Source organism: Neovison vison, chromosome 8 (assembly GCF_020171115.1).
Source record: "Neovison vison isolate M4711 chromosome 8, ASM_NN_V1, whole genome shotgun sequence".
Lineage (NCBI taxonomy): Eukaryota > Metazoa > Chordata > Mammalia > Carnivora > Mustelidae > Neogale > Neogale vison.
This window is the reverse complement of record NC_058098.1, coordinates 68,506,844-68,578,932: the sequence shown is the minus strand read 5'-3', so window position 1 is coordinate 68,578,932 and position 72,089 is coordinate 68,506,844.

Here is a 72,089-nt window from a genome sequence, read left to right as displayed (position 1 = left end):
TACTAGGCTAAGGCAAGAAGCAACATCAGCCCACTGAACCGACTCTGACTTCCCAGCGACTGCTATGCTTTCCCGGAGGTTTTCAGCTGGGCGCGATCTGCACTTCACTGTTCCTCAGCAAGGTTTTGGGCATTCGCTCTGTCGCGTCAGGGAAGAAGAGCTGCGAGAGAGCTGATGCCTCTTGGGCCATGCTTTCCCGGGCTCCATTGGTCGCTCCCTGGGTTCACACTGCCCGGCCAAACTGAGCAGACACAGCCACAACCCTGCAGCAACGTGTGTGGCCTAGGATGGCACTCTATGCCCACTAACATCCCCTGGCGTAAGCAAAGCCTTGCCTTTGGCTCTGGCGTTCAGGTGGACCCGGGGACGAGACCAGTGCCTTCCCCACAGGAGAGGAGAGGCGACAGGATCTGTGCACTCTGCCCGTGTCCTGGGATTGGGAGCTGTGGGGGACTGTCCCCACTCCTTCCCCGACACACCCCCTGCCACCGCCAACGCTGCCGCATCTTGGAGGAAGACGGCATCTGACTGCCCGTTTCTCCAGGGAGCTGTTTCTGGGAGTTCCGTGTACGACGCCTGGTGGCAAGCCCAAGTCTGTCCTAGGGACAGGTGGCCAAGGAGATGCTGTCCCCTTGGCACCAGAGGCCCAGGACATGCCTGCCTTCTGCCCAGACTCCTTCCTCAGAGTGGAGGACGCGCGCCTGCCTAGCCGTCCCCTCGTGTCTTCTTGGCAGCCAGGCTTCCGTCTGTCTGCACAGGGAGCGGGTGACGCTTGTCTTGCCACCATCCCGCTGTTCCTCACAGGACAGGCTCTCCTGCTTCGCGACTGTTTCCCCACAACAAAGCCAAAGGCTCCTTCTCTTCTTCCGGGGCGGCGTGCTGTGGCTTCCCTAGATTGTTCCTGAGGAGCACGGTGACAGCCGTGTCCCTTTCCTTAAGGCCCTTTGCAGATGTGCAACCACGCTGCTCTCTCAGGCAGAGAGGATGCTAGGGCAAAGAGATTTCGCTCCATGCGGGTTTCTTCCAGCGGGCTGCGGAGACTAGCTCAGGCCAGCAGCAGCAGCATCCCACCATCCCACTCTGATTTCCCAACGAATGCTGTGCTGTCCCGGAGGAGTTGCCTGGGCAAAGAGGCTTTCGCTCTATGCGGGTTTCTCACACCGTGAGACTTGGGCTCAGGCCAGCAGCAGCAGCATCCCGCAGAACCTTCCCTCATTTCTCAGGAAATGGAGAGGGTGACACCTGTCCTGCCACCCGCTTCTGTTCCTGCCATGGCAGGTGCTCCTGCTTCACGACCGTTTCCCGACAAGGCCAAGGGCCCCTTCTCTTCACCTGGGCAGTGTGCTGTGCCTTCCTGAGACATGCTCCTGGGGAGCGCAGGGACAGACGTGTCCCTTTCCTTAAGGCCCTTTCCAGATGTGCAACCACGCTTCTCTCTCAGGCAGAGAGGATGCTAGGGCAAAGAGAATTTCGCTCCATGCGGGTTTCTTCCACCGTGCTGCGGAGACTAGCTCAGGCCATCAGCAGCAGCATCCCACAATCCCGACTCTCATTTCCCAACGAATGCTGTGCTGTCTGGAGGAGTTGCCTGTGCAAAGAGCCTTTGGCTGTATGCGGGTTTCTCCCACCATGAGACTTGGGCTCAGGCCAGCAGCAGCAGCATCCCGCAGAACCTTCCCTCATTTCTCAGCAAATAGAGAGGGGGACACCTGTCTTGCCACTCGCCTGCTCTTCCTGCCATGGCAGGCTCTCCTGCTTCACGACCGGTTCCCGAGAACAAGGCAAAGGGCCCCTTCTCTTCACTTGGGCAGTGTGCTGTGCCTTCCTCAGACATGCTCCTGGGGTGCGCAGGGACAGACGTGTCCCTTTCCTTAAGGCTATTTCCAGAGGCACCACCAAGCTTCTCTCTTAGGCAGTGGGGATGTCAGGGCAAAGAGGATTTCGCCCCATGCGGGTTCATTACACCGTGCTGTGGAGACCTGCTCAGGAAAGCAGCAGCATCATCCCACAGACCGGATTCTGATTTCACAAAGAATGCTGTGCTTTCCAGAGGGGATGCCCAAGCAAAGAGGCTTTTGCTCTATGCGGTTTTCTCCCACCGTGCTGCCTATACTAGGTTAAGGCAAGAAGCAACATCAGCCCACTGAACCGACTCTGACTTCCCAGCGACTGCTATGCTTTCCCGGAGGTTTTCAGCTGGGCGCGATCTGCACTTCATGTTGCTTCCTCAGCAAGGTTTTGGGCATTCGCTCTTTCGCGTCAGGGAAGAAGAGCTGCGAGAGAGCTGATGCCTCTTGGGCCATGCTTTCCCGGGCTCCATTGGTCGCGCCCTGGGTTCACACTGCCCGGCCAAACTGAGCAGACACAGCCACAACCCTGCAGCAACGTATGTGGCCTAGGATGGCACTCTATGCCCACTACATTCCCCTGGCGTAAGCAAGGCTTTGCCTTTGGATCTGGCGTTCAGGTGGACCCGGGGACGAGACCAGTGCCTTCCCCACAGGAGAGGAGAGGCGACAGGATCTGTGCACTCTGCCCGTGTCCTGGGATTGGGAGCTGTGGGGGACTGTCCCCACTCCTTCCCCGACACACCCCCCTGCCACCGCCAACGCTGCCGCATCTTGGAGGAAGACGGCATCTGACTGCCCGTTTCTCCAGGGAGCTGTTTCTGGGAGTTCTGTGTACGACGCCTGGTGGCAAGCCCAAGTCTGTCCTAGGGACAGGTGGCCAAGGAGATGCTGTCCCCTTGGCACCAGAGGCCCAGGACATGCCTGCCTTCTGCCCAGACTCCTTCCTCAGAGTGGAGGACGCGCGCCTGCCTAGCCGTCCCCTCGTGTCTTCTTGGCAGCCAGGCTTCCGTCTGTCTGCACAGGGAGCGGGTGACGCTTGTCTTGCCACCATCCCGCTGTTCCTCACAGGACAGGCTCTCCTGCTTCGCGACTGTTTCCCCACAACAAAGCCAAAGGCTCCTTCTCTTCTTCCGGGGCGGCGTGCTGTGGCTTCCCCAGATTGTTCCTGAGGAGCACGGTGACAGCCGTATCCCTTTCCTTAAGGCCCTTTGCAGATGTGCAACCACGCTGCTCTCTCAGGCAGAGAGGATGCTAGGGCAAAGAGATTTCGCTCCATGCGGGTTTCTTCCAGCGGGCTGCGGAGACTAGCTCAGGCCAGCAGCAGCAGCATCCCACCATCCCACTCTGATTTCCCAACGAATGCTGTGCTGTCCCGGAGGAGTTGCCTGGGCAAAGAGGCTTTTGCTCTATGCGGGTTTCTCACACCGTGAGACTTGGGCTCAGGCCAGCAGCAGCAGCATCCCGCAGAACCTTCCCTCATTTCTCAGGAAATGGAGAGGGTGACACCTGTCTTGCCACCCGCTTCTGTTCCTGCCATGGCAGGTGCTCCTGCTTCACGACCGTTTCCCGACAAGGCCAAGGGCCCCTTCTCTTCACCTGGGCAGTGTGCTGTGCCTTCCTGAGACATGCTCCTGGGGAGCGCAGGGACAGACGTGTCCCTTTCCTTAAGGCCCTTTCCTGATGTGCAACCACGCTTCTCTCTCAGGCAGAGAGGATGCTAGGGCAAAGAGAATTTCGCTCCATGCGGGTTTCTTCCACCGTGCTGCGGAGACTAGCTCAGGCCATCAGCAGCAGCATCCCACAATCCCGACTCTCATTTCCCAACGAATGCTGTGCTGTCTGGAGGAGTTGCCTGTGCAAAGAGGCTTTGGCTGTATGCGGGTTTCTCCCACCATGAGACTTGGGCTCAGGCCAGCAGCAGCAGCATCCCGCAGAACCTTCCCTCATTTCTCAGCAAATAGAGAGGGGGACACCTGTCTTGCCACTCGCCTGCTCTTCCTGCCATGGCAGGCTCTCCTGCTTCACGACCGGTTCCCGACAACAAGGCAAAGGGCCCCTTCTCTTCACTTGGGCAGTGTGCTGTGCCTTCCTCAGACATGCTCCTGGGGAGCGCAGTGACAGACGTGTCCCTTTCCTTAAGGCTATTTCCAGAGGCACCACCAAGCTTCTCTCTTAGGCAGTGGGGATGTCAGGGCAAAGAGGATTTCGCCCCATGCGGGTTCATTACACCGTGCTGTGGAGACCTGCTCAGGCAAGCAGCAGCATCATCCCACAGACCGGATTCTGATTTCACAAAGAATGCTGTGCTTTCCAGAGGGGATGCCCGGGCAAAGAGGCTTTTGCTCTATGCGGGTTTCTCCCACCGTGCTGCCTATACTAGGCTAAGGCAAGAAGCAACATCAGCCCACTGAACCGACTCTGACTTCCCAGCGACTGCTATGCTTTCCCGGAGGTTTTCAGCTGGGCGCGATCTGCACTTCACTGTTGCTTCCTCAGCAAGGTTTTGGGCATTCGCTCTGTCGCGTCAGGGAAGAAGAGCTGCGAGAGAGCTGATGCCTCTTGGGCCATGCTTTCCCGGGCTCCATTGGTCGCGCCCTGGGTTCACACTGCCCGGCCAAACTGAGCAGACACAGCCACAACCCTGCAGCAACGTGTGTGGCCTAGGATGGCACTCTATGCCCACTAACATCCCCTGGCGTAAGCAAGGCTTTGCCTTTGGCTCTGGTGTTCAGGTGGATCCGGGGACGAGACCAGTGCCTTCCCCACAGGAGAGGAGAGGCGACAGGATCTGTGCACTCTGCCCGTGTCCTGGGATTGGGAGCTGTGGGGGACTGTCCCCACTCCTTCCCCGACACACCCCCTGCCACCGCCAACGCTGCCACATCTTGGAGGAAGACGGCATCTGACTGCCCGTTTCTCCAGGGAGCTGTTTCTGGGAGTTCCGTGTACGACGCCTGGTGGCAAGCCCAAGTCTGTCTTAGGGACAGGTGGCCAAGGAGATGCTGTCCCCTTGGCACCAGAGGCCCAGGACATGCCTGCCTTCTGCCCAGACTCCTTCCTCAGAGTGGAAGACGCGCGCCTGCCAAGCCGTCCCCTCGTGTCTTCTTGGCAGCCAGGCTTCCGTCTATCTGCACAGGGAGCGGGTGACGCTTGTCTTGCCACCATCCCGGTTTTCCTCACAGGACAGGCTCTCCTGCTTCGTGACTGTTTCCCCACAACAAAGCCAAAGGCTCCTTCTCTTCTTCCGGGGCGCCGTGCTGTGGCTTCCCTAGATTGTTCCTGGGGAGCACGGTGACAGCCGTGTCCCTTTCCTTAAGGCCCTTTGCAGATGTGCAACCACGCTGCTCTCTCAGGCAGAGAGGATGCTAGGGCAAAGAGATTTCGCTCCATGCGGGTTTCTTCCAGCGGGCTGCGGAGACTAGCTCAGGCCAGCAGCAGCAGCATCCCACCATCCCACTCTGATTTCCCAACGAATGCTGTGCTGTCCCGGAGGAGTTGCCTGGGCAAAGAGTCTTTCGCTCTATGCGGGTTTCTCACACCGTGAGACTTGGGCTCAGGCCAGCAGCAGCAGCATCCCGCAGAACCTTCCCTCATTTCTCAGGAAATGGAGAGGGTGACACCTGTCTTGCCACCCGCTTCTGTTCCTGCCATGGCAGGTGCTCCTGCTTCACGACCGTTTCCCGACAAGGCCAAGTTTCCCTTCTCTTCACCTGGGCAGTGTGCTGTGCCTTCCTGAGACATGCTCCTGGGGAGCGCAGGGACAGACGTGTCCCTTTCCTTAAGGCCCTTTCCAGATGTGCAACCACGCTTCTCTCTCAGGCAGAGAGGATGCTAGGGCAAAGAGAATTTCGCTCCATGCGGGTTTCTTCCACCGTGCTGCGGAGACTAGCTCAGGCCATCAGCAGCAGCATCCCACAATCCCGACTCTCATTTCCCAACGAATGCTGTGCTGTCTGGAGGAGTTGCCTGTGCAAAGAGGCTTTGGCTGTATGCGGGTTTCTCCCACCATGAGACTTGGGCTCAGGCCAGCAGCAGCAGCATCCCGCAGAACCTTCCCTCATTTCTCAGCAAATAGAGAGGGGGACACCTGTCTTGCCACTCGCCTGCTCTTCCTGCCATGGCAGGCTCTCCTGCTTCACGACCGGTTCCCGACAACAAGGCAAAGGGCCCCTTCTCTTCACTTGGGCAGTGTGCTGTGCCTTCCTCAGACATGCTCCTGGGGAGCGCAGTGACAGACGTGTCCCTTTCCTTAAGGCTATTTCCAGAGGCACCACCAAGCTTCTCTCTTAGGCAGTGGGGATGTCAGGGCAAAGAGGATTTCGCCCCATGCGGGTTCATTACACCGTGCTGTGGAGACCTGCTCAGGCAAGCAGCAGCATCATCCCACAGACCGGATTCTGATTTCACAAAGAATGCTGTGCTTTCCAGAGGGGATGCCCGGGCAAAGAGGCTTTTGCTCTATGCGGGTTTCTCCCACCGTGCTGCCTATACTAGGCTAAGGCAAGAAGCAACATCAGCCCACTGAACCGACTCTGACTTCCCAGCGACTGCTATGCTTTCCCGGAGGTTTTCAGCTGGGCGCGATCTGCACTTCACTGTTGCTTCCTCAGCAAGGTTTTGGGCATTCGCTCTGTCGCGTCAGGGAAGAAGAGCTGCGAGAGAGCTGATGCCTCTTGGGCCATGCTTTCCCGGGCTCCATTGGTCGCGCCCTGGGTTCACACTGCCCGGCCAAACTGAGCAGACACAGCCACAACCCTGCAGCAACGTGTGTGGCCTAGGATGGCACTCTATGCCCACTACATTCCCCTGGCGTAAGCAAGGCTTTGCCTTTGGCTCTGGCGTTCAGGTGGACCCGGGGACGAGACCAGTGCCTTCCCCACAGGAGAGGAGAGGCGACAGGATCTGTGCACTCTGCCCGTGTCCTGGGATTGGGAGCTGTGGGGGACTGTCCCCACTCCTTCCCCGACACAGCCCCTGCCACCGCCAACGCTGCCGCATCTTGGAGGAAGACGGCATCTGACTGCCCGTTTCTCCAGGGAGCTGTTTCTGGGAGTTCCGTGTACGACGCCTGGTGGCAAGCCCAAGTCTGTCCTAGGGACAGGTGGCCAAGGAGATGCTGTCCCCTTGGCACCAGAGGCCCAGGACATGCCTGCCTTCTGCCCAGACTCCTTCCTCAGAGTGGAGGACGCGCGCCTGCCTAGCCGTCCCCTCGTGTCTTCTTGGCAGCCAGGCTTCCGTCTGTCTGCACAGGGAGCGGGTGACGCTTGTCTTGCCACCATCCCGCTGTTCCTCACAGGACAGGCTCTCCTGCTTCGCGACTGTTTCCCCACAACAAAGCCAAAGGCTCCTTCTCTTCTTCCGGGGCGCCGTGCTGTGGCTTCCCCAGATTGTTCCTGGGGAGCACGGTGACAGACGTGGCCCTTTCCTTAAGGCCCTTTGCAGATGTGCAACCACGCTGCTCTCTCAGGCAGAGAGGATGCTAGGGCAAAGAGATTTCGCTCCATGCGGGTTTCTTCCAGCGGGCTGCGGAGACTAGCTCAGGCCAGCAGCAGCAGCATCCCACCATCCCACTCTGATTTCCCAACGAATGCTGTGCTGTCCCGGAGGAGTTGCCTGGGCAAAGAGGCTTTCGCTTTATGCGGGTTTCTCACACCGTGAGACTTGGGCTCAGGCCAGCAGCAGCAGCATCCCGCAGAACCTTCCCTCATTTCTCAGGAAATGGAGAGGGTGACACCTGTCCTGCCACCCGCTTCTGTTCCTGCCATGGCAGGTGCTCCTGCTTCACGACCGTTTCCCGACAAGGCCAAGGGCCCCTTTTCTTCACCTGGGCAGTGTGCTGTCCTTCCTGAGACATGCTCCTGGGGAGCGCAGGGACAGACGTGTCCCTTTCCTTAAGGCCCTTTCCAGATGTGCACCCACGCTTCTCTCTCAGGCAGAGAGGATGCTAGGGCAAAGAGAATTTCGCTCCATGCGGGTTTCTTCCACCGTGCTGCGGAGACTAGCTCAGGCCATCAGCAGCAGCATCCCACAATCCCGACTCTCATTTCCCAACGAATGCTGTGCTGTCTGGAGGAGTTGCCTGTGCAAAGAGGCTTTGGCTGTATGCGGGTTTCTCCCACCATGAGACTTGGGCTCAGGCCAGCAGCAGCAGCATCCCGCAGAACCTTCCCTCATTTCTCAGCAAATAGAGAGGGGGACACCTGTCTTGCCACTCGCCTGCTCTTCCTGTCATGGCAGGCTCTCCTGCTTCACGACCGGTTCCCGACAACAAGGCAAAGGGCCCCTTCTCTTCACTTGGGCAGTGTGCTGTGCCTTCCTCAGACATGCTCCTGGGGAGCGCAGTGACAGACGTGTCCCTTTCCTTAAGGCTATTTCCAGAGGCACCACCAAGCTTCTCTCTTAGGCAGTGGGGATGTCAGGGCAAAGAGGATTTCGCCCCATGCGGGTTCATTACACCGTGCTGTGGAGACCTGCTCAGGCAAGCAGCAGCATCATCCCACAGACCGGATTCTGATTTCACAAAGAATGTTGTGCTTTCCAGAGGGGATGCCCGGGCAAAGAGGATTTTGCTCTATGCGGGTTTCTCCCACCGTGCTGCCTATACTAGGCTAAGGCAAGAAGCAACATCAGCCCACTGAACCGACTCTGACTTCCCAGCGACTGCTATGCTTTCCCGGAGGTTTTCAGCTGGGCGCGATCTGCACTTCACTGTTGCTTCCTCAGCAAGGTTTTGGGCATTCGCTCTGTCGCGTCAGGGAAGAAGAGCTGCGAGAGAGCTGATGCCTCTTGGGCCATGCTTTCCCGGGCTCCATTGGTCGCGCCCTGGGTTCACACTGCCCGGCCAAACTGAGCAGACACAGCCACAACCCTGCAGCAACGTGAGTGGCCTAGGATGGCACTCTATGCCCACTAACATCCCCTGGCGTAAGCAAGGCTTTGCCTTTGGATCTGGCGTTCAGGTGGACCCGGGGACGAGACCAGTGCCTTCCCCACAGGAGAGGAGAGGCGACAGGATCTGTGCACTCTGCCCGTGTCCTGGGATTGGGAGCTGTGGGGGACTGTCCCCACTCCTTCCCCGACACACCCCCTGCCACCGCCAACGCTGCCACATCTTGGAGGAAGACGGCATCTGACTGCCCGTTTCTCCAGGGAGCTGTTTCTGGGAGTTCCGTGTACGACGCCTGGTGGCAAGCCCAAGTCTGTCCTAGGGACAGGTGGTCAAGGAGATGCTGTCCCCTTGGCACCAGAGGCCCAGGACATGCCTGCCTTCTGCCCAGACTCCTTCCTCAGAGTGGAGGACGCGCGCCTGCCTAGCCGTCCCCTCGTGTCTTCTTGGCAGCCAGGCTTCCGTCTCTCTGCACAGGGAGCGGGTGACGCATGTCTTGCCACCATCCCGCTGTTCCTCACAGGACAGGCTCTAGGCTCTCCTGCTTCGCGACTGTTTCCCGACAACAAAGCCAATGGCTCCTTCCCTTTTTCCGGGGCGGCGTGCTGCGGCTTCCCCAATTTGCTCCTGGGGAGCACGGTGACAGCCGTGTCCCTTTCCTTAAGGCCCTTTGCAGATGTGCAACCACGCTGCTCTCTCAGGCAGAGAGGATGCTAGGGCAAAGAGATTTCGCTCCATGCGGGTTTCTTCCAGCGGGCTGCGGAGACTAGCTCAGGCCAGCAGCAGCAGCATCCCACCATCCCACTCTGATTTCCCAACGAATGCTGTGCTGTCCCGGAGGAGTTGCCTGGGCAAAGAGGCTTTCGCTTTATGCGGGTTTCTCACACCGTGAGACTTGGGCTCAGGCCAGCAGCAGCAGCATCCCGCAGAACCTTCCCTCATTTCTCAGCAAATGGAGAGGGTGACACCTGTCTTGCCACCCGCCTTCTGTTCCTGCCATGGCAGGCTCTCCTGCTTCACGACCGTTTCCCGACAACAAGGCCAAGGGCCCCTTCTCTTCACCTGGGCAGTGTGCTGTGCCTTCCTGAGACATGCTCCTGGGGAGCGCAGGGACAGACGTGTCCCTTTCCTTAAGGCTATTTCCACAGGCACAACCATGCTTCTCTCTCAGGCAGAGTGGATGCCCGGGCAAAGAGGCTTTCGCTCTATGCGGGTTTCTCCAACCGTGCTGTGATTACTAGGCTCACGCAAGCAGTCACATCAGCCCACAGAACCGACTCTGATTTCCCAGTGACTGCTATGCCTTCACAGAGGTTTTCAGCTTGGCGAGATCCGCACTTTGCTGCTGCTTCCTTTGCAAGGCTTCAGGCGTCTGCTCTGTTGCCTCATGGAAGAAGAGCTGCAGAAGAGCTGGTGCCTTTTCAGCCATGCTTTCCGGGGCTCCACGGTCGCGCCCTGGGTTCACCCTGCCAGGCCAAACTAAGCAGACACAGCCACAACCCTGCAGCAGTGTGCGTGGCCTAGGATGGCACTCGATGCCCCTACCATATCCTGGCGTAGGCAAGCTTTGGCCTTTTGCTCCGGCGTTGAGGCGGACTCGGGGACTAGACGAGTGCCTTCCCCACAGGAGAGGAGAGGGGACAGGATCCCTGCACACCGCCTGAGCCCTGGGATTGGGCGCTGTGGGGGACTGCCCCACTCCTTCCCCGACACAGTTCCTGCCACCGGCAACGCTGCCACATCTTAGAGGAAGACGGCTTCTGAATGTGTATTCTTCCAGGGAGCTCTCTGCGAGTTCCGGGTATGGCACCTGGTGGCAAGTCCAAGTCTGCCCTAGGCACAGGTGGCCACGGGGATGCTGTCCCCTTGGAACCAGAGGCACAGGACATGCCTGCCTTCTGCCCAGACTCCTTCCTCAGAGTGGAGGACGTGCGCCGCCTAGCCATCCCCACGTGTCTTCTTGGCAGCCAGGCTTCCGTCTCTCTGCACACGGTGCGGGTGACGCATGTCATGCCACCATCCCGCTGTTCCTCACAGGGCAGGCTCTCGTGCTTCGTGACTGTTTCCTGACAACAAGGCCAATGGCTCCTTCCTTTCTCCCGAGGCGGCGTGCTGCGCCTTCCCCACACTTGCTCCTGGGGAGCGCGGTGACAGCCGTGTCCCTTTCCGTAAGGCCCTTTCCAGATGTGAAACCACGCTTCTCTCTCAGGCAGAGAGGAAGCTAGGGCAAAGAGCATATCCCTCCATGCGTGTTTCTTCCACCTTGCTGCGGACACTAGCTCAGGCATGCAGCAGCAGCATTCCATAAACCCGACTCTGATTTCCCAACGAACGCTGTGCTTTCCCAGAGGAGATGCCTGGGCAAAGAGGCTTTCAGTGTATGCGGGTTTCTTCTACTGTGAGACTTGGGCTCAGGACAGCAGTAGCAGCCCACAGAACCGACTCTGATTTTTCAGACAAAGGAGGAGGTGACACTTGTCTTGCCACCCGCCTGCTGTTCTTGCCATGGCTGGATCTCCTGCTTCACGAAGGTTTCCCGACAGCAAAGCCGAGGTCCCCTTCTCTGTTCCTGGGGTGGTGTGCTGCGCCTTCCCCAGACCTGCTCCTGGGGAGCACAGGGACAGACGTGTCCCTATTCCTTAAGGCCCTTTCCAGATGTACAACCACGCTTCTCTCTCAGGCAGAGAGGATGCTAGGGCAAAGAGAATTTCGCTCCATGCGGGTTTCTTCCACCGTGCTGCGGAGACTAGCTCAGGCCATCAGCAGCAGCATCCCACAATCCCGACTCTCATTTCCCAACGAATGCTGTGCTGTCTGGAGGAGTTTCCTGTGCAAAGAGGCTTTGGCTGTATGCGGGTTTCTCCCACCATGAGACTTGGGCTCAGGCCAGCAGCAGCAGCATCCCGCAGAACCTTCCCTCATTTCTCAGCAAATAGAGAGGGGGACACCTGTCTTGCCACTCGCCTGCTCTTCCTGCCATGGCAGGCTCTCCTGCTTCACGACCGGTTCCCGACAACAAGGCAAAGGGCCCCTTCTCTTCACTTGGGCAGTGTGCTTTGCCTTCCTCAGACATGCTCCTGGGGAGCGCAGTGACAGACGTGTCCCTTTCCTTAAGGCTATTTCCAGAGGAACCACCAAGCTTCTCTCTTAGGCAGTGGGGATGTCAGGGCAAAGAGGATTTCGCCCCATGCGGGTTCATTACACCGTGCTGTGGAGACCTGCTCAGGCAAGCAGCAGCATCATCCCACAGACCGGATTCTGACTTCACAAAGAATGTTGTGCTTTCCAGAGGGGATGCCCGGGCAAAGAGGCTTTTGCTCTATGCGGGTTTCTCCCACCGTGCTGCCTATACTAGGCTAAGGCAAGAAGCAACATCAGCCCACTGAACCGACTGTGACTTCCCAGCGACTGCTATGCTTTCCCGGAGGTTTTCAGCTGGGCGCGATCTGCACTTCACTGTTGCTTCCTCAGCAAGGTTTTGGGCATTCGCTCTGTCGCGTCAGGGAAGAAGAGCTGCGAGAGAGCTGATGCCTCTTGGGCCATGCTTTCCCGGGCTCCATTGGTCGCGCCCTGGGTTCACACTGCCCGGCCAAACTGAGCAGACACAGCCACAACCCGGCAGCAACGTGTGTGGCCTAGGATGGCACTCTATGCCCACTAACATCCCCTGGCGTAAGCAAGGCTTTGCCTTTGGCTCTGGCGTTCAGGTGGACCCGGGGACGAGACCAGTGCCTTCCCCACAGGAGAGGAGAGGCGACAGGATCTGTGCACTCTGCCCGTGTCCTGGGATTGGGAGCTGTGGGGGACTGTCCCCACTCCTTCCCCGACACACCCCCTGCCACCGCCAACGCTGCCACATCTTGGAGGAAGACGGCATCTGACTGCCCGTTTCTCCAGGGAGCTGTTTCTGGGAGTTCCGTGTACGACGCCTGGTGGCAAGCCCAAGTCTGTCCTAGGGACAGGTGGCCAAGGAGATGCTCTCCCCTTGGCACCACAGGCCCAAGACATGCCTGCCTTCTGCCCAGACTCCTTCCTCAGAGTGGAGGACGCGCGCCTGCCTAGCCGTCCCCTCGTGTCTTCTTGGCAGCCAGGCTTCCGTCTGTCTGCACAGGGAGCGTGTGACGCTTGTCTTGCCACCATCCCGCTGTTCCTCACAGGACAGGCTCTCCTTCTTCGCGACTGTTTCCCCACAACAAAGCCAAAGGCTCCTTCTCTTCTTCCGGGGCGGCGTGCTGTGGCTTCTCCAGATTGTTCCTGGGGAGCACGGTGACAGCCGTGTCCCTTTCCTTAAGGCCCTATGCAGATGTGCAACCACCCTGCTCTCTCAGGCAGAGAGGATGCTAGGGCAAAGAGATTTCGCTCCATGCGGGTTTCTTCCAGCGGGCTGCGGAGACTAGCTCAGGCCAGCAGCAGCAGCATCCCACCATCCCACTCTGATTTCCCAACGAATGCTGTGCTGTCCCGGAGGAGTTGCCTGGGCAAAGAGGCTTTTGCTCTATGCGGGTTTCTCACACCGTGAGACTTGGGCTCAGGCCAGCAGCAGCAGCATCCCGCAGAACCTTCCCTCATTTCTCAGGAAATGGAGAGGGTGACACCTGTCTTGCTCCCGCTTCTGTTCCTGCCATGGCAGGTGCTCCTGCTTCACGACCGTTTCCCGACAAGGCCAAGGGCCCCTTCTCTTCACCTGGGCAGTGTGCTGTGCCTTCCTGAGACATGCTCCTGGGGAGCGCAGGGACAGACGTGTCCCTTTCCTTAAGGCCCTTTCCAGATGTGCAACCACGCTTCTCTCTCAGGCAGAGAGGATGCTAGGGCAAAGAGAATTTCGCTCCATGCGGGTTTCTTCCACCGTGCTGCGGAGACTAGCTCAGGCCATCAGCAGCAGCATCCCACAATCCCGACTCTCATTTCCCAACGAATGCTGTGCTGTCTGGAGGAGTTGCCTGTGCAAAGAGGCTTTGGCTGTATGCGGGTTTCTCCCACCATGAGTCTTGGGCTCAGGCCAGCAGCAGCAGCATCCCGCAGAACCTTCCCTCATTTCTCAGCAAATAGAGAGGGGGACACCTGTCTTGCCACTCGCCTGCTCTTTCTGCCATGGCAGGCTCTCCTGCTTCACGACCGGTTCCCGACAACAAGGCAAAGGGCCCCTTCTCTTCACTTGGGCAGTGTGCTGTGCCTTCCTCAGACATGCTCCTGGGGAGCGCAGTGACAGACGTGTCCCATTCCTTAAGGCGATTTCCAGAGGCACCACCAAGCTTCTCTCTTAGGCAGTGGGGATGTCAGGGCAAAGAGGATTTCGCCCCATGCGGGTTCATTACACCGTGCTGTGGAGACCTGCTCAGGCAAGCAGCAGCATCATCCCACAGACCGGATTCTGATTTCACAAAGAATGTTGTGCTTTCCAGAGGGGATGCCCGGGCAAAGAGGCTTTTGCTCTATGCGGGTTTCTCCCACCGTGCTGCCTATACTAGGCTAAGGTAAGAAGCAACATCAGCCCACTGAACCGACTCTGACTTCCCAGCGACTGCTATGCTTTCCCGGAGGTTTTCAGCTGGGCGCGATCTGCACTTCACTGTTGCTTCCTCAGCAAGGTTTTGGGCATTCGCTCTGTCGCGTCAGGGAAGAAGAGCTGCGAGAGAGCTGATGCCTCTTGGGCCATGCTTTCCCGGGCTCCATTGGTCGCGCCCTGGGTTCACACTGCCCGGCCAAACTGAGCAGACACAGCCACAACCTTGCAGCAACGTGTGTGGCCTAGGATGGCACTCTATGCCCACTAACATCCCCTGGCGTAAGCAAGGCTTTGCCTTTGGCTCTGGCGTTCAGGTGGACCCGGGGACGAGACCAGTGCCTTCCCCACAGGAGAGGAGAGGCGACAGGATCTGTGCACTCTGCCCGTGTCCTGGGATTGGGAGCTGTGGGGGACTGTCCCCACTCCTTCCCCGACACAGCCCCTGCCACCGCCAACGCTGCCGCATCTTGGAGGAAGACGGCATCTGACTGCCCGTTTCTCCAGGGAGCTGTTTCTGGGAGTTCCGTGTACGACGCCTGGTGGCAAGCCCAAGTCTGCCCTAGGGACAGGTGGCCAAGGAGATGCTGTCCCCTTGGCACCAGAGGCCCAGGACATGCCTGCCTTCTGCCCAGACTCCTTCCTCAGAGTGGAGGATGCGCGCCTGCCTAGCCGTCCCCTCGTGTCTTCTTGGCAGCCAGGCTTCCGTCTCTCTGCACAGGGAGCGGGTGACGCATGTCTTGCCACCATCCCGCTGTTCCTCACAGGACAGGCTCTAGGCTCTCCTGCTTCGCGACTGTTTCCCGACAACAAAGCCAATGGTTCCTTCCCTTTCTCCGGGGCGGCGTGCTGCGGCTTCCCCAATTTGCTCCTGGGGAGCACGGTGACAGCCGTGTCCCTTTCCTTAAGGCCCTTTGCAGATGTGCATCCACGCTGCTCTCTCAGGCAGAGAGGATGCTAGGGCAAAGAGATTTCGCTCCATGCGGGTTTCTTCCAGCTGGCTGCGGAGACTAGCTCAGGCCAGCAGCAGCAGCATCCCACCATCCCACTCTGATTTCCCAACGAATGCTGTGCTGTCCCGGAGGAGTTGCCTGGGCAAAGAGGCTTTCGCTGTATGCGGGTTTCTCACACCGTGAGACTTGGGCTCAGGCCAGCAGCAGCAGCATCCCGCAGAACCTTCCCTCATTTCTCAGCAAATGGAGAGGGTGACACCTGTCTTGCCACCCGCCTTCTGTTCCTGCCATGGCAGGCTCTCCTGCTTCACGACCGTTTCCCGACAACAAGGCCAAGGGCCCCTTCTCTTCACCTGGGCAGTGTGCTGTGCCTTCCTGAGACATGCTCCTGGGGAGCGCAGGGACAGACGTGTCCCTTTCCTTAAGGCTATTTCCACAGGCACAACCATGCTTCTCTCTCAGGCAGAGTGGATGCCCGGGCAAAGAGGCTTTCGCTCTATGCGGGTTTCTCCAACCGTGCTGTGATTACTAGGCTCACGCAAGCAGTCACATCAGCCCACAGAACCGACTCTGATTTCCCAGTGACTGCTATGCCTTCACAGAGGTTTTCAGCTTGGCGAGATCCGCACTTTGCTGCTGTTTCCTTTGCAAGGCTTCAGGCGTCTGCTCTGTTGCCTCATGGAAGAAGAGCTGCAGAAGAGCTGGTGCCTTTTCAGCCATGCTTTCCGGGGCTCCACGGTCGCGCCCTGGGTTCACCCTGCCAGGCCAAACTAAGCAGACACAGCCACAACCCTGCAGCAGTGTGCGTGGCCTAGGATGGCACTCGATGCCCCTACCATATCCTGGCGTAGGCAAGCTTTGGCCTTTTGCTCCGGCGTTGAGGCGGACTCGGGGACTAGACGAGTGCCTTCCCCACAGGAGAGGAGAGGGGACAGGATCCCTGCACACCGCCTGAGCCCTGGGATTGGGCGCTGTGGGGGACTGCCCCACTCCTTCCCCGACACAGTTCCTGCCACCGGCAACGCTGCCACATCTTAGAGGAAGACGGCTTCTGAATGTGTATTCTACCAGGGAGCTCTCTGCGAGTTCCGGGTATGGCGCCTGGTGGCAAGTCCAAGTCTGCCCTAGGCACAGGTGGCCACGGGGATGCTGTCCCCTTGGAACCAGAGGCACATGACATGCCTGCCTTCTGCCCAGACTCCTTCCTCAGAGTGGAGGACGTGCGCCGCCTAGCCATCCCCACGTGTCTTCTTGGCAGCCAGGCTTCCGTTCTCTGCACACGGTGCGGGTGACGCATGTCATGCCACCATCCCGCTGTTCCTCACAGGGCAGGCTCTCGTGCTTCGTGACTGTTTCCTGACAACAAGGCCAATGGCTCCTTCCTTTCTCCCGGGGCGGCGTGCTGCGCCTTCCCCACACTTGCTCCTGGGGAGTGCGGTGACAGCCGTGTCCCTTTCCGTAAGGCCCTTTCCAGATGTGCAACCACGCTTCTCTCTCAGGCAGAGAGGAAGCTAGGGCAAAGAGCATATCCCTCCATGCGTGTTTCTTCCACCTTGCTGCGGACACTAGCTCAGGCATGCAGCAGCAGCATTCCATAAACCCGACTCTGATTTCCCAACGAATGCTGTGCTTTCCCAGAGGAGATGCCTGGGCAAAGAGGCTTTCACTGTATGCGGGTTTCTCCCACTGTGAGACTTGGACTCAGGACAGCAGTAGCAGCCCACAGAACCGACTCTGATTTTTCAGGCAAAGGAGGAGGTGACACTTGTCTTGCCACCCGCCTGCTGTTCTTGCCATGGCTGGATCTCCTGCTTCACGAAGGTTTCCCGACAGCAAAGCCGAGGTCCCCTTCTCTGTTCCTGGGGTGGTGTGCTGCGCCTTCCCCAGACTTGCTCCTGGGGAGCGTGGTGACAGCCGTGTCCCTTTCCTTAAGGCCCTTTCCAGATGTGCAACCACGCTTCTCTCTCAGGCAGAGAGGATGCTAGGGCAAAGAGAATTTCGCTCCATGCGGGTTTCTTCCACCGTGCTGCGGAGACTAGCTCAGGCCATCAGCAGCAGCATCCCACAATCCCGACTCTCATTTCCCAACGAATGCTGTGCTGTCTGGAGGAGTTGCCTGTGCAAAGAGGCTTTGGCTCTATGCGGGTTTCTCCCACCATGAGACTTGGGCTCAGGCCAGCAGCAGCAGCATCCCGCAGAACCTTCCCTCATTTCTCAGCAAATAGAGAGGGGGACACCTGTCTTGCCACTCGCCTGCTCTTCCTGCCATGGCAGGCTCTCCTGCTTCACGACCGGTTCCCGACAACAAGGCAAAGGGCCCCTTCTCTTCACTTGGGCAGTGTGCTGTGCCTTCCTCAGACATGCTCCTGGGGAGCGCAGTGACAGACGTGTCCCTTTCCTTAAGGCTATTTCCAGAGGCACCACCAAGCTTCTCTCTTAGGCAGTGGGGATGTCAGGGCAAAGAGGATTTCGCCCCATGCGGGTTCATTACACCGTGCTGTGGAGACCTGCTCAGGCAAGCAGCAGCATCATCCCACAGACCGGATTCTGATTTCACAAAGAATGCTGTGCTTTCCAGAGGGGATGCCCGGGCAAAGAGGCTTTTGCTCTATGCGGGTTTCTCCCACCGTGCTGCCTATACTAGGCTAAGGCAAGAAGCAACATCAGCCCACTGAACCGACTGTGACTTCCCAGCGACTGCTATGCTTTCCCGGAGGTTTTCAGCTGGGCGCGATCTGCACTTCACTGTTGCTTCCTCAGCAAGGTTTTGGGCATTCGCTCTGTCGCGTCAGGGAAGAAGAGCTGCGAGAGAGCTGATGCCTCTTGGGCCATGCTTTCCCGGGCTCCATTGGTCGCGCCCTGGGTTCACACTGCCCGGCCAAACTGAGCAGACACAGCCACAACCCTGCAGCAACGTGTGTGGCCTAGGATGGCACTCTATGCCCACTAACATCCCCTGGCGTAAGCAAGGCTTTGCCTTTGGCTCTGGCGTTCAGGTGGACCCGGGGACGAGACCAGTGCCTTCCCCACAGGAGAGGAGAGGCGACAGGATCTGTGCACTCTGCCCGTGTCCTGGGATTGGGAGCTGTGGGGGACTGTCCCCACTCCTTCCCCGACACACCCCCTGCCACCGCCAACGCTGCCACATCTTGGAGGAAGACGGCATCTGACTGCCCGTTTCTCCAGGGAGCTGTTTCTGGGAGTTCCGTGTACGACGCCTGGTGGCAAGCCCAAGTCTGTCCTAGGGACAGGTGGCCAAGGAGATGCTCTCCCCTTGGCACCACAGGCCCAAGACATGCCTGCCTTCTGCCCAGACTCCTTCCTCAGAGTGGAGGACGCGCGCCTGCCTAGCCGTCCCCTCGTGTCTTCTTGGCAGCCAGGCTTCCGTCTGTCTGCACAGGGAGCGTGTGACGCTTGTCTTGCCACCATCCCGCTGTTCCTCACAGGACAGGCTCTCCTTCTTCGCGACTGTTTCCCCACAACAAAGCCAAAGGCTCCTTCTCTTCTTCCGGGGCGGCGTGCTGTGGCTTCCCCAGATTGTTCCTGGGGAGCACGGTGACAGCCGTGTCCCTTTCCTTAAGGCCCTATGCAGATGTGCAACCACCCTGCTCTCTCAGGCAGAGAGGATGCTAGGGCAAAGAGATTTCGCTCCATGCGGGTTTCTTCCAGCGGGCTGCGGAGACTAGCTCAGGCCAGCAGCAGCAGCATCCCACCATCCCACTCTGATTTCCCAACGAATGCTGTGCTGTCCCGGAGGAGTTGCCTGGGCAAAGAGGCTTTCGCTCTATGCGGGTTTCTCACACCGTGAGACTTGGGCTCAGGCCAGCAGCAGCAGCATCCCGCAGAACCTTCCCTCATTTCTCAGGAAATGGAGAGGGTGACACCTGTCTTGACACCCGCTTCTGTTCCTGCCATGGCAGGTGCTCCTGCTTCACGACCGTTTCCCGACAAGGCCAAGGGCCCCTTCTCTTCACCTGGGCAGTGTGCTGTGCCTTCCTGAGACATGCTCCTGGGGAGCGCAGGGACAGACGTGTCCCTTTCCTTAAGGCCCTTTCCAGATGTGCAACCACGCTTCTCTCTCAGGCAGAGAGGATGCTAGGGCAAAGAGAATTTCGCTCCATGCGGGTTTCTTCCACCGTGCTGCGGAGACTAGCTCAGGCCATCAGCAGCAGCATCCCACAATCCCGACTCTCATTTCCCAACGAATGCTGTGCTGTCTGGAGGAGTTGCCTGTGCAAAGAGGCTTTGGCTGTATGCGGGTTTCTCCCACCATGAGTCTTGGGCTCAGGCCAGCAGCAGCAGCATCCCGCAGAACCTTCCCTCATTTCTAAGCAAATAGAGAGGGGGACACCTGTCTTGCCACTCGCCTGCTCTTCCTGCCATGGCAGGCTCTCCTGCTTCACGACCGGTTCCCGACAACAAGGCAAAGGGCCCCTTCTCTTCACTTGGGCAGTGTGCTGTGCCTTCCTCAGACATGCTCCTGGGGAGCGCAGTGACAGACGTGTCCCTTTCCTTAAGGCTATTTCCAGAGGCACCACCAAGCTTCTCTCTTAGGCAGTGGGGATGTCAGGGCAAAGAGGATTTCGCCCCATGCGGGTTCATTACACCGTGCTGTGGAGACCTGCTCAGGCAAGCAGCAGCATCATCCCACAGACCGGATTCTGATTTCACAAAGAATGTTGTGCTTTCCAGAGGGGATGCCCGGGCAAAGAGGCTTTTGCTCTATGCGGGTTTCTCCCACCGTGCTGCCTATACTAGGCTAAGGTAAGAAGCAACATCAGCCCACTGAACCGACTCTAACTTCCCAGCGACTGCTATGCTTTCCCGGAGGTTTTCAGCTGGGCGCGATCTGCACTTCACTGTTGCTTCCTCAGCAAGGTTTTGGGCATTCGCTCTGTCGCGTCAGGGAAGAAGAGCTGCGAGAGAGCTGATGCCTCTTGGGCCATGCTTTCCCGGGCTCCATTGGTCGCGCCCTGGGTTCACACTGCCCGGCCAAACTGAGCAGACACAGCCACAACCCTGCAGCAACGTGTGTGGCCTAGGATGGCACTCTATGCCCACTAACATCCCCTGGCGTAAGCAAGGCTTTGCCTTTGGCTCTGGCGTTCAGGTGGACCCGGGGACGAGACCAGTGCCTTCCCCACAGGAGAGGAGAGGCGACAGGATCTGTGCACTCTGCCCGTGTCCTGGGATTGGGAGCTGTGGGGGACTGTCCCCACTCCTTCCCCGACACACCCCCTGCCACCGCCAACGCTGCCACATCTTGGAGGAAGACGGCATCTGACTGCCCGTTTCTCCAGGGAGCTGTTTCTGGGAGTTCCGTGTACGACGCCTGGTGGCAAGCCCAAGTCTGTCCTAGGGACAGGTGGCCAAGGAGATGCTCTCCCCTTGGCACCACAGGCCCAAGACATGCCTGCCTTCTGCCCAGACTCCTTCCTCATAGTGGAGGACGCGCGCCTGCCTAGCCGTCCCCTCGTGTCTTCTTGGCAGCCAGGCTTCCGTCTGTCTGCACAGGGAGCGTGTGACGCTTGTCTTGCCACCATCCCGCTGTTCCTCACAGGACAGGCTCTCCTTCTTCGCTACTGTTTCCCCACAACAAAGCCAAAGGCTCCTTCCCTTTATCCGGGGCGGCGTGCTGCGGCTTCCCCAATTTGCTCCTGGGGAGCACGGTGACAGCCGTGTCCCTTTCCTTAAGGCCCTTTGCAGATGTGCATCCACGCTGCTCTCTCAGGCAGAGAGGATGCTAGGGCAAAGAGATTTCGCTCCATGCGGGTTTCTTCCAGCGGGCTGCGGAGACTAGCTCAGGCCAGCAGCAGCAGCATCCCACCATCCCACTCTGATTTCCCAACGAATGCTGTGCTGTCCCGGAGGAGTTGCCTGGGCAAAGAGGCTTTCGCTCTATGCGGGTTTCTCACACCGTGAGACTTGGGCTCAGGCCAGCAGCAGCAGCATCCCGCAGACCCTTCCCTCATTTCTCAGCAAATGGAGAGGGTGACACCTGTCTTGCCACCCGCCTTCTGTTCCTGCCCTGGCAGGCTCTCCTGCTTCACGACCGTTTCCCGACAACAAGGCCAAGGGCCCCTTCTCTTCACCTGGGCAGTGTGCTGTGCCTTCCTGAGACATGCTCCTGGGGAGCGCAGGGACAGACGTGTCCCTTTCCTTAAGGCTATTTCCACAGGCACAACCATGCTTCTCTCTCAGGCAGAGTGGATGCCCGGGCAAAGAGGCTTTCGCTCTATGCGGGTTTCTCCAACCGTGCTGTGATTACTAGGCTCACGCAAGCAGTCACATCAGCCCACAGAACCGACTCTGATTTCCCAGTGACTGCTATGCCTTCATAGAGGTTTTCAGCTTGGCGAGATCCGCACTTTGCTGCTGTTTCCTTTGCAAGGCTTCAGGCGTCTGCTCTGTTGCCTCATGGAAGAAGAGCTGCAGAAGAGCTGGTGCCTTTTCAGCCATGCTTTCCGGGGCTCCACGGTCGCGCCCTGGGTTCACCCTGCCAGGCCAAACTAAGCAGACACAGCCACAACCCTGCAGCAGTGTGCGTGGCCTAGGATGGCACTCGATGCCCCTACCATATCCTGGCGTAGGCAAGCTTTGGCCTTTTGCTCCGGCGTTGAGGCGGACTCGGGGACTAGACGAGTGCCTTCCCCACAGGAGAGGAGAGGGGACAGGATCCCTGCACACCGCCTGAGCCCTGGGATTGGGCGCTGTGGGGGACTGCCCCACTCCTTCCCCGACACAGTTCCTGCCACCGGCAACGCTGCCACATCTTAGAGGAAGACGGCTTCTGAATGTGTATTCTTCCAGGGAGCTCTCTGCGAGTTCCGGGTATGGCGCCTGGTGGCAAGTCCAAGTCTGCCCTAGGCACAGGTGGCCACGGGGATGCTGTCCCCTTGGAACCAGAGGCACAGGACATGCCTGCCTTCTGCCCAGACTCCTTCCTCAGAGTGGAGGACGTGCGCCGCCTAGCCATCCCCACGTGTCTTCTTGGCAGCCAGGCTTCCGTCTCTCTGCACACGGTGCGGGTGACGCATGTCATGCCACCATCCCGCTGTTCCTCACAGGGCAGGCTCTCGTGCTTCGTGACTGTTTCCTGACAACAAGGCCAATGGCTCCTTCCTTTCTCCCGGGGCGGCGTGCTGCGCCTTCCCCACACTTGCTCCTGGGGAGTGCGGTGACAGCCGTGTCCCTTTCCGTAAGGCCCTTTCCAGATGTGCAACCACGCTTCTCTCTCAGGCAGAGAGGAAGCTAGGGCAAAGAGCATATCCCTCCATGCGTGTTTCTTCCACCTTGCTGCGGACACTAGCTCAGGCATGCAGCAGCAGCATTCCATAAACCCGACTCTGATTTCCCAACGAATGCTGTGCTTTCCCAGAGGAGATGCCTGGGCAAAGAGGCTTTCACTGTATGCGGGTTTCTCCCACTGTGAGACTTGGACTCAGGACAGCAGTAGCAGCCCACAGAACCGACTCTGATTTTTCAGCCAAAGGAGGAGGTGACACTTGTCTTGCCACCCGCCTGCTGTTCTTGCCATGGCTGGATCTCCTGCTTCACGAAGGTTTCCCACAGCAAAGCCGAGGTCCCCTTCTCTGTTCCTGGGGTGGTGTGCTGCGCCTTCCCGAGACTTGCTCCTGGGGAGCGCGGTGACAGCCGTGTCCCTTTCCTTAAGGCCCTTTGCAGATGTGCAACCACGCTTCTCTCTCAGGCAGAGAGGATGCTAGGGCAAAGAGAATTTCGCTCCATGCGGGTTTCTTCCACCGTGCTGCGGAGACTAGCTCAGGCCATCAGCAGCAGCATCCCACAATCCCGACTCTCATTTCCCAACGAATGCTGTGCCGTCTGGAGGAGTTGCCTGTGCAAAGAGGCTTTGGCTGTATGCGGGTTTCTCCCACCATGAGACTTGGGATCAGGCCAGCAGCAGCAGCATCCCACAGAACCTTCCCTCATTTCTCAGCAAATAGAGAGGGGGACACCTGTCTTGCCACTCGCCTGCTCTTCCTGCCATGGCAGGCTCTCCTGCTTCACGACCGGTTCCCGACAACAAGGCAAAGGGCCCCTTCTCTTCACTTGGGCAGTGTGCTGTGCCTTCCTCAGACATGCTCCTGGGGAGCGCAGTGACAGACGTGTCCCTTTCCTTAAGGCTATTTCCAGAAGCACAACCAAGCTTCTCTCTTAGGCAGTGGGGATGTCAGGGCAAAGAGGATTTCGCCCCATGCGGGTTCATTACACCGTGCTGTGGAGACCTGCTCAGGCAAGCAGCAGCATCATCCCACAGACCGGATTCTGATTTCACAAAGAATGCTGTGCTTTCCAGAGGGGATGCCCGGGCAAAGAGGCGCTTGCTCTATGCGGGTTTCTCCCACCGTGCTGCCTATACTAGGCTAAGGCAAGAAGCAACATCAGCCCACTGAACCGACTCTGACTTCCCAGCGACTGCTATGCTTTCCCGGAGGTTTTCATCTGGGCGCGATCTGCACTTCACTGTTGCTTCCTCAGCAAGGTTTTGGGCATTCGCTCTGTCGCGTCAGGGAAGAAGAGCTGCGAGAGAGCTGATGCCTCTTGGGCCATGCTTTCCCGGGCTCCATTGGTCGCGCCCTGGGTTCACACTGCCCGGCCAAACTGAGCAGACACAGCCACAACCCTGCAGCAACGTGTGTGGCCTAGGATGGCACTCTATGCCCACTAACATCCCCTGGCGTAAGCAAGGCTTTGCCTTTGGCTCTGGCGTTCAGGTGGACCCGGGGACGAGACCAGTGCCTTCCCCACAGGAGAGGAGAGGCGACAGGATCTGTGCACTCTGCCCGTGTCCTGGGATTGGGAGCTGTGGGGGACTGTCCCCACTCCTTCCCCGACACACCCCCTGCCACCGCCAACGCTGCCACATCTTGGAGGAAGACGGCATCTGACTGCCCGTTTCTCCAGGGAGCTGTTTCTGGGAGTTCCGTGTACGACGCCTGGTGGCAAGCCCAAGTCTGCCCTAGGGACAGGTGGCCAAGGAGATGCTGTCCCCTTGGCACCAGAGGCCCAGGACATGCCTGCCTTCTGCCCAGACTCCTTCCTCAGAGTGGAGGATGCGCGCCTGCCTAGCCGTCCCCTCGTGTCTTCTTGGCAGCCAGGCTTCCGTCTCTCTGCACAGGGAGCGGGTGACGCATGTCTTGCCACCATCCCGCTGTTCCTCACAGGACAGGCTCTAGGCTCTCCTGCTTCGCGACTGTTTCCCGACAACAAAGCCAATGGCTCCTTCCCTTTCTCCGGGGCGGCGTGCTGCGGCTTCCCCAATTTGCTCCTGGGGAGCACGGTGACAGCCGTGTCCCTTTCCTTAAGGCCCTTTGCAGATGTGCAACCACGCTGCTCTCTCAGGCAGAGAGGATGCTAGGGCAAAGAGATTTCGCTCCATGCGGGTTTCTTCCAGCGGGCTGCGGAGACTAGCTCAGGCCAGCAGCAGCAGCATCCCACCATCCCACTCTGATTTCCCAACGAATGCTGTGCTGTCCCGGAGGAGTTGCCTGGGCAAAGAGGCTTTCGCTGTATGCGGGTTTCTCACACCGTGAGACTTGGGCTCAGGCCAGCAGCAGCAGCATCCCGCAGAACCTTCCCTCATTTCTCAGCAAATGGAGAGGGTGACACCTGTCTTGCCACCCGCCTTCTGTTCCTGCCATGGCAGGCTCTCCTGCTTCACGACCGTTTCCCGACAACAAGGCCAAGGGCCCCTTCTCTTCACCTGGGCAGTGTGCTGTGCCTTCCTGAGACATGCTCCTGGGGAGCGCAGGGACAGACGTGTCCCTTTCCTTAAGGCTATTTCCACAGGCACAACCATGCTTCTCTCTCAGGCAGAGTGGATGCCCGGGCAAAGAGGCTTTCGCTCTATGCGGGTTTCTCCAACCGTGCTGTGATTACTAGGCTCACGCAAGCAGTCACATCAGCCCACAGAACCGACTCTGATTTCCCAGTGACTGCTATGCCTTCACAGAGGTTTTCAGCTTGGCGAGATCCGCACTTTGCTGCTGCTTCCTTTGCAAGGCTTCAGGCGTCTGCTCTGTTGCCTCATGGAAGAAGAGCTGCAGAAGAGCTGGTGCCTTTTCAGCCATGCTTTCCGGGGCTCCACGGTCGCGCCCTGGGTTCACCCTGCCAGGCCAAACTAAGCAGACACAGCCACAACCCTGCAGCAGTGTGCGTGGCCTAGGATGGCACTCGATGCCCCTACCATATCCTGGCGTAGGCAAGCTTTGGCCTTTTGCTCCGGCGTTGAGGCGGACTCGGGGACTAGACGAGTGCCTTCCCCACAGGAGAGGAGAGGGGACAGGATCCCTGCACACCGCCTGAGCCCTGGGATTGGGCGCTGTGGGGGACTGCCCCACTCCTTCCCCGACACAGTTTCTGCCACCGGCAACGCTGCCACATCTTAGAGGAAGATGGCTTCTGAGTGTGTATTTTGCGAGTTCCGGGTACGGCGCCTGGTGGCAAGTCCAAGTCTGCCCTAGGCACAGGTAGCCACTGGGATGCTGTCCCCTTGGAACCAGAGGCACAGGACATGCCTGCCTTCTGCCCAGACTCCTTCCTCAGAGTGGAGGACATGCGCCCGCCTAGCCGTCCCCACTTGTCTTCTTGGCAGCCAGGCTTCCGTCTCTCTGCACAGGGTGCGGGTGACGCATGTCATGCCACCATCCCGCTGTTCCTCACAGGGCAGGCTCTCGTGCTTCGGGACTGTTTCCTGACAACAAGGCCAATGGCTCCTTCCTTTCACCGGGGGCGGCGTGCTGCGCCTTCCCCACACTTTCTCCTGGGGAGCGCGGTGACAGCCGTGTCCCTTTCCTTAAGGCCCTTTCCAGATGTGCAACCACGCTTCTCTCTCAGGCAGAGAGGAAGCTAGGGCAAAGAGCATATCCATCCATGGGTGTTTCTTCAACCTTGCTTCGGACACTAGCTCAGGCAAGCAGCAGCAGCATTCCATAAACCCGACTCTGATTTCCCAACGAATGCTGTGCTTTCCCAGAGGAGATGCCTGGGCAAAGAGGCTTTCACTGTATGCGGGTTTCTCCCACTGTGAGACTTGGACTCAGGACAGCAGTAGCAGCCCACAGAACCGACTCTTGATTTTTCAGCCAAAGGAGGAGGTGACACTTGTCTTGCCACCCGCCTGCTGTTCTTGCCATGGCTGGATCTCCTGCTTCACGAAGGTTTCCCGACAGCAAAGCCGAGGTCCCCTTCTCTGTTCCTGGGGTGGTGTGCTGCGCCTTCCCCAGACTTGCTCCTGGGGAGCGTGGTGACAGCCGTGTCCCTTTCCTTAAGGCCCTTTCCAGATGTGCAACCACGCTTCTCTCTCAGGCAGAGAGGATGCTAGGGCAAAGAGAATTTCGCTCCATGCGGGTTTCTTCCACCGTGCTGCGGAGACTAGCTCAGGCCATCAGCAGCAGCATCCCACAATCCGACACCATGCTGAATTCATATCCCGATTCTGAAGAACATTAAACAAAAATCTTTCCTATCTCTCTTCTTCCAACCTCTGTCCATCACTTTCACTAGGACAGACAGATTGAACCAGTAATCTCAACTCTGGAAGACTACATCCCATACTATACTCTGTCTTTCACAGAATTATGACGTACTTAATTCTGGTGTTATATGCATGGATGAGTGTATTTATTAACTACCCTGCCCCACCAGAACCTACTAATCTCTCTCTTTCTCTCTCTTGTAAAGATTTTATTTATTTGACAGAGAGAGATCACAAGTAGGCAGAGAGTCAGGAAAGAGAGAAAGGAGGAAACAGGCTGTGTGCTGACCAGGGAGCCCAATGCAGAACTTGATCCTAGGACCCTGAGATCATGACCCGAGCCAAAGGTACATGCTTAACCCACTGAGTCACCCAGGTACTCAGAACCTACTGCTCTTTACAGAAGCATCAAATCTAACTATATTCTCATACAAACACAGTGGCTGGAATGTTAAAAAAAAGCTGCATATAATAGAATCTTCTCCCATCTAAATGTCTGTTCTTTAATTTGTTTAAGTGGACCCCATCTATTCTAGCAATCAGTGAAGTAGAAAAGTAAGGGATGGATATTCCGGGTTGATTTTAGCCAATCCCTGGACTTGCCTCCGTTTCGCTGTACCTGCTGTTTGTTCTCACTCCCAAACAACCTTGGCCCTGTTTCAAATCTTTTATCTGCTGTTCAACCTCAAGTAAACATCTGGTTCTATAGCCTTATGATTTCTACGGTCCTTTTACATCTCATAATCGCTTCTGATATTATGTAGGAAACTGCAGAAATGGAAGAGAGTTTAGGCCATTAACTTCCATCACACTTCAGTGGGCTCTGGTGATCTAGAATGGTTGGTGCAGTCTCTTAGGCATTTATGGAATCTTCAGACTTGAAAGGTCATAACATTTAAAGAAAGCGATGAGTTAATATGATCAGGAGTCATAGATGCTTTTCCCAAGACTTTTACATACCAGAGTCTTCTGCCTGGCTTACCTGCAAAAAAGATGCACTTAGAGCCCTAAGCCTGAATATTATTTAATAGCATCTTTCAGTGCTTCTCTTTCTTTTTTCTTTTCTTTCCTTTACTTTTCCATCCTCCCCTTTTCCCTCCCTTCCTTCCTCCCTCCCTTCCTTCCTTCTTTGAAAGCATTTTTCAACTAACATCTTCCATGTATAGAAGTTTTCTCTTTTTCTTTTATTTAAATACAGTTTAGTTTACATATAGCATATTATTAGTTTCAGGGGTAGCAGTGCTACTCTTCTTGATGATGGACTACGATGGAATGTTTTTCTTTACTTGTAGGCCTGGCCCTGGATGACCCTTACATTGGCAGTCCCAAGTCACATAAGCTCTAATATCAAGCCTCTCAATTCGCATTTTGATGTTCTTTGTAAGAGATTTAATTTTATCTTTGTGCTTCTCTACTGTTTTCTTGAGGGGAGGATATCTAATCTTCCATATGCTTTTCATATGTCAACACAAAAGATGTATTTTATAATCAAAATTCACCCAGGGAGACAAGATGGATTAGTCTCTCTGCAACCACTTACTGGAATTGCTGCCCAATTCCCATCACCACCCATCACAGATATCTGCATAACTTTGGGGGCTGCCTATACTCAGTGATTTGCTTTCTGGGTTTACTATTCAAACTTGGCAATAGAAATAGTCAATAGAAATATTGACTTCGAATGGAATACACGGACACTTCGATCTAGGACACCTGCACCTTGGCACAGACTGTTTTATTGAGAAGTATTTAGGTAATTAAGAACTCTATAGGTAAGGGACATCTGTGACAGGGAGCAACCACATGACAAAATTTCATAGATCCTACCACCGCACTGAAAGCCATCACATTGTCATATCAGGGGTCATGAGTGTAAGTTTTCCTGGTATCAAAAGGGTATAGGAAAGAGTGGATGAATTCACTTTGGATTTCCTGTACTGTCTAATAATCTCATTTGGTATCACTACAATGGTGAATTCCTTGCTAGGGATGCCATCACAAAGTGCTACAAGTTGCATGTCTTAGACCAAAGAAACATACTGTTTCAGAGTTTAAGCTGGTAGTCTAAAATGAAGTTGTTGGCAGGATTGATTCCTTCTGAGGGTTATGGAGTAAGAGGCTGTTCTAGGCCTCTCTTCTTGGCTTGTCAGTTGCTGTCTTCTCCCTATGTCTCTTCATATCATCTTCCCTCTACGTGTCTCTGTCTCTCTGTCTAAATGTCCCATTTTTATCAGGATAACAGTTCTTTTGGATGAGGGGACACCCAAATGGTCTCGGTTTAACTTAACTCTATAAAGATCCCATTTCCAAAACAGAATCACCTTCTGAGGTGCTGGAGATTATGATTCTAACATATCTTTTGTAGAGTACAGGAGACAGAATTCAGTTAGAACAAAGAATATGAAGTAATTTAAATGGATAGCCTCCCCTATACTCACATAGTTTATAATTACTGTGATAGAAATGGATACTACTTTGGAGTCAGATGGGTCAGTCATTTATCTCATCTCCAAATTGGGCATTGAATATGTGTTAAAATGTACAGATAGACTGAGAAGTATTTTCCTGATTGGCAGTCATAAAAATAGAAATACACACACACACACACACACACACACACACACACACACACATATATATATATATATATATATATATATAATCAGTAATGTTATTTGACCTTGTGTACCAGGTGTTTTACTGTATAATATTCTAGGGTAATAGTTGAGACCTTCTGCCAATAGAAGGGTAGAAGATATTCTCAGTTAGGATTATTTCTCTACCCTTTTACTGAAAAGCTTTGCTACTGTATGATTCTGATGTTACAACTACTATTTCTAGGGCTGGGTCTCTCTGTCTATATACTGAAGGAATACAGTCTAGAGCCTTTAACAGCAGAAATATATATATAGAGAGAGAGGTTAAAATATAGCCAGGAACCTATACTATTTTTACTTCTTGTGTGACCCCGATTGTTTGATATTTTAATAAAGATAGAGTTAGAAATTAAATTTGAACTAGAAATTATACTAAACTCAGGGTGCCTGGGTGGCACAGTGGGTTAAGCCTTTGCCTTCAGCTCAGGTCATGATCTTAGGGTCCTGGGATCGAGCCCCGCATCAGGCTCTCTGCTCAGCGGGGAGCCTGCTTCCCCCTCTCTCTCTGCCTGCCTCTCTGCCTACTTGTGATCTCTGTCAAATAAATAAATAAAACCTTTAAAAAAAAGAATCACTGCTCAATATACTGATTGTAACATCTCATATGGGTACAAATATGTACATAATGACATAAATATGTATATTTATGTATATATAGAAATATAACTATTTTCTCACTGATGGAAGCATGAGAGTCAAAGTTGTTCTTCTGTTTACCCTTCTTGTGTCATAAATGTGTGATTATTTTTACCCCACCTGATCCGAAAAATGATTTGACATAACCTATACAATGAAATCAGTCCAACAGTGTAAAGGTAATCCAAAAACTTGTAATAAAGGAAAAGGTCAGTAAAATAATATAAATTCAGTAGTATGTTTACTATGTAAAATATGGTAACACATTACATTAAAGAAAGAATCTCCTCCACATATTCAAGGATGATTTATCATTTGAGTATCAGGCAATGTGTCACTGTGCTAAAAAAATATGTATCTTTGTAGATGTCATAACATTTTGAAAAAGATTTTATTTGAGAGAGAGAAAGAAAGCACAAGTGAGGAGAGGGGCAGAGGAGAAGGAGAAGCAGACTCCTTGAGCAGGCAGCCCTACATGGGGCTCCATCCCAAGACTCCCAAATCATGACCTGAGCCAAAGGCAGATAGATACTTAACCTACCAAGGCACCCATAGGCCCCATGACAACATTTTATAAAGTTCAGTATTTTCAATGATTACAAAATTTTAAAACACTAGGCATAAAAGGGAACTTTTTTTTTAGCACAACAAAACCTGCATATTTAAAGACATCATGTATGCAATGAACAAATTTTAAGACATCCCATCCCTTGCCAGTTGCTCTTTTGTTGAACTTATTTCTCTGACTTTTCAGGAATTCCACATTTGGAGCTCTCTAGTTTACTTTCCAACCTTGGAACTCAGAACTTGTTAATACCATTCAACTAATAATATTTCCTGTTTTGGCCCTGTCTGTCACCTTTGGAGGCTAGAAGATATATACTTCCTAAGGAGATAATTGGCCATTCAAAAAACCCTCCAATTTGCTAATAGGCCAACTAGACATCTATGAAAACCTGTACAATTTTAATTGATATGAACCATTCCTTCTTTATAAACTATTTTCCAGGTTTATTTCTCAATTTGTGTATGCATTTTATATTCTTGTTTTTGTAAGAATATGAGTATATAGTATACATGTATGTGCACATATTATGTAAACAGAGAAATGTCATAAATTTATGATTCTCAAATGATGTTTATGAGTACATTGGCTTTGGTTTTATTTTTAGAACATTATTAGAGATATTAAGAATACAGATTCTATTAGGCTATTTGTGACCTAGACTGTTGATCTCTGATCAATAGATCAGACAGATCTCTATAAAATAATTTGGGGAAAGGAAGATACAAATGGAAGAAAAAAACAGAATTTGGAGTCCTTGAGATTACAAATAATAATGTCAGTTCTTAATATATTTCTTATTTAGGGGATTTAACCACACCCTAGCCTTCTGGTCCTTTGACAGAGCCTAAGTGACCTAAGAGGAGCAAAATACTCAATTCCATTCCATTGGAGCCATATTGTCCCTCCGAATAGTGTAAGTTTTTGACCCTCCATAAGATTGAACAAGTACAGACAGACATTTACTGTGCTTTTGTTTATTTGCTCATTCATCTAACAAATCTTTATTGTACATCTGATGTGTGCTAGGTACTGTATTCAATGAGGATATAGCAGCAAAGGAATACAGTTCCTGCCATCCTAAACTTGATATTCTAGTGTAGAAGAGAGATGGCAAGTAAGTAAACAAACAAAGGCACTATGTAAATTTATGTGTTAAAATTTTCCATGAGGAAAATCAATTAGGTTAAAAACAGTAATGCATGAAATGAATTATCATAAAGTTTTTGCCTTTGTAAGTGAACTGTGTTCATAATGTTTGATATGCCTACTATGGAAATGGAGGTACGTAAAAGCAAAATTCCATGTGGACAGTACAAATATAAAGCAATTAAGAAAAAATAAAACCCTGAAATGAATAAGTTATTGAGTTATATTGGGCTAACTATGTGATTTTGCTGTTTAGATATATTGTGATATGGTGTTGAAGTGAAATTACTGTGTTTGCATTGGAAGCAAGTTCTATAGTGCTTTCAAAGGCCAGGTCCTCAGACTCCATGATAGACAGCAACACTGAAATATAAGAAGAGATCATGCTTAAGTCGAGCCCATTGGCAAAGTGACAAAAATCGAAGTTCTCCTATTCCTCAGCATACACAGAGGCAAAATTTTAATGAGTCACATGTATGAAATTACCAGTAAGAACTTGCCAATGATGAGACTCATTAAAAAGTTTTGGTTTTGTTCTAGAGATTTAGAAAGGCCTGCAGATTATAAACAGGATGTCTGCCGTTTGACAGTATTGATTAAAATTTCTTAATTAGAGATGTATCTTGAAAGAAGTTGCTGTGGCTGATATCAAAGAGATTACTGCCTATGTTCTCCTCTAAGATTCTGATGGATTCCTGTCTCACATTGAGGTCCTTTCTCCATTTTGAGTTGATCTTTGTGTACGGTGTAAGAGAATGGTCGAGTTTCATTCTTCTACATATAGCTGTCCAGTTTTCCCAGCACCATTTATTGAAGAGACTGTCTTTTTTCCACTATATATTTTTTCCTGTTTTGTCAAAGATTAATTGACCATAGAGTTGAGGGTCCATATCAGGGCTCTATACTCTGTTCCACTGGTCTATGTGTCTGTTTTTATGCCAGTACCATGCTGTCTTGGTGATCACAGCTTTGTAATAAAGCTTGAAATCAGGTAAGGTGATGCCGCCAGCTTTATTTTTGTTTTTCAACATTTCCTTAGCGATTCGGGGTCTCTTCTGATTCCATACAAATTTTAGGATTATTTGCTCCAGCTCTTTGAAGAATGCCGGTGGAATTTTGATCAGAATGGCACCAGTTAGAACGGCCAAAATTAACAAAACAGGAAACATGTGTTGGAGAGGATGTGGAGAAAGGGGAACCCTCTTACACTGTTGGTGGGAATGCAAGTTGGTGCAGCCTCTTTGGAGAACAGTGTGGAGATTCCTCAAGAAATTAAAAATAGAGCTTCCCTACGACCCTGCAAGTGCACTCCTGGGTATTTACCCCAAAGATACAGATGTCGTGAAAAGAAGGGCCATCTGTACCCCAATGTTTATAGCAGCAATGGCCACAGTCGCCAAACTATGGAAAGAACCAAGATGCCCTTCAACGGATGAATGGATAAGGAAGATGGGGTCCATATACACTATGGAGTATTATGCCTCCATCAGAAAGGATGAATACCCAACTTTTGTAGCAACATGGACGGGACTGGAAGAGATTATGCTGAGTGAAATAAGTCAAGCAGAGAGAGTCAATTATCATATGGTTTCACTTATTTGTGGAGCATAACAAATAGCATGGAGGACAAGGGGCGTTAGAGAGGAGTAGGGAATTTGGGTAAATTGGAAGGGGAGGTGAACCATGAGAGACTATGGACTCTGAAAAACAGTCTGAGGGGTTTGAAGTGGCTGGGGGGTAGGAGGTTGGGGTATCAGGTGGTGGGTATTATAGAGGGCACGGCTTGCATGGAGCACTGGGTGTGGTGAAAAAATAATGAATACTGTTTTTCTGAAAATAAATAAATTGGAAAAAAAACTTCTTAATTAGTATCTTTACAAGGTGTAAAGGGAAAAATGAACGAAACAAAACAATTAAAAGACCACCATGAACACATTATTGGATAACTAATTTATTTCAGGTACCAGGTAAAGCACTTTTGTATAGATTATCTCAATGCAAAGAGGAGAAAAAAAGAAAATAATGACCTACGTGGCAGTGGATTTTAGTGACTCTAAACCTTCCTTCCATTTATCATTAATAAGGGGTTAAATGAAGGCAAACTCAGGATGTTTGTAAGCAATGTTGATTTCTGTAAGTGTGTCCTACTGGGAGAATGGGGCCATAGGGTCTAAATCTTATTCCCAAGGATTGTGGTTGCTTTGAAGTTCTCACAAACTTTTTCTTTTCACTGAGTCATCTATTTTACTGCATAAAAACTGGTTTTTATCTTGAAAAACCTGAGGCTAAAAATAAGGATGACTGTCAGTATCAATTGAAAGGGTGGGGAACAGAAACATTCAGTGAATCTTTGCTGTTCATTGGGACATATCTTTATCAGCATATAACCCCCCTAAGACAGACCATGGAGATTAGATCAGATCTGGCTATGATGTGCTGAATTTTGGTGCAGAAATGAAGGGTAAAATATTTATCCCTATGGGGACAGATCCATGACTGCGTTTTTCAAAATGTCAAGGTTACATTTGAAAAGTAGTTGCAATTTTCTCCCATTTCCTAAAGATAATTCTCCACTTGTACTTCACACATAAAAATCCATGACTTAATGAAAATTTTCTTCACAGTATTAGGATAATAATTCCAACCTAACACGGCTTAGAGTAGAGTGTATTTTTTCCTTAATCTCCAGATTCCAGCGAATAAAAACATAGTATTGTTGGTGATTTAGTAATATTTTGTCTTTTCAACCACTTCAGTTTTGTAGGAGGTCATAGTTTGTTTCAGAAACTTTGTCAAATAAGCTATCTCTTTTTGGAAGTGTTGATCTATAAAAGAAGAAAACATATTCCTATTTGTTTGAGATATTTCTATATAAAACAGTCTACCTCAGATAAATTGAATCTTACTGGATAAAAAATGTACTTTTGTGTATATTTGGTATGCTTTACCAAGTCCTGATTTTATATGCAATAGCAGTATAGCTAAACATCGCAGTATACTTTGACAACTATTAAACCATCAAAGTTTATTGTGGTATAAATGTTAAAAATGCTAGTAGCTATTTGGAGGTAGATATTAGATAGTGATATTTAATGAGATGGAATAAATGGCAAGTGCAAAATAAAATTCTCAAATAATTTTAAGGAAAATTAATTTCAATTTATTAGAAATCTTAATATAAGAATTATTTTTAAAAGTCCATGTAAGAAAATTTTGGAGGATGGTCGGTTGTAGAAAATCAATAACTAGAAGCATTAATTAAAAATTCTGTCACCATGCTGGGAAGTGAGAGGACATATGGACAAGATTTTAAAGATTTAAGTCATTTTGCAGATGTCAACAGGTAATTTGCCTTTATATTGGACAATTATTTTTAGTCCATAAACCACTGATACAGAAAAATGGTACCAATATTATGGCCTTTCTGCAGAAATTAAACAGTGTATCTTTGTAAGAAATACTCAAACATGAAACATCATTTGGATTCAACTAAATATTATAAATATTATAATCTGTATAGGTTAAAAACAGACATTTTCACATGGATCATCTCTTTTTTCAAGATTTCATTTCTTTATTTGAGAGGGAAAGAGAGGTAGAGAGTGTGGGCACACAAGTGGGGTGGCGCAGGGGTAGGGGCAGAGGGAGAAGGACAAGTCAACTCCTCACTGAGCAGGGATCCAAATTCTGGCCTTGGTCCCAAGACCCTGAAATCCCACCTGAGCTGAATGCAGCCACTTTAATAGAGTGAGCCACCCAGGCACCTCTTCATGTGGATTGTCTTAGGTCATCTTCACAAGGACCTTGTGGAGCAATTATTTCAATTTTAAAGATAAGCAGATTAGACTTAGAGAGTTAGAGAGTCTAAGGAACTTGTTCAGAATCTCAGCTACTTGATGGTCAATGTGAACCTTAACTGAGCTCTTCTACTCCCCCAATATAGTATTTTTCCCACTATCTACACCAACTGAAGTAATTAATAGCCTCATTTGGTCATCTCAATAAATATCTTATCTCTTCAGTAAATATCTACAAGATTTCTACTATTTCTGATATCTCTGCATTACATCGTGGAGATTGAAGAGTTACCTTGACTGATCTCAAGTAAATTTTGTTCTTCTGTATGTTGTTTAATATGTTGTTTTTCTCTGGCTGCTTTCAAAACTTTCAAATGAAGCATACATTTGACTGTATGTGTGTAGATGTTATTTTCCTTTCATTTACTATGCTTATGTTCTAATGAGCTTGAATTTGTACTTTTATGTTTTTCACCAAATTTGAGAAACAGGCCACATTTCTCCATCCATTTATTCAGTCCCTTTATTTTTTTTTCCTCTCCTGGTACAATCACTGCATATATGTTAGGCCATCTTCAATTGTTGCACTTTTTCTGAGTCTGGTTATTTTTGCATTTATTTCTCTCTTATCTAATTTATTATTTACCTGTCTTAAAGTTCATTTACTTTATCCTCAATATGTTGTTAATCCTGTCAGGTGAAATTTTTATTTCAGATTGTATTTTCCACTTTTTAATTTCTTTTTTATTCTTATAGCTTCTATTCCTTTGCTGAGATTTGTCTTTTTATTCATCATCAATGTATTTCCACATCCATGAAGATAATTATAGTAGCTTGTTTAAAATCTGTGCTGATGCCAACCTCTTGACCCATCTCTACTTTTGTCTTTGCTGATTGTTTTTTTTTTTGAGTGTGGCATTTTTCCATTTCATTGGAATTTGTGTAATTTGGATTTGTGTTCGGGGTATGAATTATACATTGTAGAGATTCTGGATTAGGTTATATACTTTCAAAGAATGTTGTTGTTATTGTTTTTGAGTGTGCAGTTTGACAGAACTCAAACTACATTTTTTTTCATGTGGTGCATGGCAAGTTCGCCAAATATTTAGGCATAATGTGATGTTTCTACCTTAGCTCTCTTTTTAGAAATCCTCCCCTCACTCTACTATGCCCCCTCTTAATTTTTCAGCTGTGTAGTTGTCCCAGACTCTGCTCTTCTTGGTTCATCAGTCTATTAAAAAAGTTTTATCACATCCATATTGTAGTTGCACAACATTGCACTAATGTTGGTGCTGTCTGTCCTCAGGCTCTGAGTGGTGAAACTAGAAAGCTTACCTAGCATTTTTCTCTTCTAGCAAGTGTTGACTTACCTGTAACATATGTCTGCTTTGCTCAGTCTTCAGTGACCTTAAGTAATTGCTTTTCTTTACACATTACACTGTAGTTTATGGAATCATATAACATCTGGTGTTTGTACCTGGCTTCTTTTACTTAGCATAATGCTTTAAAATTAATTTGCAATGTTGTATATATAAGAGATTATTCCCTTATGTTCATACTCTTTTTACTATTGAGTAGTATTTTGTCATGTGAATATGCCACAATGTGTTAATCCATTAACTATTTAATGAACACTTGGGCTGTTTTTAGTTTGGGCTATTCTGAATAAAGTTCTTTAAAAATTCAAATAGAAGATGTTGGGTGGAAATATAGTTTCATTTTTTTTGGAAATACTTGGTCATGTGTAGGTGTTACATGTAACTTAAAGTATAAAATTCTTTTTTCAAAAGCAATGACATTATTTTATATTCCCATCAATAATGTTTGAGATTTCCTGTAGATCCACATTTTCACTTGGTATTATCAGTCTTTAAAACAGTAATCATTCTAGGGGTGCCTGGGTGGCTATATACTCAGAACCTATTCATCTTTTACCTGGAAGTTTGTACCCTTTGACCAACATCTCTCCATATTCCTCAGCACCCAACTCTTTGCAACCACCATTCTACTCTCTAAGTAGAAAGCCTTTTTCAGATTCCAAATATAAGAGAGAACACGTGATATTTTTCTTTTCTGACTAATTTCACTTGGCATGATGCCCTCAGTTTCCACCCGTGTTGTTACAAAAGGAAGGACAGGAAAATACCAGGGACTGACACTGACAGAGTCACCACGATCTGGAGCAATGCTGATCAATGTTTCTGGGGGAGACAATATAGCACTGCCTCTTGAAGTTTTCTGGCATCAAAGCAACACATGTTGCTTCTGCTCTTATTTTATTGGCCAAAACAAATCACATGGCCCGACCTACCTTCAACGCACATTCTTACCATGAATCTGGAAGGTTATTGGTTATTAGTCTTCATGTCAACCATCACTCATTAAAGATAACATTAGATAAGGATTCTAATTCAAAATGTGTAGCCTGCATAATCATTTTAGTCTTGTGGTTTTAAAGTCAAAGGTCAAAGATTATGCATAATATTGGAATATTTAAGAGAACTTGATGTCCATCATGTCTATAAGTTTAATTTATTATGTATAGTAGAGTTAAATATATGAGAGATTTTAAATATGTTTGTAAATTGGACAATTAATTATCCAAATAGATATAGATGCAATTAAAAATATTTAAATAAATCTAAACTAACTTTTAAAAATTTTTAAAAGGATTTTATATATTTATTTGAGAGGGAAAGAGACGGTGTGTGTGCGTGCATGTTCCTGAGAGCAAGGGGGAGGGGCAGAGGCCAAGGGAGAGGTACAGGCAGACATGCTGGGTGAAGTGCCCACCTTGGGGCTTTCTCACAGCCCTGAGATCACCACCTGAGCCAAAACCAGAGTCAGATGCTTAACTGACTGAGCCACTCAGGTGCCCTAAGCTAACTTTTTAATGTGTTTATAAAGTAATCTCAGTCTCCTTAGAAGTGATTGTTAATATTTTTGGAGTTATAAATGGAGTAATAAATTTTGCCTGTTGAACTTAAAAATATAAGAATGAATTAGGTTTATGACTTTATTACTCAAATAAATAAATATTAATTTTTAAAACCAAAGTAAACTTGAACAAATGCTATCCTTTTTGGGTATCAAATTCTCACATTTAATACTAGTCAATGCTATTATAATCTCAAGGTCTCCTTTATTTTCCTTTCTGAGCACAAAAGCCTGCGAAATGAATACTATCAGAGATTTAGTATGAAGGACATACAAAAATATATATTATAACAGAGGAAGACCTGAAGATGCAGTTGGCTAAGTTTCTAACAGAATGATTATCTTTTCTTTTTAGCTTACATTAAAAAAAAGACAAAATTTTAGAAGGAAAAAATACCATGTTTTTGAGACTCTTTAACATTTCTTTTTTACAAGAATAAGCAGTACAGGTTAAGCTGACAGGACTTAGTGTAAGTAAAGTACTTACTGGAATTAGAGAGGGTACAAAGAGAAGAAAAATATTATATTTGATGAAACCCACTGTGCACACTTCCTTTAAGTATGAACCTATGCAGTGATTTACCTCTGATGAGTAAGAGCAAGTAAGATACTCAAAAACATATGAGACAATTTATGTAATATGTGTATATTAATAAATATACTTATTTATAAGTATAAATAAAGTATTATATATATATAAATATACTTATTTATAAATAAATATAAATATATTTATTTATGGCTTCATCAGTACCACAAGAGAAATTGTAATGACTCTGCAAGGACCACAAATCTTTTGCATATAAGTCAAAGTGTCTATTCCATATGGCTTAGGAATATGTGTAAAGCTTCCATATGGGAAAAAGATTTTCTGATACCCAAATAAAGAATCAGGCATCAAAGAACCTACTGAAAAGTTTGGCAAATATTGACAATTGTCACAAAACTTTGAATTCCAATTTGAAAGTCTACATATTCTATTTTGCAATATTCTCTATCATTTTATATTAGAGCTGTTCAGAACTTTCTTCCAAAGCCATGGGATTTAATATATGATTATACTGTACAAACAATGCATACATGTATATGGATGTATATATTAGCATTCATTTCAGTTTGCTTCCAGTTTACATATCCTACTAGATACCCCAGTGACTGGTTATTGCTCTCACAGTGAAACTACAGATATGCCAACTCTCTTGAAGCAAAGTCCAAAACTTTGGAATAATGCTTATATATTTGATTTATATAGTTTATTTCTCCCAGAGTGTTCATTTTAAATTAACTCCACATTGAAATAAGTGATCATGCTAATAGCTGACAGGGCTAGGTTAGGCTGACTTTGTCTTCATGTCATTGACAGTAATAAGAAAAAAAAACAAAGAAAAGGAAATAAGAAAATGAAGGACAAAAAGAAAATTAACCTAATCAACTAAAGTTGCATAAAATTGGGTTATCACATAAAGTTGAATGAGGTTATTCTTTCTTATGGGGGACGTGATGGGTACTCAAGGTCTGCATATTGCCACAGATCCTGTTTTATCTGTATGTGGCACTGCACAAATCCCAGACTGTGGCCCACAGGCCAGATTTAGCCTATGACAGTGTTTCATTTGGCTTGAACAATATTTTACAAAAAACTTTGAGGGGCGCCTGGGTGGTTCAGTGGGTTAAAGCCTCTGCCTTCAGCTCAGGTCATGATCTCAGGGTCCTAGTGATGAGGGAGCACAAGGCTGGCTGAAGACAAAGCAAAAGCTGGTGCCTTGTACCCCCCCACCTCCATCCGCTCCCCCTCAGTCCTATGTGTAGCATCCCTCAGGCAGCCCTGACTGCCACGAACAATAAGCAAATAGTTAATTTTCAGAGCTCACAATCCTGCTAGACAAGAGTCTCCCTTGGTTTACAAATGTCCAAAATCTCACTAACAAAGATGATTGATAGCAGGATTGTGACATCCCACCAAAAAGTCTCCCAACTATCTTAATCTTAATGGCTGGTCTAAAGACAACATTGATCCAGCAGCAAGGGCAAGGCCTTCAGTAGGCCTGGGACATCCTGGCACCTTGTAGGCCCTCTTTAGCACATGAAAACTCCGTTGAAACCTCCCTTCCCCTCACCTTCCCCCAACAACAGGGTACATAACCTGCCATCCCTCACAACCCGGGGCAGCAGCTCTTCCTGCCCATGGGTCCTGTCCCCGTGCTTTAATAAACCACCATTTTGCACCACAGATGTCTCAAGAATTCTTTCTTGGTCATCGGCTCCGGACCTCAGCCCACCGAACTTCACCTAGGTTCTAGAACTTCATCACTAGGATCAAGCCCTGCATTGGGCTCTCTGCTCGGTGGGGAGCCTGTTACCCTTCCCCTCTCTCTGCCTTCCTCTCTGCCTACTTGTGATCTCTCTCTGTCAAATAAATAAATAGAATCTTTACAAACAAATTTGAGCTAACATTTTAAGTTAGAAGCTTTCACATAAAAAATGCAGATTTCTGGCATCTCTCAAAAAATTAGGAGATCTGGGAATACTGGACTCACATTACCACACTGCAGTCTATGGCTGGCTGGCTGGCTATTGCCCTCTTTCGACACACATATGTTCTCCATGGTCCCCACCAATTCTTCTTGCTTCGCAACGCTGAGGCTGGCCATTCCCACTACTCCTCTTGTTCTATTTCTCTTTTAGTAGAAAATATTTCTTTCTGCCAATGTCTTTATCAAAAGTAAGTAAAAATATGGCAGTGTGGTAAAAAACATGGATTTGTAGCTTTACATTGGATTGCTCTTTGTGGATTCTCTTCTCCCTTTCTCTCTCATACATTGGGGGCCAATGTTTCTTCCCTATCTTCCTCTGAAATTGAAACAAAGACCTGAGAAACTGTTGATCAGTGTATATACTGGAAGGTTCTCAGAGGCATGTTTCCTGCTCTACTTTTTCTCCCAGAGACCTGATGAGATTGGGCTTGGGGAAAGTGGGAAAGAAAGGGAGGATGGAGAAACAAATAAGAGGGTGCAATTTCAGCTCTAAGCTTTGAGCTTACCCTCTGAAGTGCTGGGACTTGGACTCTTTAGGCCGCCTTTGGTTTGTCCTCTTAGGCTCTGCCAGCAGAGGGCGCAAGAGGGAGATGCATGGCTGGAGGAGGCTGAAGGGGCTTACTGCTGCTTGTTTTCTGAGGACTTTGTGTTTCCTTGAAGTTCTTCAAGCATTGCCCTACCAAAACTCCTTCATCTTGGCAGTAGCATTTCCTTTATGGCATTACAGCTGAATGGGGTTGTAAGGACCTATTCAGCCAGAGCGGCCCCACCCTGGTTGAAATGCCGTTTTGTTGTAAAACTTAAATTGTCTCCCCACCGCCAGGGGAACTTACTTAAAAGCAAGTCCGGGAAACCAGTCCCAGGTAACAAAGTCCAAATACAAGGGTGGGTCAGGCCAGGTGGAGGTATTCAATCAATGGGGGTGCATACTGTCTCCTAGCTGTTGGGCTGGCAGAAAGAAAGGGCTACTTAAGATGGCGAAAGTCCCCGCCACAAAACCTGAGCTCAGACAGGAGAACAAAGACCCAAGGAGGAATCTGAAAACCCTCCCGCCCGGGGCTCCCATGGACCAAGGGGACCCTGACAAGGGGGAATTTGAGATCCCCGCCCCGGGCTCCAGTGGACTAATGACCCTGACAAGCAGGTGAAATATCCAAATAAGGGAAACTTGCCAAAAGACCCCTGAACTCACCCTCCAGGCCCCTTAAAAGCCCCCTTCTCCCTGCCTTGGGCGCGACTTCCGCCACTCTGCTTTCCAGAGTCGCAGAACCTCACCTGAGGGTGCCCGCGTCCTCCCGGCACAACTTTCCTGGCTCCCCTTCTCCTGAGCCCTGAAACTTTGCCGGAGAGTGCTTTTAATAAATCTTGCCTTGCACCCACTTTGCCTGGTGTTGTGTTTATCTCGCCAGAAAAACTTTATACTAGCTACCAAGGAGTATGGGCCCCGCCCTTTGAGCACCTTTTGGGTGCCAATTCTGTACTAGGTGATAGGCTGGTTCAAATGTCTACTAGGGTAAATTGTAATTCAAATGGTTACTTAGCATCACTGTGGAGTTTCCTGTGTGTGTTACAATCTCATTGGCCACCTGTGTGTGGCCAGGCCCAATCACACGGCCTTTGCTCTATAAAAATTAGTCTGAAAGCAGGGAGGGGTCGTCCTCTCTGTAGGGGTGGCCCCGACCAGTCTGTTTGATGGTCGGTCTGATTCTTGATGCTTGGCGTGAAATAAAGCTTTGCTTGACATTTACTTTGTATCAGACTCGCTCCTTTAATCACAGAGCCATTATTGGGGTACCCAATTATGGGGGGACCCAGCAGGGTCTTCAGTTTTTCCTTCACTTACCAAACCAGCTTCATTGTGTGATCCCTTCCCTTCACCCCCATTGCCTTCTTGATAGGTCTAACTTCCAGCTCATGGAGGCCTCGCCTCCAAGCTTCAAAGTTTAAATATTCTGGAGTCTTTCTTTTGTTTCCTCAGCTCTGAGGGAAGAAGCTGCTTCCTACAGTTGCTACTTTTGTGATGTGTTAGAATTCTCTTTATTCTCTACTTAAAAAATTGATAGGGGCACCTGGGTGGCTCAGATGGTTGAATGTCTGACTCTTGGTTTTGGCTGAGGTGGTGATCTCGGGGCCTGGGATCGAGTCCCATGTTGGACTCTGTGCTCAGTGGGGAGTCTCCTTGAGATTTTCTCTTTCCCTGCATGGGACTTTTTCTTTCCTTCTTCATTTGCCTCTTCCCCAATTTGCTTGCATGCAAAGTTTTCTAATCTGATAAAGGTTATTTATCCAAAACTTTAGAGTTAAGTTTTACTTAAAAGTAAAACAGGGAGAATTTTGAGTTCTAGAAGACAATGAAAAGAAGTAACAGCTATGGAGTTTACATGAGAACAAATGAAATTATAATTATCCACAAATGATATTATTAGGTAGAAAAACCCAATGATAAAGTATGGGAATTAATTTGAAAACTTAGGAAAGTTGTTATAATTTAGCTCAATCAATTTTATTTTATACCCCAGGAATAAAACAAATGAAAGGTAAAAAATTAATAATACAGCCATTATAATAATATAAAAATATGAAATACCTAGGAAATAATCTATCAGCTGTGCAAAACCTCTATACTGTTAACACATTATTGAGAAACATTAGGAAAAGATCTAAATAAATGGAAAGATACATTACATTCAGTATTTCTTTTTGTGTGTGTGTTTAATCTTCTTTTATTTAAGTCAATTAATTAACATATAGTACATAATTAGTTTCAGATGTAGAGTTCAGTTGTTCATCAATTGCATAGAACACCCAGTGTTCATTACATCTATGCCTTCCTTAATGCCCATCACCCAGTTACTCCCTTTTCCCACCCGTTCAGTATTTCAATTCTCCCTAAATTGATTTAGAGTCAGTGTCATCCCCCCCAAAAATTCCATCACTTTTTTATGTGCTTGCATTTATGTGTGTGTAACCTGGTAGGATAATTCTAAAATGTAAAAATGGAGAAAACAAAACAAAACAGAGATAATTAAGATAATATTGAAGATGAATAAGGTTGGTGATGATGAAGATGAGTAAGATAATATTGAGGATGAATGAGGATTGACTTTAGCAGTTATTAAGATTAGATATCAAAGCTTGAGTTATTCAAAGAATGGATGGTGAAAAATGTTATCCTCTGAGCTGATCTTGAAATGTTCTATTACCTACTATTCCTGCTTTGTTAGAAATATTCAAAACAATTTTCAAGTCCAATCTATTCAGTCTTCATTATAATGCAATGTTGAATCCAGCGGGACATGAATATGGAAGAGAAGGCTGTGTTCACATAGCCCTCTTTGGTTTCTACATTTCCTCATGAACATAGAATATGGTGGTGAGCTTCTAACTCGTTTTGACATTTTTGAAATGTCTAGGACAATGATAGAGGTATTGAAAAACTGGATATGGATAAATACTACTAAAATAAATATTATATTCTGAAATTAAAATATATTTTGAACACTATGGATTGATGAGCTCGATTATCACTTCAGAATGAAATGCCCCAATGGATTAATTAAAATATATCTTTTGAGCACTTTGAAAAATCAAAGTGCTTGCTGTTAGTGATTCTGAGTTTACTTAGAATAAGGTCCTTCAAATTTCCCAAATTCCTTTGCTGAATAAAGCTTGTAAGTTGATTGATGAAAAAAGTGTTACAGATATTCTAGCCTGTTCTGTTTCTGTGCAGTGGCTATTTGAGGTTATGCCGGCTAAGCATTGTTGATGTGTTCAGGAAACATGCGGTTAACGTGGACTTTGAAAATTTAGCAAATGTATTCATTTGCTATTCTATTGACAGAATAGAGATTTAGAGCTAGCTTGAAATAAAGGACTAAGTTCAAGAAACTGAAGTGTGATAGGGATTAATGGAAACTATTACAGTGAATTTACAAATCAACTAACCAAATATAGAATGGACAAGATGTGTCCTAACATTAATTCATTTAAAAAAGGACCAGAGTTTGTTTTGTTTTCTTTCTTTCTTTCTTTCTTTGTGTCAAATATGAGCTCATGACAAGTCAAGGATGTAATATGTCTGCTTAGACCCTAATTCAATCTTGGGCTTCATAAATGGATAGGTAGGCCACAGTGACAAGAAGGTGATAGACTGTAAGAACAGCCCATGGCAGATCTCACCCCATTCATCTCACTTTACTGAGATGACACACTTGGCAGGTGATTCTGATAAATGGAAAACATTTAAAGGAAAAGCACACAAAGCCAACTCCCCAGTGAGCAGGGATCCAAATGCAGGGTTTGGTCCCAGGACCCTGAGATCCCACCTGAGCTGAAGGCAGCCACTTTAACAGACTGAGCCACCGAGGGACCTCTTCATGTGTATAAACTTAGGTCATCTTCACACTTGTAGAGCAAGTGTTCCAATTTTAAAGATAAGCAGATTAGACTTAGAGAGTTTAGAGAGTCTAAGGAGCTACTTGATGGTCAATGTGAACATTAACTAAGCTCTTCTACCCCAAGTATAGTGTTTTTTTCCACTACCTACACCAACTGAAGTAATTAATAGCAGAAAGTAATTAATAGCCTCATTTCGACATCTCAATAATCTCTTATTTCTTCAGTAAATATCTACAAGATTTCTAGTATTTCTGAGATCTCTGTGTTATATCGTTTGACCGATCTCAAATAAATTTTGTTCTTCTGTATGTTGTTTAATATGTTGTTTTTCTCTGGCTTCATTCTTCAGATTTGCTGGGGAATGACTAGTCCTTTTAATTTCCATGGAAATAGAAGAACTGACTTATCCATGAACACAGGCACTTGCTAGATAGGAAACTGGGATTGAATTGGATCTCTCAATCAAGGTGGGGTCAGTTGAAACTTTACAATACCGATCATCCAATCGATGATCCTGTTCTTTTAACCTAGGTAACATGTTAACATATTGGACATCCCATTGATTTAGATCATAAATTCCCCCTGAGTAATCTTTGATGGTTTTCTGAGTGGAGACTTGCTTTGTAGAGACTGTATAAAGTCTTTGGATAGATGAAGTCCTCGTTTTGGTGCTCTCATCAACAGGATGTTCAGCCTTTGTTCGTATGTCCCAGAATGCCAATGAATTTTTCTTCTTTTTTAACTTATATCTGATGACTTTGATTCATTCACTTCCTGATTCTAATACCTTGTACATTCTCTTAGAATATCTTTCTATACAAATTTCACTCATTTTATCCAGTTGTTATACCTTTCATGTTTCCTCCATCACTCCTAATACTCGCTAGGATGTCCCCTTCTAGGTTTGTAGAAAAGTTGTTCAATTTTAGGTGTTCAATACTACCAAATTTTGTTTCTGCCTTGGTGGGCTGATTAGGTATCTTGTTGAAGCAGCACATCATTATATGTGTATGTGGGTATTGATGCAATCTAACAAATTTAATGGTTTTATTAGAGTATAGAAACCATTGATATTTCATGAAATGAATGAGCCCCTCGATGTTTGTCTGTTGTCTTGCAATTTGTTTGCTTCATCCCTTTTTAGACCCTTTTTAAAAATATTTTTTTTCATTATGTTGTTTAAATGCTGATAAATGCTGTCAGCCTCCAAATCTCTGGTCACTTAAAGTACATACCAAATGAGAAAAAAGGAATGTAGACTTACAAAGAAGAACCATTTAGCTTTTATAGGTCCTTCTTTTAAACACTAGAGAATTTACTTTCCCAAAAAGAAACAAATTCAGAAGGAAAGAGTACGATGAAAGTCACTTTTATCAGCCTATAAACAGATACTCAATACCAAAAAAAATGTAAACTCCAAAAAGATGCCAACTGTTTTTTTTAAAAAGATGGCAGACGACTTTAGGTAACAATGACTTTCATGAAGATTGAGGACGTAGAGGTGGTCGAATTGTTCAGGAGGCACCATGCGAATAACCTTGTAATGGAAGGAAGGAAGACTGAGATTCTTACCAAAAATATTTTACTAGCCAATAAACAAATAAATAAATATAAGTGTGTGTGTGTGTGTGTCTGTATGTGTGTGTGTGTGTGTGTGTGTGTGTGTGTGTGCGTATACTATCCCAGTCCTAAACCCCAGCACCTGGGAATGTGACCTTATTTGGAAATAGTGTCCCTGAAGATGGAACTAGCTAGGATAAGGTTATATCTGAGTGGGCTGGGCCCCTAATTCAGGAGGACTTGTGTCCTTCTAAGAAGGAAAACTTGGGGTACACAGATATGCACTGAGGGAGGCGGCCATGTGAAGAAGTCCAAAGCCAGAGCAATCCTGCAAGTTGGGAGAGCAGCCTGCAACAGATCCTTCCTTAATACTTACAAAAGGAGCATGGCCTACCAACATTGTAGCTTCTAGAACTGTGACACTATCCAGTGTTGTTTCAGCCACTAGTCTTGTGGTATCTTGTTATAGCAACCCTAGAAAACTAATACAAGCCTTGTTAGAGGAAAAGAAACCAACCATAAGCCCATGGGGAATTGGAAAAGAAAAAAAAGTCTATCTATCTCTCTCTCTATCTATCTATAGCTAACTCTTGAAAACATTGAAAAGGAACGCACATTTGTGAACCCTGTGAAAAAGAAAACAAGCAAGCAAACAAACAAACAAAAACTGAGCCCCAGCATTCACTCGGCTTTTCACCTGGAGGAGTGCTGGATGGTGGGGGTATGGAGGAGATTCCAAGGAAAAGATGGGAGTCTCCCTGGTGTGAGGAAAGAGAGATTGGAATTCAGGAAGGCTAGAGTGATGAAAAGGCCATGGGTTCCAGAGAGAAGGAAGTCAAGTAGAAAACAAGCTCTTGGAAATACACACTGGAGTCCTCTTGAGTCCTTGCTCCATAGGAAGCAGTGTGTGTCTAAGAAAATGGCCCAGATTCTAATAAAGAGTCAAGGCAACTGAACCAGATGGTTGCCAAGACTCATAAAAGGCTAGAGGTCATTGGAGTTCCAACAAGCCATAGGGAAGTGTTCTTTTGGATAAGTCAGAATATTTGGGAGAGACCTGGTAAGGAGCATGAGTTAGGAACAGGACAAAATGATCCCTCAAAGAAAGCTTCCTCTACAGATTCCCTGAACAAGTGGGAGAACAATTTTAGAAAGGGTCAGAATTACCTACTAATCTCTCACTGCCCATGTGACAGCCAATAATAGAAGACAGAGAGCAGCCTACAAAGGACTCAGCTCATTGAAAGGAAGGCAGTTCAAAAGGGAAGAAGGAACAGACGGGAAAAAGAAAACACGACTAGTGAGGTAGTAGACTTCCACTTCAACATTTCAACAATGACCTTCAGAATGAACTGCTAATATTCTATTTCAAGAAAAGACCTAAATATGTCAGTGAAATATAAAGTATACATAGAAGGATGCAGAGGATAGTATAGATTTTGTGAAAAGAAAATGGTGAAAAGGGCTAGACCGTACCCAAACTAATCCTAAAAGGCTGAGTTTCCTAGGTCTTGACAAGAGACAATAGAATGACAACCAATCTAATGAACAGAGAAAGAAGACAATTCAGAACAACAAAGGGTCCATTTAGAAAGACATGGCCATCATCCAGGTGTCTGCATCCGATGAGAAAAGTCGTTGAGATCAACCACATTCAAGCCCATAAAACAAGGCTCAAGACCTCCATGGCATCATGGGGCCACCCCTACATTAGGCGCCCTCATTGACAAAAACTCCAGCCTGAGTGAATGTCTGACACTCAACCGAACTTCAGATGCTGGAGATCTCAGTTCAGCCTCTGCAGACTGGGCCTCCCATGCCCTAGGCCCTAAACCTAATCTTAGCTTGTATTTTCACACTTTTCATCCTCACATTCCTGGCCCAAAAGCCCTCAAGATTGGGAATTCTGGAGCCACAAAATAGCACTATGCCTGCCCTCCAGAAAGAATAAGTGCCCTATGGGGCTGCCTCAAATAACCAGATGAGGATCCACCTCCATGGCCTTTGAAAGCAGCCCAATTTCATAGGCAGACTTGTGCACTAATGCTCTGTCTGACACATCCTGAACCCAGACCTCCTGTCAGCCACCCAGATAGCTGGTTGCACATCCAGAAGATGGGACCTGCCATGGCCCTAGGCGGTCATCTCTACCCAACCTGGCTTTCAGGCATCTGTAATCTGACCTTATCTCAAATCCCTGCATATGGGGGAAACTGATGAACAAGACAGTACTCCTCCTTCCCCATGGCAGCAAAACTTGCTGTTGGGATGGGTGTATAACCCTTGGAGTAAGAGAAACCAGCATGGCCCATTAGGCCACACCAACTCATGAGGGCTTCCCTGGGCACATGCATGCATTGTGACCCTCAGCCTGAGCCTATTTTCTGAATGGCCCCCTTAGGAGCTGGACTAAGAACCTGCATATTGGACCTGCCGTACCCCTAGGCCCGAATCCTAACACACAGTGTTGTTTTCCAGGCGCCTGTACCCAGAGTCCGTCTCTGGAATCCCTCTATTTGGGGGACCCCTGAGACAGAAACAGGACTCTTCCCTTCCCCTAGGATGACACCAAACTGCTGAGAGCCTGGTAGAATCCCCAGAGACAGAGAATGTTTCAATGCCCCATGAGGCCACCCCTACACTGCTTCTAATCCTAGACACACAATTCAGAGACAAAGGCTTAAGCTACAGCTTCACACTTGCCCTAATATCAGATCCCAGAAAGCTAACATCAGGGTCTCTAGATCGGACCTCCACAGCCTTGGCCCTAACCATAACCTGAGTTTTTGTTTCCAGACATCTGTTCCCAAAAGCCCTGGGCAAACACACACAGCAGGCTGAGGTATCTGGAGCCATACCACGGGACTGTGCCTGCACTCCCAAAGGAAACTGTGCCATTTACAGTTGCCAATTCCCTCCAGATTAGGAGGGAAGGCCTGAAAGGCCCCTGGAGCCTCCCCAATTTTGTACACTACCCTTAACAAAATGCGCAGTCTGAAACACCCTGAGAACCTGTCTCCAAGCAGACACCCAGGTAAATGGCCCTCGAGACGGAAGATTGAAACTGATATGCCCCTAGGCCCTAATCTGAACCCTAGCTTAAGTTTTCAGGCATCTGTATCCAGAGGCCTTGTCTCAAATACCAACATAGGGGGTCCCTGAGAACAAAACAGAATACCCTCTGTCCCCAGAAGAGAACCTATTATGTGGAGCTGTGTCAAAGCCTCCGCGCAGGAGAATCCTCCATGGCCCCTGACCACCGCCACATTAAAAGATCTCCGAGGACGCAAACCCGCATTGTGACCCAAAAGCATGAGACTCATCCTTCTCAGTTGCTCACTCCAGAGGCAGCAGATGGAACCTGCATTATTCCTAGGCACCAATGGGAACGCTAGGAGGAGTTTCAAACATCCAACATAGAGCCCTGCTCTTGAATCTTTCAGTATGGGGAAACATTGAGCCAACAAACAGAACTCCCCATGTCCTGCGGAAGAAAACCTTGCGCTTAGGAGCAGCTCACAAGCCCCAGAATTGGGAAAGCTCCATGGCCTCATGAGGCTACTCCTCCATTAGGCAGCCATCATGAACACAAATTCCAGCCTGAGGGAACTTCTGCCACTCACCATGGTTAGGATACGGAGTCGACAACCCCGCAATTAGACAGAGAACACTCTCGATAATGCAAGTCACACAGCGAGGTTTATTTCCAGCTAGCTGGGGTCCAAGTATCCGTCCGGCGCAGCGGGTTTCAACAAGCACCCCGAGCACTCAAAGCCAAGGGTTTATATAGCATTTTCAAGGCACTTTTTCATAACTACATACATATCATGCACCCCACTTTGACAGTTTAACATTGTTTAACCTTTTGCCACACCGGAATCACCCTGGCGTCATCCTGGCGGTTAAGTGAGATTTTGGTTTAGAGGAAATTTAACTTTATTTACATTTCTTTTTTTTTATATATATATTCATTTTTTATTTTTTAAGTAGGCTCCACACCCAGCATGGAGCCCAACATGGCTTCAACTCATGACCCAGAGATCAAGACCTGAGCTAAGATCAAAGAGTTGGACACTTGACTGACTGAGCCACTCACGCACCCCTTTCTTCCCTTTTTTTTCCCCCAATTTATTTATTTTCAGAAAAACAGTATTCATTATTTTTTCACCACACCCAGTGCTCCATGCAAGCTGTGCCCTCTATAATACTCACCACCTGGTACCCCAACCTCCCACCCCCCCGCCACTTCAAACCCCTCAGACTGTTTTTCAGAGTCCATAGTCTCTCATGGTTCACCTCCCCTTCCAATTTACCCAAATTCCCTACTACTCTCTAACGCCCCTTGTCCTCCATGCTATTGGTTATGCTCCACAAATGAGTGAAACCATATGATAATTGACTCTCTCTGCTTGACTGATTTCACTCAGCATAATCTCTTCCAGTCCCGTCCATGTTGCTACAAAAGTTGGATATTCGTCCTTTCTGATGGAGGCATAATACTCCATAGTGTATATGGACCACATCTTCCTTATCCATTCATCCGTTGAAGGGCATCTTGGTTCTTTCCATAGTTTGGCGACTGTGGCCATTGCTGCTATAAACATTGGGGTACAGATGGCCCTTCTTTTCACGACATCTGTATCTTTGGGGTAAATACCCAGGAGTGCAATTGCAGGGTCGTAGGGAAGCTCTATTTTTAATTTCTTGAGGAATCTCCACACTGTTCTCCAAAGAGGCTGCACCAACTTGCATTCCCACCAACAGTGTAAGAGGGTTCCCCTTTCTCCACATCCTCTCCAACACATGTTGTTTCCTGTTTATTTACATTTCTTTCTCCTTTCCTTTTATGGTGCGGCCTTAGGCCTTGAGGAACTGAGCCCTTTGTCTCTGGAAATTGGGCCATTTGAAGAGATAGCCCTTTTTGTTGTAAATCACCAGGACATTTGCAAACCAAGGGAGATTCCTGTCTTGCAGGATTGTGATCTCTGCAAGTTAAACTATTTGTTTTTCTTTAACACCTGGTCCTGTGGCACCATTGCCTAACCGCCCTGGTGGTATATGATTAAGTTGTTTCTTCAGGTTTTAGCTATTTTCTCTTATCTCTTATCTCTTTCTCTTATCTCAAGTGCGCCCTGTGGGCTGGTTAGGGATGCTCAGTAAAATGGCTTCCCGGCCTTCAGGATTGCCATTATTATGCTAACCCACTCTTACAGTGCAAGGTGCCAGCTTTTGCTTTGCCAAGATGGCGGTACTTATGTCAGGGCTAGACTCGAGGTGGGTACAGCCTTGTTTTTCTTGGCCTTCACACCTGGAGCTGGTTTCTGGGACTTGTTTTTAAGTCCCCTGGGGGAGGGGAGCAGGGACAGTAAAATAGGTCCTTACAACCATTACTTCAGATGTTGGAGATCTCGACTCAGCCTCTGCAGATTGGTCCTGCCTTGCCCTCGGTCCTAAACCTAATCTAGCTTGTGTTTTCAGACTTCCATCCTCACACTTCTGCCCCACAAGACCTCCAGATTGGAAATTCTGGAGGCACAATACAGCATTCTGCATGTCGACCAGAAGGAAAAAGTGGCCTATGGGGCTGCACAAACACACAAATGAGGATCAACATGCACAGACTTCGACGGAACTGCAATTTCATAGGCCTCCCTGTGCACTGATGCTCTCTCTGACACAGCCTGAGTCCAGACCACCTGTCAGCCACCCAGTTAGCTGAACGCATATCCAGCAGATCAGAACTGCCAGGGCCCTCGACTGTCATCTCTATGGAACCTAGGTTTTCAGACATCTGTCCCCAGATCTTATCTCAAATCCCTGCACCTGGGGGAACCTGATGCTCAGAACAGAACTCCTCCTTTCCCATTTCAAGAAAGCTTGCTGTTGGGATGCTGATGGGGGTCAAAGTGAAATACTCAAGAGTAGAATAAACCTGAATGGCCCATGAGGCCACTCCCATGCTTGAGGGTCACCTTGGGCACAAACATGCCTTGTGACTCTCAGCAAGAACCCATTTTCCAATAAGGCCTCTCAGAGGCTTGTCCAAGCGCTCGTGTATCGGGCTGGCCAATCTTAACCAAAGATGGGGTTTTCTGGTCGTCCGTACCTGGGGCTCTGCTCTGGAATCCCTCTTTTGGAAGGACACCTGAGACAGAAAACAGGACTCCTCCCTTCCCACAGAATGACCCCAAACGATTGGGAGCTGGGCGAAATCATGCAGATTGGGAGAATCGTTCATGGCCCATGAAGCCACCCCTACATTCCACGGACATCCTTGACACAAAATCCAGGGACAAAAGCCTGAGCTACTGCCTCACACTTTCCCTTATTTCCTATCCAGAGGCGCTCCCCTCAGTCTGTAGATCCAGCCTGCCATGCCCTCGGCCCAATACCTAAGCTGAGTATGTGTTTTTACATTTCTGTCCCCACAGCCCTGATCCACACAGCCTTGAGGCTGGGGCCTCTGGAGCAACAACACAGGACTGTGCTTCCCTCTCAAAGGAAACTTGACCCATTAGGAGAAACCTACAGTTCCCCCGAGGCCATCCTAGTTGCTTAGTCCACCCTGGACAAAAAAAATGCTTTCTCACACAACCTGAGCAACTACCTCCACTCAAACACGCAGACAGATGCCCCACAAACAGAAGATTGAACCAGATGACCCTAGGCCCTAATCTGAATGCTAGCTTAGATTTGCAGGCATCTCTCCTCAGAGGACTGGTCTCCAATACTAGCATATGGGGTTTCCTGAGGCACAAAACAGAGCATCTCTTGTCTCCACATGGGAAGCTTGCTATGGGGAGCTGTGTAAAACCCTCTGGGTAGGAGAATCCTGCAGGGCCCCTGAGCCACCGCCACATTCCAGGGTCTCCATGGACACAAACCCACATTATGACCCAACCTCATGAGAGAGTCCATTTCAACTCAGCCCCCTGGGTAGCTCTTCCCATAGTGAGCAGATCGAATCTCCCTTGTCCTTAGGAGCCAATGGAAATGTGAGCCAATGAAAATACAAATATCCATCCTTAGAGCCCTGTTTTCAAGTCTTTCTGTATAGTGCATCCTTGAGCCATGCAAGAGGACTCACCTGTCCCACTGAAGGAAATGTTGCAGTTTGGAGCAGCTCATATCCCCCAGAGTGGGCAAACCTCCGTGGCCTCATCAGGCCCCCTCTTCATTAAGGTGCCATCTTGGACACAAACTCCAGCCTGAGCCAACGTCTCATCCTCTCCCTTACTTCAGAGGCCTGAGATCTCAATTCAGACTCTGCCGAGTGGGCCTGCCATGCCCTCGACCCGAAACATACCCCTAGCTTGTGTTTTCTGGAATTCCGTCCTCACACTCCTGGCCCAAAGGCCTCCAGATTGGGAATTCTGGAGCCACAACTCAGCACTCTGCCTGTGCACCAGAAAAAAAAAGTGCACTATGGGCCTGCCCAGAAACCCCAGAAGAGGATCAACCTGCTTGGCCCACAAACGCACCCCAATTTTCTAGGCTGTCCTGTGCACTAAGGCTCTGTCTGACACAGGCTGAGCCCAGACCTCCCATCACACGCCCAGATAGTTGGCAGCATATGCAACAGATCGAACACGCCAGGCCCTCAGCCATCATCTCTTCCCAACCTAGGGTTTTAGCCATCTGTCCCTACACCTTCTCTCAAATCCCTGCATATGGGGGAACCTGATGCACAAAACAGAACTTTTCCTTCTCCATGTCAAGAAAGCTTGCTTTCCGGTTGCTGTACCTGGAACTCTGCTCTGGAATCCCTCTTTTGGAGGGACTCCTGAGACAGAAAACAGGACTTTTGCCTTCCCACACAATGACCCCAAAAGTTTGGGAGCCGGGCCAAATCCCAAGAGAGGGAGAATTGTCCATTGCCTTGAGGCTACTACCTCTACATTCCTCGGCCATCCTTGACACTAAATGAAGAAACAAAATCCTGAGCGACCACCACACACTCGCCCTTCTTTCATATCCCGTGGAGCTCCCCTCAGTCTGTAATTCGGGCCTGCCATAACCGTGGTCCAAAACATAACTCGAAATTGTGTCTGAGTGCTCGTCCGTAGGGCCCTTTGGCTGAGACTTCTTCAAGTACATTTGGAAATCAAGTCTGTCTACCTAGAACAGGGTTCTCGTGGACGGCGCAGGCCACACGCACCAGCCTCCCAGGTGAGATGGCTGCACTGCTCCCTTTCACCTCACACATGCTTCCGAAGGCATCTGTGCTCTCTGGCAGGAGTGAGTTTGTGCAGGTACCTTTCCTCGACAGCGTTGTTGGAGGAGCTGCTCTCCCAGCAGACCTGTTTCTCACTCCCAGGAAAGGGCCAGGCACATTCCTCGAGCCTCCACACACCCTGTGGAGAGTGCTGCCGTCTTCTTGCTGGGTGGATGCGGGTTCGGGGTGACGGGGACTCACGGCAGTTTGGGCCCTGGGCCTCTTCGGCACCGGGCATGGGCTCTGGCTTCCAGAACCATGCTAGATGAACGGCGGCTTTCCCCGCCCTGTAAACTCCCAAAAGTGCACCAGGAATAAATTGACAACCTGAATAGACCGGTATCTAGTGAGGAGATTGAAGCAGTGATCAAAAACCTCCCAAAAAACAAGAGCCCAGGACCTGATGGATTCCCCTGGGAATTCTACCAAACTTTCAAAGAACAAAGAACACCTATTCTCCTGAAGCTGTTTCAAAAAATGGAAGCAGAAGGAAAACTTCCAGACTCTTTTTATGAAGCCAGCATTACCCTGATCCTCAAACCAGGCAAAGACCACACCAAATGGGAGAATTTCAGACCAATATCACTGATGAATATGGATGCTAAGATTCTTAACAAGATCCTAGCAAATAGGATCCAAAGCACATTAGAAAGATTATGCACCATTGGGTGCCTGGGTGGCTCAGTGGTTTAAGCCACTGCCTTCAGCTCAGGTCATGATCTCAGGTCCTGGGATCGAGTCCTGCATTGGGCTCTCTGCTCAGCAGGGAGCCTGCTCCCTCCTCTCTCTCTGCCTCCTTGTGATCTCTCTCTCTGTCAAATAAATAAATAAAATCTTTAAAAAAAAAAAAGATTATCCACCATGACCAGGTGGGATTCATCCCTGGGTTACAAGGATGGTTCAACATTCACAAATCAATCAAAGTGATAGAACAAATCAATAAGAGAAGAGAGAAGAACCACATGGTCCTCTCCATTGACGTAGAAAAAGCATTTGACAAAATCCAGCATCTGTTCTTTATTAAAACGCGTCAAAGTATAGGGATAGAGGGAACATTCCTGAATTTCATAAAATCTATCTATGAAAGACCCACAGCAAATATCATCCTCCATGGAAAAAAGCTCGCAGCCTTCCGGTTGAGATCAGGAACATGACAAAGATGCCCACTCTCACCACTCTTGTTCAACATAGTATTAGAAGTCCTAGCAACTGCAATCAGACAACAAAGAGAAATGAATGGTATCCAAATTGGCAATGAAGAAGTCAAACTCTCTCTCTTCGCAGATGACATGATTCCTTATATAGAAAACCCAAAAGACTCCACTCCCAAACTACTAGAACTCATACAGCAATTCAGTAACGTGGCAGGATACCAAGTCAATGTACAGGAAACAGTGGCTTTCTTATACACTAACAAGAAAATAGAGAAAGGGAAATTAGAGAATTGATTCCATTTACTTTAGCACCAAGGACCATAAGATACCTGGGAATAAACCTAACCAAAGAGGTAAAGGAACTGTACTCGAGGAACTACAGAGCACTCATGAAAAAAACTGAAGAAGACACAAAAAGATGGAAGACCATTCCATGTTCTTGGATTGGAAGAATAAACATTGGTAAAATGTCTATACTGCCTAGAGCAATCTATACTTTTAATGCCATTCCAATCAAAATTCCACCGGTATTTTTCAAAGAGCTGGAGCAAATAATTCAAAAATTTGTATGGAATCAGAAGAGACCCGAATGGCTAAGGAAATGTTGAAAAACAAAAATAAAACTGGCGGAATCATGTTACCTGATTTCAAGCTTTACTACAAAGCTGTGATCACCAAGACAGCATGGCACTGGCATAAAAACATACACATAGACCAGTGGAACAGAGCAGAGAGCCCAGATATGGACCCACAACTCCATGGTGAAATAATCTTTGACAAAGCAGAAAAAAATATATACAGTGGAAAAAAGACAGTCTCTTCAATAAATGGTGCTGGGAATACTGGACAGCTATATGTAGAAGAATGAAACTTGACCATTCTCTTACACTGTACACAAAGATAAACTTGAAATGGATAAAAGACCTCAACATGAGACAAGAATCCATCAGAATCCTAGAGGAGAACATAGGCAGTAACCTCTTCGATATCAGCCACAGAAACTTCTTTCAAGCTATGTCTCCACAACAAAGGAAACAAAAACAAAATAAACTAGCAAAGGAAACAAAAACAAAAATAAACTTTTGGGACTTCATCAATATCAAAAGCTTCTGCACAGCAAAGGAAACAGTCAAGAAAACAAAGAGGCAACCCACGGAATGGGAGAAGATATTTGCAAATGACAGTCAGACAAAAGGTTGATATCCAAGATCTGTAAAGAAATCCTCAAACTCAACACACACAAAACAGTTAATCATATCAAAAAATGGGCAGAAGATATGAACAGACACTTCTCCAATGAAGACATACAAATGGCTTTCAGACACATAAAAAAATGTTCATCATCACTAGCCCTCAGGGAGATTCAAATTAAAACCACATTGAGATATCACCTTACACCAGTTAGAATGGCCAAAATTAGCAAGACAGGAAACAGCATGTGTTGGAGAGGATGTGGAGAAAGGGGAACCCTCTTACACTGTTGGTGGGAATGCAAGTTGGTGCAGCCACTTTGGAAAACAGTGTGGAGATTTTTCAAGAAATTGAAAATAGAGCTTCCCTATGACCCTGCAATTGCACTACCTGGTACTTACCCCAAAGATACAGATGTCGTGAAAAGAAGGGCCATCTGTACCCCAATGTTTATGGCAGCAATGGCCACAGTCGCCAAACTGTGGAAAGAACCAAGATGCTCTTCAACGGACGAATGGATAAGGAAGATGTGGTCCATATACGCTATGGAGTATCATGCCTCCATCAGAAAGGACGAATGCCCAACTTTTGTAGCAACATGGAGGGGACTGGAAGAGATTATGCTGAGTGAAATAGTCAAGCAGAGAGAGTCAATGATCATATGGTTTCACTTATTTGTGGAGCATAACAAAGAGCATGGAGGACAAGGGGAGATGGAGAGGCAAAGTGAGTTGGAATTGGAAGGGGAGGTGAACCATGAGAGACTATGGACTGTGAAAAACAACCTGAGGGTTTTGAAGGGGCAGGGGTGGGGTGGGAGGTTGGGGGAGCCAGGTCGAGGGCACGTATTGCATGGATCACTGGGTGTGGTGCAAAAATAAAGAATACTGTTTCACTGAAAAGAGATTTTTAAAAAATCTGTATTTTGGTTTGTCTCTTTTTTCTCCTTTATGTATGTATGTTTGTTTCCTCAATTCTACACAAGAGTGACATCATATGGTATTATCTTTCTCTGACTGACTGTTTTCACTTAGGATAATCTTCTCTAGTTCCATCCATGTGGCTGCAAATGGCAAGATTTCATCATTTTTTTTTTGCCTGAGTAATATTCCTCTGTGTGTGTGTACGCCTCTCATTTCATTTATCACTTTATCAACAGACACTTTGGTTGCTTCTGTATTGTTATCTTTTAAATATTGCTGGAAGAAACAAAGGGGTGCATGTATCCTTTTGTGCTCTTGTTTTTATGTGCTTTAGGTAAATACCCAGTAGTGTTGTTGCTGGATCCAGGGCAACTCTATGTTTAACGCCTTGAGGACCCTCCATATTGTTTTCCAGAGTGGCTGCAGCAGGTTGTTGTTCCACCAACTGTGCATGAACGTCCCCTTTTGCCACATCCTCCCAGCACCTGCTGTTCCTTGTGTTGTTGATGGGAGTCATTCTGACAGTATGTGGTAATATCTCATTTTACTTCAGTTTTGTATTTTCCTGAGCTTGGGTGATGGTGAAGCAGCTTTTCATGGGACCGTTGGCCATCTCTATTTCTTCTTTGGAAAAATGTCTGACCATGTCTTCAGACTATTTTTTAACCAGATTACTTGTTTTTGTGGTGTTGAGTTGTATCCATTCTATATATTTTGGATACTATCCCTTTGTTGCATAGGATATTTGTAAATACCTTCTCCCTTTCAGTAGGTTGTCTTATTATTATTACTTCTTCCTAGTTCTCCTGTGTGGAAACTTTTTATATTTTTTTATATAGTCTCAGTAGGTTATTTTTGCTTTTCTTTCCTTTGCCTCAGGAGACAGTCTAGAAAAATGCTGCTTGGCCCATGTCAAGAAGTTACTGTCTGAGCCCTCTTGTAGGTTTTTTATGGTTCCTGATCTTTCACTGAGGTCTTGAAACTGTTTTGCGTTTGTTTGTCTCTATGGTGTAAGGAAGCAGAGTAACTGCATTCTTTTGTTCGTGGCTGTCCAGTTTTTCCAAAACCGTTTGTGGTAAAAACTGCCTTTTTCCTTTTTGATATTCTTGCCTGCTTTGTGGAAGATTAATTGGGCACACAACTGCGGGTTTATATCTGAGCTTCTGTCCTGTTCCCTTGGTTTCTGTGTGTATTTTTGTGTCAGGACCATCCTGTTAGGATGACTACAGCTTTGTAGTAGAACTTGAAATCTGGAATGGTGACTCCTCCAGCTTTGTTTTCCTTTCTCAGCATTGTGTCGACTGTTCAGTATCTTTGCTGGTTCCATACAGATTTTTAGGAGTGTTTGCTTGAGTTCTTTTTGTTTAACTTAAATTCAATGAGCCAACTTAGACTACATCATTAGTTTCATATCTAGTGTTCAATAATAGATCAGGTGTGTGCGACACCCAGTACTCATTGCATCCCATGCCCTCCTTAATGTACATCACCCAGTTACCGCATCCCCTAGCCACCTCCCCTCCAGCAACCCTCAGTTTGTTTCTGTAACAAACCCAACAGTTTGTTTCTGTACTGAAGAAACTCTCATGGTTTTTCTCCCTTTCTGATGACTTCCCATTCAGCTTTCCCTCCCTTCCCCTCTGATCATCTGTGGTGTTTCTTCTATTTCACATAGGAGTGAACCCATGTACAACTGTCTTTCTCTGATAGACTTATTTTGCTCAGCATAACACCCTCCAATTCCATCCAGGTGGATGTGATGCTAAGTCTTCATCCTCTGATGGCTGAATAATATTCTGTTGTAGATCTGAACCACATCTTCTTTGTCCATTCATCTGTCCATGAACATCTGAGCTCTTTCCATACTTTGGCTAGAGAAGATAATGTTGCAATGAACATTGGGGAGCAGGTGCCACTAGTTTTTATTCAATCTGTGTCTTTGGGGTAAATACCTAGTAGTGCAATTGTTGGGTCATATGGTAGCTCTATCTTTAAGTTCTTGAAAAAACTTGATAACATTTGGCAGAGTGGCTGTACAAGCTTGCTTTTCCACCAGCAGTGTAAGAGGATTCCCCTTTCACCACGTCCTCACCAACATTTGTTTTTCCCTGCTTTGATAATTTTAGCCATGCCAGCTGTTGTAAGGTGGTATCTCATTGTGGTTTTGATTTGTATTTCCCTGATGCTAATTGATGTGGAGCACTTTTTCATGGGTCTTTTGATCTCTTGTATGTCCTTTTGGTAGAAAGTTGTGTTCGTGTTTATACCTACCTCTTAATCTAGGATAGGGGTGGTCCAAGGAGCATGGAAGGTGTGATCTGCTTAGGTGTGGAAACCTTCACAGACGTCTGAATTGAGGGCTAGAGTTAAGGAGAGTATCAGGCTCAGGCTTTGCATTCAGTATGGTTTGGAGCTATAAATAAGCAGGGATTGGTTCAAGATTTCATTCAGATTTCTTCTCTAAATCCTTTCCGCAGTTCCAAAAGGCATGATTTCTGACTTTGTTGTAGGATGAGCCCTCTGCTTTGCTTAGGTGTCCGCATTCCCTGGGGATCTGGAGCCAGGCCTCTGGGCATGGTCCTTTAAAAAGCCAATCTAGGGTGAGGGTTGGGGCCTAGGATCATGGCAGGTTCAATCTTCCAGCTGTGTGGCAAGACTACTGAAGGGCTGAGTTCAGGGCATGGTCAGGGTGAGTGTCAGGCTCCAGGTCTGAGTCCAGCCAGCACTGAATGTGGAGGTTGCTTTAGGTGGGCATGCAGATTTCTCCTGCTCTGAACCATTTCTGGAGTTCCAAATGGGATGGTTTCCTTCTGGGTGGCCAGTGGAATCCTCTGGATTTGCTCAGGTGTCCTTAGTCCGTGGGGCTTTGGCATCAGGTCTCTGGGAACAGACACCTCTGAGCCCAACCTAGGGTCAGGGTTGGGGTCAAGTTTACAGTCAGGGTTTAGGGGCACAGGTTAGGGTCAGGGTTTAAGGTTAGGGGTTTGGGGTAGGGGTAGGGTCAGGGGTTGAGGTAGGAGTAGGTTTAGGGTTGTGCTAGGGTTAATTTTTTTGCCATTCCAATGGGACAGAAAGCACGGTACTGTATTATATCCTCCTTGCACGCTGTGGCTAACAAAGGGGAAGCATACACTCACCCTCATAAGTTCACACTTACACCTTTGTTTCTGAGCATCACTATCATGTACAGTGAATTCCTGTTGGGCTGCAGACATGTAGATGTGCCATTTAAGGTTTAAATAGAGGACGATGGAGATGGAGTTCTGGCTAAAAGGATGGAAGTCCTTGACTCTGGGGGTGAAGAAATTACATTTTACCCAGAAGGCGCTATGCTCTGTTCAAAGAAGTGACATGATCCTAGGACCTTTGAGACCAGGGATTGACACAGACTTTTCCATAAGGTCTCTGTAAAAATTTTCTATCAGGTTTGCTGTCCATGTGGTGTCTCTGACAAGGACTCCACTCTTGCACTGTGGCTTGAGAGCAGCCACATACCATTCATAAATCATGTTCCAGCCACACTTTATTGACAGAATACAGGGAGAGGTCCCATTTGGCCCATGGGTGATAGTTTCCCACACTCCAGATCTGCAACATGATGGATGATGGGGGAGAGGGCTCTTCTTTTCCAGTGGCAGAGTGGGAGTACACTGGGACATAACATGCCTGACCCTGGCCCCTCCACTTGAAAGGAAAAAAAGATGATAGTGAGATTGGCCCACAATGAAGGCCTTAGAAATTCTCCTGCCTTTCTCTGTAGACCTCAAGTTTTCCACAAGACGTTTGTCTGTGGTTGAATTCCATGTTTCATTGTTTGGCTGAGACAGTCCCCATTGTCTGGTGGGTATATCTTGCAGGTTATATACCACATAGATGGTCATCTTGTTCGGGCCAAGACCATGAGCACATTTATGGTTCTCCTGAGTTAGCAGAGGTTGTAGCATGTGTGGGCTTCAGGACAAGTCTGACTCAGCCCTCAGCAATGTAACGGAGCATCTGGCTTCCTGAGCTCTCTGTGGCACTGGCACAGGCCTGGCTGAGGCCACTTCTGCAGTCATGATGGAAAACCCCCCTGGCCTGGGCAGTTCACCCCATCCTTGGCCCTGCAGGCTAAGACCCAAGGTTCCTCCCACCTCATTGGCTGGGACGAGGTCACATGCCCATGAATGAACCAATCCCTGGAGCCAGGGAGTGGAGCCATGGAGGTTGGCACATGTTCTTAGGACCTCTGTTGTAATAACTTTTCTAATGGCTGTGGTGGCAAGATCTTATGGGATGCATCTTTTAATAAAACAAATATTAATTTCTGATAGTAAGCGGGTCCAAGGTGCTGGCTTAGCACCTCGCACCTCAGTCCCAGCACCTCAGTACTGATGTACTTCTCTGCAGAGACAATGGCTGAGGAGCAAAGTGGATGGAAACTGGCCCAGAGTGCACAAGAGAATTGTGTGTGTTTAGGGGATTGGGGATAATAGCTCTGGGCAAGCTATGGCTCCAACTTACCTAGGTTCAAGAAGGTGCAGGGAATCCGTGGTGTTTCACCATCCATCATTTTGAAGATGGAGAATATGCCTTTGCATAGAGTCTGGCAAGACTTGTTCCAACTCTTCTCTACTTGGTACGGAAGTCGGGAAGACAGTACCCTCCACCTACTGGGATAGGCATGAGAGGCTGAGTGCTCTCAACAAAGTGTCTGGCTTTCTGTGAGCCTGCACACAGGCTTGATGAGGACAGTTCACAGTTTTGTTCTGAGGAGGGAGTGGTGCCACGTGTGATCCCGGGAAGAGGACAGACCTGGAGTCCGCTGTAGAGCTACTTCATGGGAGTGGGGGTGATCTGCAGCATCCGCCCCATGGGATGTCTGTCCTTTATTGAGTTCTGGGTATGGTTTCTGTGACCGTGTCCTAATGGCTGGGATTTCCAAGGAACAGGATTTTTTGGCTTTACGTGAAGAGTTGGTCCACCGGACTGGGCAAGTCCCATTCTGCTGCTGAGAATTGTGTCTCCAGTGGTTGGAGTGTGTATTACAGGCCTAGAGGTCAATGGTGGGGTGGTTACAGTGGTCAGTAGACTACTGTTATTGATGATTTTTGTAAGTGAAATCTATAGGATGATATGTTAGATCTTACGGTTAGGGATCTGCATTAGGTGCCCATAAATGGTGCTTTTTCTGAATTTCATATTTGGTATCTTTTTACTACTTCTAATAGCCCTCCTTGTACTTGGTATTCCAAGAAGCAACGCATTACAATGTTGGCTGCATTGCGTTAATGGGAATTTGAGCATGAAAAGGTTGTCAGTTCTTCCACAAATTGTACACTGGAACAGCCAAAAAATAAAATTTTATTTTTGACACTAAGTAGGAAATATCCTGCTGTGATTCTTAATTTAAACCAGGGGAGGGGTCCTCTTTTGGTACTGGTAATGAGTACCATAGGCCTTCCTAGGGAACATTATCAGATTCTATTGGAAACTTGGTCTTTGTTTTTGTGGAAGAATCAGGAGTCAACCAGTTATTTGTCTCCTGTCTCATTTTCCATAATAGTTCCACAATATCTGGTTTCACACCTCTACCATTATGAAATCCCAACTTTGGCACCAACTTGCCCTTCTCTGTCAAGGGCAGAGAGCCAAGTTTGAGCCTAGACAAGAGCCGCTTCTGGGTGACTGGGAGACTATAGGATCAGAATGCTGTTGGTAGGGAAGTACTAGGGTCCTAAATTCCAAACCAGCTCCTGACACCCAGATGAATTACATTTCTTTTTTTTTAAAGATTCTATTTATTTGACAGACAGAGATCACAAGTAGGCAGAGAGGCAGGCAGAAAGAAAGATGGGGAAGCAGGCTCCCCGCCAAGCAGAGAGCCTGATGAAGGGCTCGATCCCAGGACCCTGAGATCATGACCTGAGCCCAAGGCAGAGGCTTAACACACGGAGCCACCCAGGTGCCCCCAGATGAAATACATTTCTGACTTAGAAATATTCTTAGATAGAATTCTTAGATAGAATTTTTTTCTCCATGATGACAACTGAAGAAAATGTGTCATCCCTAAACCTAACCTTAACCACTAACAACGCTGAAACCTAAGCTGACCTTAAAGCCCAAACTAGAACCCTGAATCCCAAACCTGAAATGGAACCCAAAGCCTGTACCTGAGCCCTGGATCCAAGCCCTGAACCACGAACCTAAACCCTAAACCAGACCTCCAAGTCATGAACCCTGAAACCAAATCTCAGCATGAAGCCAAACCCCAAATTTGACCTTGAACTTTATCCCATAAGCCCTGAGTCTTAAAGCCTAAATCATAAACTTAAATCCCTAAACTATAACTCTGATCCCTTGTCCTTCACTCCAAATCCTCACCCTAACACTAAACCCAAAGCCTGGTCTAGAACTCGGACTAAAACCTGAACCTGAACCCAAATTCAAACCCTTCACCACACTTTGCTTATGCACTTGCCATTGATGGATATTTGCAGTTTCTACCTTTTGATTCTTGTGAACATTGCTTGGGATGGGGGCTAGGGTTAGGGTTGGATAGGGTAGGGTCCAGGCTTGAGACCAATTTGAGGTCAGAGTGTGGGTCTGCCTCAGGGCCATGTTCAGTGCCACTGTTTGGGTCAAGGACTGTTGTAATTCCACATTGTTTCCAATTCATTGTTTTTTAGCTATTTTGGGGGAAGTTGGGGGATATTGGGCTCCGTGCAGCTTGAATTTCCGGAATGAAATGGCGTCAGCTGGACCCCGGGAGGGAGCAGGACCTTCCACTGAAGGGTGAGCTCTCACAGTCCTGCACTGCCTTCCACCGCCTGCAGAGGGTGCCAGACCCCAGTTCCCGCCCTGAGCCCAGGCTGCGCAGCCAGAGCTGGGACCAGAGCCCCGCCTCTTCAGGCCCCACTGTGGAGACTTCTGGAGAATGTGGGGCGGCTCCTACCCTGACAAGACAAGCTGAGGAGGGTGTGGCTCTGCATCCACACTGACCCGATCCGTTGTGGAGGACGCGCCCACACTGACAGCAGTCCAACCTCCTAAGGACCAGACGCTGGAGGAGGTGAGGAGACCGCCTGAGTGGACTGCCAAGGGGTTGGTGGTCTCAGGACCCCACAGAGGAAGGGCGCCCTGTGTAGACACTGGGGCTTCCGTCGTTTTGTGTGAGGAGACGAGGCCTCCTGCTGTGCTGTGCGCGGGGCTGTGGGGTCCCCCCTTTCTGGGCTCGGGTGCTCCTCGGTCCTCGTCTGTGTTTGTGTGCTCGCGGATTCGGTTCCTGGTGCTCCTCAGATGGTCTGCAGTCAGGGAGCGTCCGCCTGCCTCGGTGCTTGTGCTCCCCCCACCTCAGCCCTGCGGGGTCCTTCCCGTATCCACACACACTCCGGGCTGTCTCCGAGTCCGGAAGTTCAGAAGCCAGAGTGAGGACTCTGTAGATGGTTTTGGGGAGAGTAGGTATTTTCCCAGTGTGGGTTCTTCCCTGAGCACAGTGCCTCCCCATCTCCGTGTGTCCCCCTCCCTGTCTGTCGTCATTGTTGCAGGGCTGTCAGAGGACAGGTCTGTCACCTTCTTGGTTCAGGGGCCTCCCGGGTATCTTGCTCTCTTGGATGCAGGTGTAAATGAGATTGTTCTCCGTAGTCTCTTTCTGATGGTTCCCTCCGAGCACGTAGGAGTGCCACTAATTTGTGCATATTGATTTTGTTCCTTGCAAGTTCTTGAATTTATTAGATTCGAGTTGCCTTAAACTCAATCTGCCAGTTATTTGACCAGGAGCATGGGTTTATTTGGGAAGAGCAGAGAATGGCAGTCCGGGCTGAGCAAGCTACGGTCCCATCACAGGCAAGTGCGAGAAACAAAGGAGAGGAACATTATTTCATGGAGGAGGAAGAAGTTGGGAGGGGTGCTTGGAAGGAAAGTCCCCTGGAGAAAGGCAGGGTGATGGAGAATTCTCACCAGCTGAGGTGCAAAGCTCCTACAAAAAGTCAGGAGATGAACGTCCAGCTTCCCCTGTGGGGCCTGGAATTGGTGAGACTCTCCTGTGGGGGATTGCAATGTGGGGTCTGTAATGGGCACTGAGCACCAGGCGCCCCCTTCCAGCCTCCCCTTCTGGCATCCCCAGTCCACTTTACTGGGGCTTCCCTTCCTGCTTTTGCACAGTTCTAACCAGCTTGTGGTGGAACGTTGTAGAAAACTGGAATTCCAAATCCACTGCTTCTACTGCACCTGAGATACAGGGGCCCATGATTTAATCCTCCCACGAGTCTCTTGCTAACACGTGTCCTCTCCATGTTGGGTGACCTGGATCTGGGAGGGCTTGGCCTCCATCCCAAAGTCTGATGTCCTCTCTGCTTCCGTGTCGTCGTGCTAACATGGATGTTTGGAAGAGTCATTTCCTCTGCGGTGATTTCAAAGGGCAGTCAGCTTGTTATAGCAGCACAAATACGTGCAGTCTCCACACTCAGATTCCCCAGCCGTCATTTCTTTACCACGTTTGCCACTTCACACGGGATGCTTCAGTGTGTTTGACCCCACACCAGGACAATGTCCTGCAGAAGCACCACATAACCTGAAATGAGGAGATCATTAACAGAACCCATCCAAGGGTTAGTGTTAGGGACCAGAGACATGGCAGGACTGACCTGAAGACCCCATGGAGAGCTGTCTGGGTGGCTGAGTTGACAGTGTAGGTGAGGGTGAGTGTTTGGCTCTGGCTTTGTGTCCAGGAGTCAGCTCTGTGTGGGTGTGTCCTCAGCTGGGCATGCAGATTTCTGCTCCTCTGAATCCTTTCTGGAGTTCCAAATGGCACAGTTTCCTTCTGGGCGGCAGGCTGAGTCCTCTGGGATTGCCCAGGTGTCCCCAAATTGTAGGGCATCTACGGCAAGGCCTTTGGGGTCAGAACCCTGAGAACCAAACCAAAGGTTATGGTTAGGGCCCACCACATGGCAGGCCCGATCTGCCAGCACTCTGTCCATCTTTCAGGGGGGTGGCAGTCGAGGGATTGGTTCAGGGTGAGTGTCAAGCTCCAGGTTTGCATCCAGGGGCCTGCTGAATATGGGGGTGTCCAGAGGTGGGAATGCAGATTTCAGTTCCTCTGAATCCTTTCTGGAGTTCCAAATGGCATGGTTTCTTTCGGGGTGGCAGGGTGAGTCCTATGGTGTTCCTCACTGTCCCCAATCTCTGAGGCTTTGGAGCCAGGCCGTTGGGGACAGACCTCTCAGGACAGAATCTAGGCTTAAGAGTTTGTGCCTATGGACATGGCTGCACTTATCTGAAAGCACTGTGGTGAGGATCACAGGGGTCTGAGTTGAGAGCATGGTTCAAGATCAGTATCAAGGTCTGGGTTTGTGTCCAGGGGACCGCTGAGTGTGGGGGTGGTCTCAGATGTCCAAGCCGATTTCCCTACTCTGAATCCTTTCCAGCATTCCAAATAGCCTGGTTTCCTTCTGGGTGGCAAGCTGAAATCTCTGGGATTTCTCAGGTCTTGCCCTTGCCCTTGAAGGGCAAGATACATTTTACAGTAAAAGAAGTCACCGGATGAGCTGAACAGCAGAAAAGACACAGCTCAGGAGTAAATCAGTGAACAGGAGTATCATGCCAAAAACTTCTTTGAGAACACACTACAGAGCAAGGGAAGATAGGAGAGAAAGCTGAGATTAAAAGGACCAACCCTCCAACTTTCCAACATCATTCCCTACTTGTTTATTTCCATTGCTGTCAGCTCCTTCCCAGCCAAAAATAAGTCACCTGAGCCAGACTTTTTTCTTCCTGAGTTTGGGGCACTGCAAAGCCCACCAGAGGGGCCAAGGGCACCCCTGTACCTGCTGAGCTGAGCCCATTTGTACCCCAACAGTGAGCAGGTACCAGCCTGGCCCTCTGGTGCTCCGTGGTCTGTGGCAGTCCTTCCTTCTGGACCCTGATTTGCTGCTCTTACTTCCCTAACCCTGGTCTCAAACTAGGGATTGCTCCTGGAGGAGGAACCCAGGGAGATGAGGCTCAGGAAGGCCTCCCTGCCTGGAATCTCTGTGGGGGGAGTGCACAGCCAACGGATTTTGCCCAGGGGTTTGCAAAATGCAGAGAGGCAGTTTTATTTTCTCTCTTTCTCTCTCTCTCTAGCCTCATACCAACCAGGAGTTCTTAGAACTTTCTTCAGTGACTTCTAGGTGTAGCTTGGCCACTGTTTCCACAGAAAGGCCACCTGCATGATCAAACACACGTATAAGCAATTACATTTTTTTAAAAAAACAACAAGCCAATGCACACAGACCTTTGACAGCAGCACAGGACGCTCCAGGGATCAGAGTCCCTACCTTGGGCAATAGTGGTAGAGGCCGGGTTCTGCCACACAGGTCCCTAGACCTTTGGCAGTTTCCACGATTGCAAAACCAGACATGCAGAATCCTGAGGGACAACCTTCAAACTGCAAAAGAGCAAAAATTCATCATGATTCAGAGAGTGGAAATCCATTTGTACTGGAAAAGAAAGAAGCAGGCTTGCTGTGAATCCAGCAGGGAGGACAGGCATAGATAAAGGCTGCTGTATGAGTCACGGAAACTATTGTTTCTTAAGGGTCATGCTGTCTCTGTAAAATGCTATGAGGACTCTCTCTTGGAGAACTCCTGCTTTCCTACCAGTGACGCCCCCAGATTCTGCCTTGCTAGTCCCATGGATTCCTGGGGATACCCAGTTGATAAGCTACACTGTCCTCATGACAACATTTGCTAATGGACTGAATGTCTGTGTCTTGTCCCAATTCAGATGTTGAAGCCCTAACCCTCAAGGAGTGCCATCAGGAGGTATGGGCTTTGAGAGGTGATGAGGTCATGAGATTGGAACCCTTGTGAATGAGATAAAAGCACTTCTGAGAAAAGACCTGAGAGATTGTTCTGCCAGCTGTCAGCCATGCAAGGCTACAACAGGAATATGGGCATCTATAGATAATGAAGCAGTCTCTTGCTAGATATCAGATCTCCCAGGATCTTGCTTTTGGTCTTCTCAGCCTCTAGAACTGCAAGGAATAGTGCATGTTTTGCTGTTTCAGCCACCCAGTCTGTCATCATTTGTTGCAGCAGCCTGAACTGAATAAGGCAGAGCCCAAGTCCTGGTTAATCCCTGCTTCTACTCATTTCCCCTCAGAAAGAGCTTCTAATCCAGAACTGACCTCTGCTTTCCATACACGTGCTTCAGACTCCTTCTGTGAGAGCCCAGACTTTGTAAAAGACTCCTCCCTCATGGCAACCAGCATTCTGTGACTCCTGAGGAATGTCCTCCCTGACTGTATTGAGTCAATCAATCTGATTTTGATTCTGGAGTCCCAGGATCAAGTCCTGCATCAGGCTCCCAGCTTCATGGGGAGTCCGCTTCTCCTTCTGACCTTCTCCCCTCTCATGCTCTCTCTCTCTCACTCTCTCTCTCTCTCAAATAAATAAATAAAAATCTTTTAAAAATCTGATTTTAACAGACCATAAGCTTGTTCTTGCTGGCCTTTGGAGGATTCGGCATTAGCCCTTCTGAGAAAGTTCCGAATGGCTGCTTCATGAAGGGGTGAACTGTGTCCCCAAAGTCTTTTTTTGCTGCCTTCTAATCACAGATGCTGAGACAAATCCTCCCAGGTGCTGGTTTTTCAAAGCACTTAATGCTTTGGCTTTGAAGTTCCTCACTTGACAGTTCTGCTTTAATCAGTTTGTGACAAAACAGCCAACTGGTGGTGGATGCAAAGTGCACTGATAAAGTTAGTATCAGGGAACAATTTTTTGAGTGTCAAGCCTGTGCATGTGTGTGCACACACATACCCATGTGCTAAGCATTATGGTAAATGTCTGACAAGAACTAAAACATCAAAAAGTCAGGATACCCCATTAGCTGATATTTTTATTATTCCTACATCCTAAACTATGAAAAACAGGGTCAGAGAATAAGAAGTGGCAAAAAGAACCAAGATTTGAGGCAGTTCGATTTCACAGCCAGCCTTGATCAATAAGCATGTACACCTGTGTTTGGTTTCAGCTCTGTGTAACCTTGCCATAACCTTGGATAAGCCATTCATCTCTCAAGTTCAGGTTCTTGGTCCAAAGAGGGAAGGGGCACAGGTTGAGTCCCTCCAGTGGGACTTCCTGGCAGGCTTGTTCATCCAAGCATTCCTGTTTCAGTTTGAGTAATTGAATCCAGTCTTTGTTTTACCGAAGGCAAAGCTTGTCCAGTGTGTCCATGCCACCAGCCAGCAGCATTTGTCCATACCACGTAACAACTGAGCAACATTCATAGGAATGGGGTGGAAAAGATATCCATAGGTGTTGACAGATGTTCTGCATGGAGGGACAGGAGCTGGGGCCATCACCTCCTGTTTCTAGTGGTCTTCTCTGTCGAGTTAAAATAAATGGCGATTATTTGCAACAACAGGGATGAAAGTAGAGGGTATTATGTCAAGCGAAATAAGTCAGTCAGAGAAAGACAATTATCATATGATCTCACTCATATGTGGAGTTTAAGAAACAAAACAGAATCATAGGGGAAGAAAGGAAAAAAAGAAAACAAGATGAAGTCAAAGAGGGAGACAAACCAGAAGAAACTTAAAAAAAAAAAAGATTTTTATTTACTTATTTGACAAACAGAGATCACAAGTAGGCAGAGAGGCAGGAAGAGAGAGAGAGGAGGATGCAGACTCCCCAGGGAGCAGAGAGCCTGATGCAGGGCTCGATCCCAGGACCCTGAGATCATAACCTGAGTTGAAGGCAGAGGCTTTAACCCACTGAGCCAGCCAGGTACCCCTCAGAAGAGACTCTTAATCACAGGAAACAAACTGAGGGTTCTTGGAGGGGAGGGGGATGGGTGGATGGGGTAACTGGGTGATGGACATTAAGGAAGGCATGTGATACAGTCAGCACTGGGTGTTATAAAAGACTGATGAATCACTAACCTGTATGTCTGAAACTAGTATTATATGTTAATTAATTGTATTTAAATTACAATTTTCTTTAAAAATAATTTGAAAATAAAATAAGTAACAATCAAATAATGATCAGAGTAATCCAGCAGGGAGTATCAGATCTAGATGTCAGTTAAATTTAAGGGGCTTGCCGAAGTTTAGGAGAGTCACACTAGGTCATTTTCCTGTGTGGGGAAGTCTTCAGGGGCAGTTCCAAAGACAAAGATTATTAATATTTCTCCTTCCCCCATTCCTCCTAGAGCCAAAGATGTTTCCTCCACTCACCCACTGGCCCTATATGTAGGTGTTGCTTTCTCTCTACCAATCACAAAATCAGTGAGTAGCTATAACTTCTCCTTTTTCAATATCCCCCTACCCCCGACCTTTTGTTTTTAATGGCCATGGGCAACAGGGACAAAGACATTTTTAAAAAACTTACAGAGATCTATTGTGCTCTACTACCTTGGCCCACATGGGCCACTGCAAAGGGATTCTGCGAACTGTGTACTCAGATGAGTGGTCATTATCTTCAAAAAGGCAGGGGCTCTGATAGACACAGGAACCAAAAAAGCAAGAGTTAATGGACCATCAGAATAATGGAGTACCAACACTTTTTCGTCCTTGGCTTGAATCCTCAAGGTCCAGTGTCTCAACAGAATTTTCATTTTGGTCGCATTTGACTCACTTGTCCACCCCTGGGCCAGTTGGCAGTTACACTGAGAACTGGAAATTTTCCTTAGAAGAGAAAAAGAGTATTTGTCAGGTAAACCCAGGAAA